General features: G+C 39.4%; 1 pseudogene; it reads left to right on the forward strand.

The window, feature by feature from the left end:
* The first annotated feature begins 29,985 nt into the window (after nt 1–29,985).
* LOC117712773 (putative ATP-dependent RNA helicase DDX5) lies at nt 29,986–36,567 on the forward strand (annotated as a pseudogene).
* The last annotated feature ends 35,522 nt before the right edge of the window (nt 36,568–72,089 follow it).

Raw genomic sequence — 72,089 nt, forward strand, 5'->3', positions numbered from 1 at the left:
ATAGACTTTCAATCAAAAATTATCAAAAGAGATGGGGAAGGAAACTTCATACTTATAAAAGGAAGAAACCATCAAGATGAACTCTCAATTCTGAACATCTATGCCCCAAATACAAGGACACCCATATTTATAAAAGAAACTTTACTAAAGCTCAAAAGACAAATTGAGACCATACATTAATAGTGGCAGATGTAAATACCCCCACTTCACCAATGGACAGTCACTGAGACAGAAACTAAACAGAGACAGAATGAAAGTTACAGAAGTTACAAACCAAATGTATTTAACAGACATCTACAGAACATTTCACTGTAAAACAAAAGAATATACCTTCTTCTCAGAACCTCATGGCACCTTCTCCAAAACTGACCATATAATTATACACTAATCAAGCCTCAACAGATTCAAGAAGATTGAAATAACCCCATGCATTCTATCAGATCACCATGGACTAAGATTGGTCCTTAATAACAACAAAAACAACAGGAAGCCCACATACTCATGGAAACTGAACAGCTCTCTGCTCAATAATAACTTGGTCATGGAAGAAATAAAGAAAAAAATCAAAGACATTCTAGAATTTAATAAAAATGAAGGCACAGCATACCCAAATTTATGGGGCACCATGAAAGCAGTGCCAAGAGGAAAATTCATAGCACTAACTGCCTTCATAAAGAAATAGGAAAGATCCTACACTGGCAACTTAACAGCATATCTGAAAGCTCTAGAACAAAAAGAAACAAACACTCTCAAAAGGAGTAGACAGCAGAAAAGACTCAAACTCAGAGTTGAAATCAACCAATTAAAAGCAAAGAGTTGGTTTTCTGAGAAAATCAACAAGATAAATAAACCCTTAGCAAAGCCAAAGGGCACAGAGACAATCTCCAAATTAACAAAATCAGAAATGAAAAGGGAAACAACAACAGAAACTGAAAAACTTCAAAAAAAGTCAGCAGCTCCCACTACAAAAGACTATATTCAACCAAACTGAAAAAATCTAGATAAAATAGATGATTTTCTAAAGAGATATCATGTACTGAAGTTAAATCAAGATCAGTTTATTTAAACAGTCCTATAATCACTAAGGAAATAGAAGCAGGCATTATAAGTCTCTGAACCCCCCCCCACAAAAAAACAAAAAAAACCCAAAAAACAAAAACAAAAACAAAACAAACAAACAAACAAACAAACAAAAAAAAAACAGAGCCAGATGGTTTTAGCACAGAATTCAACCAGACCTTCAAAGAGCTAATACCAATACTCCTCAGACTATTCCACAAAATAGAAACAGAAGAAATACTACTTAATTCATTCCATGAAGCCACAGTTAGTCTGATACTAAACCACACAAAGATCCAACATAGAAAGAGAACTTCAGACCAATTTTGCTTATGAATATCAATGCAAAAATACTCAATAAAATTCTTGTAAACCAATCCAAGAACATATTAATATGATCATTCACTACGATCAGGTAGGCTTCATCCCGGGGATGCAGGAATGGTCCGATATATGAAAATCCATCAACATAATCAACTATATAAACAAACTCAAAGAAAAAAATTATATGACCATTTTATTATATGCTGAAACAGCCTTTGACAAAATACAATACCCCTTCAAGCTAAAAATCATAGAGAGACCAAGAATTCAAGAAACATGCCTAAGCATAATAAAAGCAATATACAGAAAACCAACAGCCCACATCAAATTAAGTGGAGAGAAACTTGATGCAATCCCACTAAAATCAGGGACAAGACAAGGCTGCCCACTCTCTCCCTATGTATTTAATATAGTACTCAAAGTTCTAGCTTGAGCAATTAGACAACAAATTAGGTCAAAGGAATACAAATTGGAAAGGAAGTTCAAGGTATCACTGTTTACATCAGAGACTCCGAAAATTCTAGCAGAGAACTCCTACAGCTGGTAAACAACTTCGGAAAAGTGACTGGATATAAAATTAACTCAAACCAATCAGTAGCCTTCCTTAATACAAAGGATAAACAGGTCAAGAAAGAAATTGGGGAAATAACACCTTTCACAATAGTCACAAATAATATGAAATATTTTTGTGTAACTCTAACCAAGTGAGTAAAAGATCTGTATGACAAGTCCCTGAAGAAAGAAATTGAAGACCTCAGATGGAAAGATTCCTCATGCTCATGGAGTGGTAAGATTGACATAGTAAAAATGGCCATTTGCTGAAAGCAATCTATAGATTCAGTGTAATCCCCATCAAAATTCCAACACAATTCCTCACAGACATGGAAAGAGCAATTCTCAACTCCATAAGAAAAAACTCAGGATAGCCAAAACAATTCTGAACAATAAAAGAACTTTTGGGGAAATCACCATCCTGACTTCAAGCTATATGACAGATCAATAGTGATTAAAAAAAAAAAAAAAAAGTGTGGAATTGCACAGAGACAGGCAGAAAGACCCAGGAAAAAAAAACCCACACACCCATGGACACTTGATCTTTGACACAAAAACCAAAACCATGCAGTGAAGAAAAGAAAGCATCTTCAACAAATGACTGGTCTAACTGGTGATCTGCAAGTAGAAGAATGCAGATCGATCCATATTTATTAATTTGTACTAAATTGAAGTCTAACTGGATCGAGGACCACCACGTAAAACCAGATACACTGCATCTAATAAAAGAAAAAGTGGGAAATAGCTTCAAATTCATTGGCGTAGGGGAAAATCTCATGAACAGATCAACAATGGCTCAGGCTCTTAGATCAACAGTTGACAAATCGGACCTCAGGAAACTGAAAAGGCAAAGGACACTGCCAATAAGACAAAACAGCAAAATACAGATTGGGAAAATATCTTTGCTAACCTGATAGAGGGGCTAATATCCAAAGTATCTAAAGAACTCAAGAAATAAGACTCTAGAAAACCAAATAGCCCAATTAAAAAATGGAGTACACAGCTAAACAGAATTTTCAACTAAGGAATCTTGAATGGCCAAAATGCACTTAAAGAAATGTTCACTCCTGTTTCCCCCACACAATACCTGATCATGTTCCCCTTTCCTTCTCCCTGTCCCCTCTCCCACTGAGGTGCCCCATGCTTGCTTTCTTCTCCCTCCCAAGTGGGATTGGGGCATCCTCAGTTGGGCCCTTGTTAACCTTCTTGAGTTCTGTGGATTGTATCCTCGGTATTCTTTACTTTTTTTTTTTTTTTTTTTTTTTTTTTTTTTTGGCTAATATGCACTTATTAGTGAGTGCATATCATTCATGTATATTTTGGGTCTGAGTTACTTCACTAAGGATGATATTTTCTAGTTCCATCCATTTGTCTGCAAAACTCATGATGTCCTCGTTTTTAATAGCTGACTAGTATTCCATTGAAAAATTGGACCACATTTTCTGTATCTATTCTTCCTTTGTGGAACATCTGGGTTGTTTCCAGCTTCTGGCTATCACAAATAAGGCTGCTATAAACATAGTGGAGCACATGCCACTGTGGCATGGTGAGAAATCTTTTTGGTATATGGCAAAAAAAGCTAGGTCTTCAGGTAGAACTATTTCGAATCTTCTGAGGAATCTTCAGATTGATTCCAATAGTTGTACCAGTTTGCAATCCTACCAGCAATGGAGGAGTGTTCCTCTTTCTCCACATTCTCCCCAGTATGTGCTGTCACTTGAGTTTTTATTCTTAGCCATTCTAACTGGTGTAAGGTGGAATCTCAGGGTCATTTTGATTTGCATTTTTTTTTTGATAACTAAGGACTTTGAACATTTCTTTACATGCTTCTCAGCCATTCAAGATTCCTCTGTTGTAAATTCTCTGTTTAATTCTATACTCCATTTTTTGATTGGGTTGTTTGGTTTTTTGGAGATTAGCTTCTTGAGTTCTGGAAGCCCTGAGGGCCAGCAGAAAGAGTGAAAACAAGCAACCTCAGGAGGTAGGAGGTAGGGAGACTCTCTAGAATGTACCAGAGACCTGGGAGGTGAGAGACTCTCAAGACTCAAAGGCAGGGACCTTAGATGAAATGCCCAATAGTGGGAAAAAGAAACTTGCAGAGTCCACCTGCAGTAGAAAGTCAGAGCATTAAGTGGAGGGAAGGAGTTGCCAAACCACAGTCAAAAACTCTGACCCAGAATTGTTACTGTCTAAAAAAACTACAGGGACAAAAAAAGAAGAGACTGGGGGAAAGGAGGTCCAGTGACAGGCCCAAATTGGAATCCAGCTCAGGGGATGTTCCAAAATCTGAAGCTATTGCTGATGCTGTGGTTTGCTTACAGACAGAGCCTAATATGGCTGCCCTCTGAGAGGCCCTCAACAAGCAGCTGAGTCAGATGCAGATACTTACCCCCAACCAATGGACAAAAGCTGGGGACCCCTGTGGTTGAATTAAGGAAAGGCTGGAGGAAGCTGAGGAGAAGGGCAACCCCATAAGGAGATCAGCAGTCTCAACTAATCTGGACCCCCAAATTTCTCAGACACTGAGCCACCAACCAGGCAGTATATACTAGCTTATATGAGGTCCCCGACACATACAGCAAAGGACTGCCTGGTCTGGCCTCAGTAAAAGAAGATGCACTTAACCCTTGAGACACTTGAGGCCCCAGGGTCTGGGGAGGCCTGGTGGGTTGGGGCGTGGGGGTGTCAGAGGGACATCCTTTTGGAGACAGGGGAGGAGAAATGTGATGAGTCACTATTGGAGGGTGGGCCAGGAAGATGATAATGACTGGACCGTAAAAAAAATGACTAAAGATAATTTAAAATAAATAAATAATATTTTTAAAAACAACAATAAAAAGAAATGTTCAATATCCTTAGTAATCAGCAAAAAGCAAATCAAAACAACCTGAGATTCCACCTTACACAAATCAGAATGGCTAAGATAAAAATCTCAAGAGACAACAGATACTGGAGAGTTTGTGGAGAATCCCATTGCTCACGGAATTGCAAACTAGTACAACCACTCTGGAAATCAACCTGTCAGATGCTCAGAAAATTGGAAATAGTTCTACCTGAAGACTCAGCTATACCACTCCTGAGTATATACCCAAAAGCTGTTCCAACATATAACAATGACGCATGCTTCACTATGTTCATAGCAGTCTTATTTGTAATAACCAGAAGCTGTAAACAATCCACATGTCCCTTCACCAAGGAATGGATACAGAAAATGTAGTTCATTTACACAATGGAATACTACTCAGCAATTAAATATGAGGACATTATGAATTTTTCAGGATGAAACTAGGAAATATCATCCTGAGTAAGGTAACCCAGGCCGAAAAGGACATACAGAGTATGTACTTACTGATAAGTAGATGTTAGGCAAAAAGTTCAGAATACCCGTGATACAACTCTCAGACCATATGAAGCTTAACAAGAAGGAAGGCCCAAGTATGAATACTTCAATTCCACATAGAAGGAGGAACAAAATAATCATGGAAGGCAGAGAGAAGGAGGGACTTTAGTGGGAGATGGAAAGAGCGGTCAGGGTCAAGTATGAATGGAGACAGGAGAGAAGCCCAAAGGGCCAGAAGAATGAGTAGAAATATGCAGCAGTATGGGTTGTGAGGCAGTGGGACCATCTAGAAAGTCCCAGAGACATGGGATGTGAAAGGCTCCCAGAAGCCAATGGGGATAGCCTTAGCCAAGATGCCCAACAGTGGGGAAATGGAATTGAAAGAGATCAGCTCCAGTAGATAGACATGGACCCCATTTGAGGCATGGAGCCACCCACTCATCTTCAAATTTTTTGACCCAAGATTGTTCCTGTCTAAAGGAATTGCAAGGACAAAAAAATTGGAGCAGGGACTGAAAAAAAGGCCATTCAGTGACCGCCCCAAACTTGGGATTCATTCCATGAGCAGGCACCAAACCCAGACACTATTTCTGATGCCATGTTGTACTTGCAGACAGGAGCCTGGCATGGATGTCCTCTGACTGGCTCTGCCAGCAGCTGATTAAGACAGATACAGATACTAACAGCTCAATCACTGGACTAAGGTCCAGGATTCCTATGGAAGAGTTAGGGGAAGCACTGAAAGAGCTGAAGGGGATTGCAACCCCATAGGAAGAACAACAGTATCAGGTAACCTGACCCCTCAGAGCTCTCAGAGACTAAGCCACCAATCAAAGAGTACACATGTGCTGTGGCCCCCACTACATATGTAACAGAGGACGGCCTTGCCTGGAAGCAGTGGAAAGCATGTGCTTTATCCTGTAGAAAGTTGATGCTCCAGGGAAGGGGGGTGTTAGTAGGGTGAGGTGGGAGTGGTGGGTGGTTGGGGAAGCACCCTTTCAGAAGTAAAGAGAAGGGGGAAGGGGGTGAAGAACTCATGGAGAAGCAACCAAGAAGGGGGGGGCAACATTTGAAATATAAAAATAAAATAATTAATAAAAATAATAATATGTGGTTCCAAATTAATAGTGAAATCCTTTTTTAATGGTGAGTGGCCATATGCATGTGTAAGCAGATCATCTTTCTAGAACCACGTTAATCAATCTGAGTTTGTTCATGGAAGGTTACCCTTATAAACTCGACATAATTGCATTTAAGAATGAATATCTTTGGTTGGGTACTTTATCGTCACATATTAATGTAAATTCAACAAATTAGCAACTTAAAATTCAAATTAATAATATATGGGTGGTTATAATGTCTATTAGTATGTAGACCATCTCAGCAGAAGCTAGCAGCAGCTGCAAAACTGAGGGCACTTGAGTCTCCTTTGGATATACCAATGTTTGCACATTGTGCTGCTATGGTAAGGCACTAAGAACTATAAAGATTCCTTAGGTATTTCTAATGTGCAACCTATACTAAGAGTCACTTATCTAACTGTTTAATGTAATTTTTAAATAAAAGAGAATAAAGGTTAAACACCACAAATTAATTATTAAGAATAGGATTAAAGCACAGTGGCCAGAAAACTACTAGAAAGGACTAACCAAAAGAATTTCACTTTAAATATAAAAGCGTAAGTTGGCTTAAAAGGAGAAATGGTAAAACATATGTTATTTTAACACCTTTTTCAAGAGAAAAGAGTAATTGCATTAAGATTGTTTGATATAGATTCCAGAGCATATTTATAAAAGTCATTTCAAAATAAAAAAGAATGAACTCAATATGAGGAAATGATTATCTTAAACATATTTCACTTACTAACAGAACATTCACAATGTCAAGGCAAAAACAGATAGAGAAAATGAGAAATAAACAACTAGCAATAGGTTTTTTTTAATGTTTTTAATAATTGCTAGAATAAATAGGACAGGAAATTAGCGGGGATAGGGAACAGAGCAATTTAGTCAGACAATATGGCCCAGGAGACATTTACACAAAAATCCACCCAACAACAGAAACACACATTCATTCTAAAAATACAAAATATCACTCCATAAGCAAGGTGCAGAAGGAAACTGCTTTCACATTAAGAAAGCGTATAAGAAAAAAATTCACTGACACCCCCCCCTACCCCCATCACACTTCATGGTAAAAGATTGGAAGCCACTTCTTTAAGGTCAAGATCCATATAAAAAATAAAAATGGTCATGTTCACGTCTAATTAACATGATGCCACAAGTCACAGAACAGATTTATCAAGAAAAACAAGAACAAAAGGTTGCTAAACTTAAAATGAAGTAGACGTATTATTTTTCACACAACATGATTCTATCCATAAACTTTCAAGATTCTACTAGTTCATGTATGCGTCAAAGGCACTGTTAGAACAAATAACCACATTCAGTAATTAAAAAGTATCTACTATATAATCCTTTCATTCCACATCTGTGTATATGAACAAATGAATTGAAAGCAGGTCCTCAAAACTAATATTTTTACATCCATGTCTATTGCAGCAAAATGTACATTAGCCAAGGGGTTGCTCATACATCCGTCAGTATAGGGGCATGATGGTTTGGTATGAAATATCTCCCACAGGCTTAGGTATTAGGAGCTTGGTTGCCAGTTGGTAGGCTTTGGAGAGGTCATTTGATCCAGAGGGCTCTGATTTCTTCAATCACTTAATTCCCTGATGGATTCGCGATACGATGACCCTAAAAGAGCATGAAAAGTAGGAGGTGAGGCACCTTTGGAGGAAGTATGCCACAGGAGGGGGCGGTCTTTGTGGGCTTCTGTCTTGCCCTTATCACTTCCGGTGTGCTTTCCATTGTTTCCTGTCAGCCCTGGTGCTAGCATGGTTCCCTTTACCCTCCCTGCCTTGACGGACTGAAGCCTCTGAAACTCGTGGACATTTTTCTTCTTCCCATGGTTGTTTCTGCCCAGTATTTGATTCCAACAACAAAAACATCTAGCACAGTGAATAAAATAAGTTGCTAGCCTCTAAAATAGAGGGGAATCTCTCGCACAGGTTTAGTCATAGAGTTGTGAGTGCATTAAGATAAACAAGCTGGCAAAAAAAAAAAAAAAAAAAAAAAAAAAAAAAAAAAAAAAAAGACGAGTTCTACATAATCTCACTTAGAGATTTCCATAGTAGCGAAGTTCATAAAAATGTGAAGACTAGTGGTGATCAAAGACTTGGTTGAGGAAGGGTGAGTACCGGGAGTTTTCTGATGAGTATAGACTTAATTTTGCAAAATAAAGTTCTGGATATTGGTGTGGAAAGCAATATGACCTTTCCTAGCTGTACTGAACTATATACTTAGAAATAGTTGAGATTTTTAAAAATGACCAAGGTAGTTATCAAGGTAGAGCACATTCTGAGCTATAAAACGGATCTTAATTAAGTAAAAATTTAAATACTTTGTCAGATCATGTAGGCCTGAAACAATGGTGAAAAACTTGTAAGTATAGATCATGTTTTATTTATTTATTTGTTGGATTGATGGTTTGTCTGTTTACAAACGCTGTTCCACCTCCTTCCTGCTCCTTCCCTCACAAAGTCTCTCTACCTTTTCTCTTCTCTGAGATGGTGGATCCCCTTGGGTATGCCCCCAAACCTGCCATATCAAGTCTCTGCCAGATCAGGTGCATCCTCTCCTACTGAGGCCAGATAAGGCAGACATGGAGACTGCGCTGCGTGTCTGCTACATTGATCACACGTTCTTATTTGATATTTCTTTACTATATTTTATCCTGTCCAAATTCATCTAGTTTCTTGAAGTTTCTAAATTTTATGCCATATAATTTTCTTTCTTCTCCTCTATTTAAACACTGACAGTATCTGTATTGTATGTTTGTTCCTAGTTGGTACTTTGTGTCTTTCTTGCCCTTTGTAATCAGTCCAATAGGTGGCTTTTCCATTCTCAATCTACTGAAGATGATCACTTGGCTGTTCCGACAGCTGTCACTGCATATTCACAGTGTATGCACTAGGGTTTGCTCTTGTGCTTATTGTTTTCTTTCTTTGCCATTCTAAAATACCAGATACAGCTTTTTCCCCCTTTAAATCAGGCACCGTGTTTCTTTCTAATCACATCATTGGTAGCACCTCTAATGTCATGGTAGATGTTATTTTGTTTCATTGCATTACAAATATTGTTTGTTTTTTTTTTATTTCCAGTGTGATTTCTCAATGTAATAAATATTAAGGATATTAGCTAATTCCAAGTAGTTGGCAGTTGTGTCTCTCTTTTCAAGAGATTATTTGTTATTGACACATAGGTTCTTTTTAATTCTATTTATATAGCATATTCTATAAGATTTCACTTATTTGAAAATTTATTTTTACTTGCTTTGCAAACTATTGCATTGTTCAATTTGATATATGCTGTCTGTGGATGTGAATATAAGCTGTTGGAGATGGGTGGTGATGGGATGGTAGTATGGTACTGGGTATATCTCATACCATTAAAATGGAATTATACATGTAAATGCTAAATTATGATACATATGGTCCAGCATAATAAAAGTACATTATTGGACATATTATTCTGTATGTATTTCTTATGGCTATTGAGTATCCATACTGTTCATCATTCTCCCTCCTTATTAACTGTTGGCCTGAATGTTCTAGTCATTACATTTCAATTATGACTTCTCTCTTCCTTTACTTGTGGTTTAATTGAGCTGGCTCCCATCATCCTGAGAATTCAAATACTTTGACACCAGTTGGTGGCCTTCTTTGGGTAGTTTTAGGACATGTGGTCTTGTTGGAAGAAGTGTATCACTGGAGGTCAAAAGCCACTACATTCCTAATTTGCTCTGCAGGCTTTCTGCTTGTAAGTCGTGGTGGGAGCTCTCAGCTCCCTCTTCAGCTCTTCAGCCAGCACTGCTGCCCCACAGTGCCGTCATGGACTACAAGCTGAAATAAACTGTCTCCAATGGTTTACTTTGGTCATGGTGTTTTATCACAGCAATAGAAAGGTAGCAAATACAGTCGTCTTTTAAACTGGTTGGTGCACATTCAGGGCTGTTACTAGGTGGCTACAGATTTGGAATGGTGCTGTCTTTGCAATAAATTATCTTTTCATTATGGTATATCTATTTTCATTTCTAAAAATATTTTTGCTTTTAAAATCTTCAACATTAATTTAGCTATATTTGCATTTTTCTGGTTGATGTTTTCATATGTTTTTAAATATTTTTTTTCTTGGTTTGGGCAAGGTATTAGGTTTGGAACCTAGGGCCCTGAGCCTTCTGGAAAAGCACTCTATTCCAACCCCTCTGAGGTTGAAATAAGACCATACATTGGAGTTGCATCTCGACAGCAGCACATGGTTCGATTTTGTCACTTCTCTGAGCTGAGAACTTCCATGACTAGTTCTTCTAATCCGTGATATTTACTACAGTCACTGATGTGCTTGGATTTAAAGCTGTGCTCTTTTTATTTTCCCTATCCTGCCACGTTCTGTTTTCTATATTCTTTTGCTATTATTCTTCCCCATTTATCTTATAGGTTACGTATTTTACTTAGTCTATTCCCATTATCTTTCTATCTATTCTTTTAATGAAAGTGTATTTTATTTAAGGCTACCTAGAAATAAAAATATACAGTCATGACTTACACCTTTTTGTCTAAGTTTAATTCACATTTTCATTTTTCCCAAATGATTCAGGGGGTCTCAGGACACTTTAATTCCATCACGTTCCCCAATTTATCTGCCATTGTTATAGTACATTTTAATTATATATACAGATGCTTTCCAATTTATGATGGGGTTTATGCTCTAATAAATCCATTGTAAGTTGAAAATATTGTTAAACTGAAAATGCATTTAATACAACAAACCCTCAGAACATGATAGCTTAGCAACATGGCAAGCTAAGAACATGGCTGTGCACTACCTGGTCATATGGCTGACTGACAGCTGAAGCTTCCTGCTGCTGTCCAGCATCATGCAAAGTGTCTCACCATAGATCCCTAGTCCTGGAGCTCTTCAGAATCAAAGCACACTTTCAACTAAACATTGGTTTTATATTTTTGTAAAGTTGGACACCCTTAAGCCAAACCATTGTAAGACAGCTGTATTTACTCTTCTCAAATGGCATTATTATTCATATAATTCAGACTTATTTACATTTATCCACATTTCTATGCCTTTTACTTCTATATTCTCAACCTTCAGTCTGAAATTATCACAGGATATTTTTCCTGATTTCCTGTATTATAGATCTATGGTGATACTTTCCCTGTTTTACTTATCTAAAAATATATTTTATTATGCCTTCATTTTGCAGAATAATTTTGATAGGCACAGAATTCTACATTGCTTCTATTTGACCCCATGTACTCCTGGCTTCTTCTGTCACTGTTGGGAAGTTGGCTGTTGGGTTCATTTTGCTTTCATCAGAGTAATGTCACATGCCACTTATTCTACTTCATGCTCAGCGTTCACATTACTTCATAGATGGCTTGCTACAATTTGAAGAAATATCAGCCATTCTCCTTTACTATGCTGCTTTTACCCAGTCTTTCCTCTTCTCCCTTGATTCCCTTCTCCTCCACAGGCCATACATTTCCTCTGCATTCCTTCCACATCTTTTTTCATTTATTGCTTTCCATTATGCACAAGCTTCATTTGAATATTTTATTCTGAGCTATACTGAAGTGATCCTCTATTGAGCAGTGTCTATTTATTTCCTATTCTTTAAGCTCTTATCACTATTATATTTTTCAATTCTAGAAATATTTACTTATTAAAATATTTGATGTATCCTTCCAAATTCACAATCATTCCTTCTTTATTCTTGGCAATAAAAACCGTACATGATCATTTGAAAAGTAATGTCTGATGATTTTATTACATTGTTGCTTTCTGGTGTGTTTATAAAATATAGTATTTCTCTTAATTTGTATCATATTGCTTTATATGTTATATGTCTTGATATCAATATTTGCTTTACAATATCATATATAGAAAACATTGCAGTAACTTCAGGACTAGGATACAAAACTGTCCTCTTGAAAAGATTTACATTTGCCTTTGTGGGACACAGGTCACCTTATTGCAATAAAGCCTTAAGGTGATTTGGAGATGGGCTTTAGTCCCTGCATATTGATTAACTTTATCTTGATCCAACTGCAAGCTTGGGATTCTATTCTTTTCTTCCTCTTTGGCAATCCATGGATGCAATTTCTACACCAGCCCTGTGAGACTGCCAAGATCCACAGGAGCCTTTTAGGATTCCTGAAGGTTCCACTAAGGAAGCTCCCTAATGCCTGGGTCTATCTATCTGCATTCTAAGACACTCCCAACTCTTGCTCCTATTAGCTTGCACTGCCAACTTAGCCCTGTTCTGATTTTCAATAGATTCTTGTTATAGTTATTTTCTCCTACTTGTTCTCAGTGTGAAAGCTGTTCAGTTTATTTAGTCTTCCTTACAGAAACCAAAACTCTCAAGAAGATGTTTCAGAATACACCACCACTACCATGACAAGCTGACAAGAGAAACTGACACAGAGTGTTCGGGGATGGAAGAGGGCTGACGGCGGATAGTGGTGAGTCATGAATGAGGACATGAAACTCACTGTCTTGCTATAACTTCTGTCATGAATACTTCATTGGGGGGGGGGTAGATAAGTGCATAGCATTACATTTGAGAATGATCTCTATAGATTCAAATGGCTATTCTAACTGTAAGGAAGCTATTGAGATGTATAGACTGTAGGTCTTGCTAACTTAGGGTGATTTCTTTTCCTTGCCATGTATTTATATAAAGTTTATAAAGCAATGTTTACTTTAAAAGATGGCTCCCTACTCTCTTACCTTGACTAAATGCATTCTTCTTCTCTGTCCCTGGTCACATAATGACAAGGGCTATATGATTGGGTCATTCTAGAAGCATAATCAACTGAGCTTCTAAGAATTTCCCTTTTCTTAGAAAACTAAATCTTAATATCAGATGAAATATTCTTAGAGGTAAATTGTGGCAAATCTTGATTTTTTTGTGAGTCTGAGATCTTTGAATGATCTAGTCCCTTTGCTTAAATAAGACTGCATCTATACTCAAGTCTCTCTTTCTAAATTCAGTCCTTTGACTACCTTCTATATGCCAGACACTGAGACAGAAATATAACATAGACTAAAATAGACAAAGTCTCTGTTCTCGTCAAGTATTACTTAGGAGAGGAACCAAGTTTCAGTCTCTAACTATCCCTAGCATATATAGGAGGAAGCAGACTTCAGTAGACCCCGTTTGCACATCCGTTTGTGCAATTACTCAACTACAACAAGGCTTGAAGGTTGTAGCACTGGATAAAAAATTGAGAACAATGTTTTTCATAAGACAGTAGGTACCAACTGTAGTGGGCCACAAAATAAACAGAAGCATAATGTGTGTTCTAAAACAACATATAAAAGAATCAATTCATTCTGTACAGTTCCAATAGGCATCTTGAAGAAACATGATGCTTGTTTGGAGATGGGAAGAATTGAGAGTAGCCAGGTTCAGAGTAGGCATGGAAGAAGATTCTGTGTAAAGAACCTGGGTGATAGAGTTTGGTTCATCCTTCCATACAAAATGGACAAGAAGGGGACAAGAATGGGTAATCAGTGGAATCATCTGTTTTCCCTTCTAGCCTATTTGCTGTTTGCTGTCTACTGGATTCCCTAGGGTCTTACCACTGGGAATGCTGGAGAATCTTGAGCCGAGAGGGAACGATACAATTGAAAAGGCTTGGGGCCGTCAGCCCCCACGCCATTACTGTTTGCATCCATATAACTGATGGTACCAAGCAAGAGTCTGGATTGTGAGGAGCCTGGCAGCTTTGCTCAGCTATTCTCAGCCACTGACACAGCTTTTTCCTCTAAGATTTGAGATGTATTTCTATGTTAAACTTTTTAAAAATGTGAGGGGTGTGTGTGGGGGAAATGGTACAAGTTGAGAGAGGGAGGGAGAAGAGAACTGAAAATGATTGCACATTGAAATAAGTGTGCTACTTGAGAAAATTATAAGTGCCTAAAAACAGGAATCTGTAATGAAAGTACCCTCCGAAGCAGAACTGGAGCACCGCTGATCTGATGCCGACACACAATAAACCAGCCTACTAAACCCAAGCGAGGACTTAGATTTAATAAGATGGGTAGTGTACTAAATAAATGCCACCTGATTATTAAAGATCTTTTTATTGAGGATTTACAACTATGTCATCAAATAGCTGAACAGTATTCAGGTGCAATAAGACCCATATGAGAAACTTAATTTAAAGTAGTGCAAAGAACTCAAAACACTATTACAAACAGACCATGAAAACTTGGGAAATAGATAAGCAAAGAGGCAAAAAATATCCCATCAAATTATTGTCAATCGTGGGGGTAGAGGCGGTGAGGGAGGACAAAATATCATTTCCATATGAGTCAACTAAATAGCTATTCAAAGGCGCCATAGCATGACGGAACTGCACACCACTATGTAGATGTGCCCTCCCCCAGGAGCTGACTATACCTCCCTTCTTTCCTTTGGAAAGAAAATTAACTTTTTAATGTGAATTCTCTGTAGTAAAGAAACCTTTGAATTTGTTAGAAAATGGCCTTGCAAAGTAAAGTGAGCTGAGTAAAGAGTCCGTGTGAGCCCCCCTCTAGATTTAGACTGTCACTGAGGGAGTGCTGGTATGGAAGGGGAAGCAGGGAGGAGTGGAGCATGGGAATGTGACAGGCAAACAGAAGTAGAGAGGAGGAGAGGTGATGGTATTCCAGACAAGTGGAGAAACGGAGTCATTTGGTGACGTGTAGGGCTGGAGGGCTTCCCTCACACATAGGGCATGGAACAATTTACTCTGAATGTTTAAGCTCCATCAGGTCCCTCATGGTAGCTAGAAAGCTAAGCTACAAGACCTCTAAGCTCTCCGTGAGTTCTATAGTCCTTCACTCTGTTCTCAAGGCGATTCCTAGGATGCTGACCATAAGAAAAGCCTTCCAGAGCAATAGGACATCCTTGTAATCTAAGAATAAGGGAAGAGCTTAGATTCTGGGTGATCCCCTGAGGCCTTTGAGTCTTCCCTCAGCCTTACTGTTTGGCAGGCAGGAAAGATTGTTGCTCAGTCACATTGATGACAGGATTCTACTCACATCTGGTTGTGGGACCAGACCTGAGCAGTTCAGTGTGAGGCTGCCAGATTAACTGGGTAGACTGGCCACATGGGCTGAATGTCTTATATACTGAGAATGAGTGAACATAGGTGTGTTCCAAGATGGGGAGACCCAGAAACTTGGCCTGGTAAGGGTGAGGGGAAGAGTTTCATGATCTATTGCCATTACAGGCAAAGATGGTATGTCAGAGAGGAAGCAAAAACGGATACAAAATTATACTATTGACAAATGTTACCATTTATACTTCAGATTTCCGATACCTTGTCCACAGTCACAAGTGACATCAAATTTGTCCCTAAAATAACTAGCCTTTACATCCTTGTTACTTGAGGCTGTAAGTTAAGATGTCTGGCTGCCATTCATAAATCTGATCTCCTTTAGGGCCTGTTGGCAGCCCCCCTCCCAGTTGACACTGACCAGCTCTTTCTCCCCCTGCCTAATGCTATGAGGAGGGGTAAAAAAAATATTATTAAAATATGCAAAGCAGTTCTTCAATCATAGAAAAATACTCATGTCAGCTGGGAAGAAAACGAGAGCAAAAGAATACTGAAAGAAAAATGAAGGAGAAGGGGAATGTGTATGCCTCCATCTCTTCTCATCTCTGCTGTGTTTCCCTAGCCAAGATCACAGCAGTTCTATGCTGTAGAGGGACATCCGTCAACGCTAATCAATACATGTGGTGTTAGTCATGGATGATAAATTTGAAAGGGATTATAACTGTAAACAGTGATCAATAGAGACTTGCTGGAGGAGACAGAGAGGAAAAAACAACCTTAAAATGTTACACGGTTAATAAAGTAAGGAGGAGAGTCAGTCTTAAACAAAACTCCAAGGAAGCCACGGAGTGCCTAGTTCCTTCTCATAGATGGGACTGAGAGTGAGTGAACAGTCCTCCCCAGACTATCTCACAAGGCAATCACTACTAAAAGAGTGCATTATTAATTCACAGTACATTTGTGATTCTTCTGGTTGGAAGGCACATTCTCCATTATCATTTGGTTGAAGATTTGTTCCTGGATCTGAGCTGGCATCACTCAAAGCCCCCAGAGTATAGCTTGCCCTTTCCCCACACTACCCCCCTCCCTCCTGTCTCTTCTCCCCTCCACAGATTTCACCACTGCAGGCACATGACTGAGCAGTGCATTCACAGGAATGACATTCCTCTCTGCAAACAAATACATCCTGAACCCAAGCAAAGGGGAGAAAAAAATGCAGGGAGCCTCTGCTGCTCACCCACAGATGAATGGAACTATCCGTCTTGTCACCAGAGGTCGGATGGAAAGGTTACTCGGAGTCTATACCTTACCTTCTCTGCTGACGTTAGCAGGCAAGTTCCTTAAAAACAAAGCAAAATAAAAAGTAAAAAAAAAAAAAAAAAAAATCCACCCTAATCCTACCCCATCAAGAGTTAATGGGCCCTCTAGAACCCTTCTGAGATAGTGTCTTCTCACCACCTTTGAAGCCACAGCTCCAGGCCTGACATGGACATTTTTTTTTTTCAGCTGACCTTTCAGTGTCCTTTCTGCCAGAGTGTGTAAACCATAAGCTGATATATGAAGGCAATTTTTAGTGGTGCCACTTGTATCTGAGCGATTGCACACACTTTACGGTTCTGGCCTGCCACCCTTTCCACCTTTCCAAGATCTCTCTATTTTCTTTTAAGGGAACTGCACCAGAGGTGAAGGCAAGTTTAACTGCTTCAAGACTTTGATGGCCACAAGCACCTGTTTGGGCAATTCATGACTGGCCAATGCTCAACTGCAAAGCTGAGGTACCTTTGCTGCTCTGAGGGTGGGGTCAGCATGGTAAGAGAGATGTGGACAGAGATCATGAGGATACATCTATCCATCCCCATACCTCTTTGCCCTCAGCTACAGCCAGACTTGATAGGTTTCAAAGCCACAGCTTCATCTAAGACTCAAAGGGCACAAAGCCATTTTCTCCATAAATTCTTAGAGCTGGGACCCTGGGGACTTCCTCAAGCAGAGTTCAGAGAGAATCAGGGGAAAAGAGATGACTGAGAGGAGACATCAGCTGTCAGGGTCATATAGAGCATCTATGTTCTTCCACAAGGCCATTGTCACACCTCTCTCAGAAGCTGGGGCTGTCTTTGTCTGTAGAGTTGCAACTTCAGTCCTGCTAAGCTCTGGGCTATGCCTGGACTCTACAGGAACACTCAAAGGGGGACACTGAGAGTTCACTCTCATTTCAAGCTGAGAAGAAAAGCTTCAGAAACAACTTCACACGGTGTACCATAGAGCCAGCCCTTCAGTTGTCAATGTGAATCAAAGAATCATTAGACGGTTCAAAGCTCAAGGAGCTCCAACAAGAATATCCTGGCCATTTCAAATAAGACTCAAGGTCATTCCCAACTACCTGGTTCCCAATGTTCCAACAGACTATCACCCCAGCAGCCAATGAGGAGGACTTTTGGGGGACCTTTACTGGACTTTCCATCCTAGGCCATTGTATCTTAACCATATTTAGGGAACAAAAGGATTTGCTACTAATGTTTTAAGATGGAAAAAACTTATTTCAACCTATTTGTTCAAATCAAGTTCTCATTCACTTTATTACTCTGTCTTATCTTGGGTCATAAGGAAAGCAAGGAAATACAGAGTGCCTTTATGAATTATCCAGTCTGAAAACTTACCTGTGCCCCAGACTGCCAGATCATGAAACCATATGATGATGACAGATTGTTAGGAACCTGCACCCCATTCTGCCACAAGATTCTTGGGAGGTGGTTCTCAAACGTTGCATAGATATTTGGGATTGCTTTTTGCACAATAGAGGTGACAAAGAAGAAAACAATAAGAAAGACAGTGCTGTGGACTGCCTTGAGTTGTGTGGTGTTGGTAATAACAGGGGTGTTTTGCAATCTTTCTGGCCAATGAAAGCAAGTCATTGCTCCTGCCTGGAGAAATGCAAAGCTCCTCCATCATGGACACAGGAATCCCCAGAGTCATAATAAACTTGTGGCTGGAGAAGCAGAGATAGGGGTAGAGAGACCTAGTGTGTCCAACAAGTTCTCAATGATGGACAAAAAGCTTATCTATCACCTCTTCTCCCCAGGGTCCTTAGGATGCCTGGTGTAAAGTGAAAGGGGGACCAGAAGCCAGCCTTGCAGGAAAACTTGAGCTCTAATAGATGGGCTGTCACTCTGATGCTTAACTGGAGAGACCTGAACCAGACTTATGATTTCCAGGTTTTCAGAGAAACCAAATGACCTCCACAGCCATGTGAGGTGTCTAAGACAACCCACCCTTTCTTCCCACTTTTCCCTGTCCTCAGACTACCATTCTTCCTACTTCTCTGTCCTCAGACTACCAATTCTTCTTTCTCCTTTTGGTTTGGTCTGTTCTTAAGCCTTTTCTGCATTTAAGGTTTTAGTCCTGGAGCAGCAAGGAGCTCAGAGAATCTCTTGATTGATGCTGTCAGTGAGGTGAAGAGCTCCGGTGTCAGGAACTGTCTTTTCTTCATTAAGTTTGAAAACATGCCCAGGGGCTAGTCTGTGATCTGCTCATCAATAAGTGGAAATCTACTGATAGACTCAAATTCATGCCAAGCGTTAGCAGAGAAAGGACAGATACCTTGTCAGTTCCCTTCCCCAAATAAGAATTCCCAAACACTTCTGTTGTCATTCACTGCAGACTAAGATATGTGATGTGAAGGGAAGACAAGGAGACCCAAGCAGTGGGATATGACTCTTTTCTGGGAGGGTCAACAACAGGAGCACCGGGGTCAGTGTGTAGGGGAAAACCCTGCTAGGGAAACACTGAGTTACTGCCAACATTCACTCTCCAGGATCATCAGAGAGCTGCCCATCAATGGCCAGTACTCAGAGTTCATCACCAATGAGTCATTCATAAAGGATCTCACAAAGCCTCCAGGAATTTGTGTAGGACAAAGAAGAATAGGGACTGGACTTACCAAGCAAGACAAACATTGCTGCTAAGTTAATAGAAGGAGAGAAGTAGAAAAAAGCAGAGGGATAGAAAAAAAACAATTGCTCAGAAAACTTAAGCAGGAAGCCCTTTAACCTGACTTAAAAATAAAATTTAAGAATTATACCTTGTGCCATAGTGAAAAGAGAGCAAAATATTATTTTTTTTAAAAAAAGGAGCAAACACCAAAATTGCAGTTAAGCCAACAAGCATTAGCTTGAGAGCTCTGACCTGCAGGTTTCAACAGTTAGCTTTAAAAGTGGTTGTTCACCAATCCACCTTGATTTCCTTACATAGGATAAGGTAATGTCAATATTGGCAGGCAATTCTTGAAAACCCAACTGTGCAGCAATAATGCCTATACTGGGCATGTGGGTCACAGAGCAAGGACAGAGGTTAGGAGTCCTTGTTCATGTTGATTCATGGCTTTTTCCCCTTCCCCTTTCATCTCCAGGCTATACACCTTGTATTGCCAAGTAGCATTACTTAGCACTGAACTAGAGAAATTATCACTGTAGCCTCATCTAGCAGTTCACAGAGATGCTCCGAAGGCAATGTTGAGCATGCCTCTCCTGCTCTTCTGCATTCTTTTCAAAGAGCATCTTGGACTTCTTTCATTCTTCAGTTACTATTATCTGATGACCTGCAGTGACCTCCTTGTCTCTGCACCTGTTATAGAAACAGAGACAGAAGAAAAAATAATAGAAAAAACCCCACAAAATCCAAAAAAAATTATTCTATGCCATAGAGATCTCGCCAAGAACAGAGGCAGAGACACCCTCTTTACAGGAAAAATTTGAGATGCATCTGAAAAGAGAAGAATTTCTCAGGTGAAAAATTCATGAGGCTGAAGATAGAGAGAGGTTCCAAAAGGAAGAACCATGCTAAAAGGCACCTAGAGAGCAAATAGTTCTGTTGTTAGAGGAATAATCATAATAATGGGTCATGTCACTACAGAATTCACCACCGGCAATGGTGGCCAAGCTTCTCACAGCTCTCTCAATGGTCCCAACAACCCTAGAAGGTACATGATATGATGGTTCTTCCTATCAGATAAAATATGAAAAACGACAGTCTCTCAAGGTCAAGCTGCCAAAGAGTAGGATTGAATAGCAGGTGACTCCAGAGGCCATACCTGCCACCATGGCACAGAACAGAAGCTTGCCTGAAGGGAAGATTGGGAAATTGGAACAATGGTGACTACCGAGAAGAGGCCCCAGGAGGCTGACTAAGCATTATTCAAAAGCTATGGTGGATTTAGGCAGGAATGACAGATGATTAGATTTGTAAAGACGAGTCTATAGCCATGGCAACAAATTATAACAGGAAATGAAACAAGAGAAAGGCATATTTTAGCATTTAAATCCAAAGAAAGCATTATTCCTAGTTTCTTTTTATAAACTCCAACATGCACATGCACATACACATACATACACACACACACATACACACACAGAGAGAGAGAGGCATGTTCACATGTAAAATAAATGACTAAATGTAAAAAAAAATGAAAACAGTATAAACACTTCTTAAATTATAAAGAATAGTACAAACATTGCTTCTAGGCAATATGGAGTGAGAGGAATTGAATTCACCCTCTACAGCCTAAAACAATTAAAAAACAAATAACAGATATCATATTAAAATGTATTTTAGAGCAGTACCTACTGGGTTCTCTGGAAAATAAACATGGGATCTTTATGGCCCCTCATTTTCTCTTTCATTGCTGTGACAAAATATCTGAAAGTACTTAAAAGGAGAAATGTTGTAATCTGCTCATGAGTTTAGGTTTTAATTCATGGTCACCTGGCCCAGTGAATTTGGGCCCGTGGAGGAGGCCTATCTTGGTTAGTGAGAGTATGGTAATCATACCATGGTACCTGTCTTAGTTAGGGTTTTATTGCTCTGAAAAGACAACATGACCAAGGCAACTTTTATAAAGAACAAAATTTAATTGGGACTGGCATTCAGATGGCCAGTCTATTATCATCATGGTGGAAAGCATGGTAGCATCCAGGCAGATATGGTTCTGGAGAAAGAACTAAGAATTCTACATCTTAATCCAAAGACAGCCAAGAAGATACTGTCTTCCATAGGCAGCCAGGTGGAGGGTCTCTTCTGCATTGGACAGATCTCCAGCATAAAACCTCAAAGCCCATCCCTGCAGTGATATACTTCTTCCAATAAGGCTGCACCTACTCCAAAGATGCTGCACCTCCTAATAGTAGTACTTTCCATGGGCCCGGCATATTCAAACCTCCATAACACCTGAGAAGAAAAAGAGAGGAAGGAATGTGAATTCCAAAACCTGCTTCAAGCACACTCCCTCCAAATCCCCCATCCCAACCTCAACAAGACATTCCACTCCACTTGCTAATATCACCACAGAGTGACAACCATGCCTATGACTCATGAGGCTGTGTGCATGATTCAGATTCAAATTCACAGTATTTCCCCAAATTACCACTTGCAGAAGGTCCCAGATCACTGTGCAAAGACATGGATCTACTTAGAGTCCAGTGCTCTTCCAGGAAGCTGTTTTTCTTATCCATAGGGGAAGCATCCAGGGAAGATACTGTGGGAGGAGTGCTGTAGAGACACAGAAGTGGGTGGTGGCTGAGGAAGATCCACTCAGGAGTCAGGCAGAACAGTGACCTGCTTAAGGGAATAGGGAACTAAGCTGGTCCAGTGGGGGTGAAAGGTGGGACAATTGGGGTGTCTGGAATAGCAAATAGCATAGGGCCACTCTGCAACTAGGTTCAAAAACAGTAATTGTTCAAGTTAAGGTTTCGCTTTAGTGGTGGGAAGATTAGTTCTAAACTGCTCTGATCTGGCCTGATAAATGCAGGCGTTATCTGAAAGTCTCAAACTACTTCCAAATAATTTTCCAGTGTCTCAGAATAAAGCTCAAAATATTTACAAAAACACTAAAATACTACACCAGTTAGAACCAAAGGTGAGTGACCCAATTGACAGCTGAACTGCCCCATACCCAAGACTTGGTTCCCAAAGACCTATTCTGTTGTCTACTCATATCTCATCCCACTGTAATGTCCCCCTGGCCACAATATGGGTGGAGTTCTGTTGCCCAGGTTCAGATCACACCAGTCAGAAAAACTAGTGCCATTTAAAGAATAGATGGAGACCAAGCAAGCCAGAAAAATGATAGGTGAACTCAGGCAGAGTTTCTCTGATGGACCAGAGACCATGCCAGCCACCAGAATTCCAGATAGGCAGTCTATTTGTGCGCCTCAGACCCCTCAATCTCCATCCCGCTTTTAATCACCATAGCCTACCCCCCAGCTCAGGCAGAAACCTCCTGCTACACCAGCTACCATCTTAGACAGAGACTGCCTACTGAGTCAGAGATCATGCCAATGGCCAGAAATGCCGGCTACAAAGACCAGAAAATCAAATAGGAAACAGAAACCGAGAAACAAAACACCCATCCAACAGAGACAAACTCAGAAATCAACACCTAAACCTATAGTCATCCTAAACCCAGACACCCCAAATGCCAGTTTAAGAACACAATCAACAATAGCCTGGGCAATATGGCATGACCAGAGACTAGCTATTCTGCAACACCAAACCCTGGATGTTATAATACAGCTGAAGCACAAGAAAATTATCTTAAAACCAACTTTATGAAAATGATAGAGGTCCTTAAAAGAAAATAAAAAAAAATCCTTTAAAAAATTGAGGATCCCCCTTGGCAATGGAAAAAGAGATACCTTGTTGGTGTTGTTCTTATATCAGTTGGGGTCAGAACAGATGGAGTCCTTTGTTCATGCTAGATTTATGCTCTGCTTGGTGACCAAAGCTACTAAGACTATCTCAAGACTAGGACTCATAGAAATCAAATCAAATCTAGGCTCCACAATAAAAAAAAAAAAAAAACAAAGACCTATGGAACACCATGCCACTCACAGGCCTGACCTCCAGTGCATGGCACAGGTGGGCCATATACACCCACTAGCTGTCATGCCACACAGCAAGGATGGAATGTCACCCAGGGGCCCACCAGCCATTTATTCAGCCTACCATAGAATCTGCCACAATATACAAATATGTGGTAGTCAGATGGAAGAAAAAGAGAAGTGGAGCAGCTTGAACATTATGAAGAGAGATGGAACTGGAGACTGGAGAGTAGAGAGGATTAGCCTGCTATGAGTATCCAGTCCTGCCACTCAGGGCCATGACTAGGTCCAAGCAAAGGTGCCATTGAAGGCCATGTCTGAGTCTGTGGCTACTCAGTGGCAGGGTCAGTTGATGTTGATGGATCATATTACCACTAGAAAACATGGGTAGGTCCCTGATTGAGACAGCCATTGAGACCTCATGGGTGTTCAGGGGCTGTGCAAAACTTGCTACACCTTTCACTGGATGTGGTACTCTGGAGAGCTGTCTTCATCTTTCACCAGTTATAGCATTCAAGAGAGTGGGCTCTGTGCCTCACCTAAGTAACACAGTAGAGCTGCCTTTGGAGAGCTGGCAAGCCAACCTTGAGGGCATGAGAGCAGAAGAGCTGACTCCTGCCTGTTGCCAATGGCAGCATTAGGTGACCTAGCCAAAGTAGTGCTGGAGAGTTCACCCTGGTAGTGTAGATAAGGGAGAGCTGGTGAGCTGAACAGTTTGACTATCACCCAGGTCTAACTCTAAGACCCTGAATTGGCCCACCAAAAGTCTGCATCATCTGTGACCAGTTGGAAAGTGAAAGCCCAGTCCTGTTGATCCAAAGCTGCAGGATCTCTATGACACAGGGCAACAACAGGATAACTGGGAGGAGTTCTGATGAGGATTCAATATTGATGGAGTCACAGAAGCCAGAGATCTTGAATCAGACCAATGACACATTGTAATGAACATGTGTGAGACATGCTGTGACATACTATAGCCTCCATGATGAGTTATTTTCTATGTTTTGGGGTTTTGCTATTGTTTGTGTGTGTGTGTTAAATTGAGGGAAAAACTGTAGGTCAAAGGGTGGATATGAGGGGACAGGGAAATGAGCAGAACTAGAGTGTGTGGTGTGAAACTCACAAAGAATCAATAAAAACTTTTTTAAAAATCAAGAAAAAAAACAAACAAAAAATTGGAGGAAATCAATACATTCCTTAAAGAATGGCAAGAAAGTCAACAGACAAGCAAGTGAAGAAAACTGATCAAGACCTAAAAATGTAAATAGAAATAATAATGAAAATGCCAATTGGAGATCCTGCCAAGCCCAGCAGCCATGAGGTCAGCCCTATCCCCTCTGTGCTTCATCTTCTGGTCCACAGCTCTACCTGCAATCCCAGATTTTCACTCCACTCTCCAGAACATAGCTTAGCCTGTTCCTAGGAGGACTGCTGCCACCCAGAACAACCAGAGGCCTTCTGCTATTACAGACTACCAGCTATCTCTGCAGTCACATAGTCAAGCTACCACCAGGGACTACCAGGTCAGCCAACACCAGAAACAACCACATGACTAAAGGCAAACACAATAATAGAATTAACAAGAGCCAGGGCAATAGGGCAGCATCAGAACCCAGATTTCCAACTACAGCAAGCCCTGGATATCCTAACACACCTGAAGAGCAAGACAATAGCCTTAAATTAAATCGTATGAAGATGATAGAGACATTTAAAGGACAAATAAATGAATCCCCTAAAGAAATACAGGAAAATACAATCAAATGAATAAATAGAAAGAAATATAATACAATCAAAATACAATCAAAGAGGTGAAGAAAATGAATAAAACTATTCAAGACCTGAAAATGAAAATAGAAGCAATAAAGAAAACACAAACAGAGGCAATACTGGAGATGGACAACTTAGGATAGAGAACAGAAACTACAAACAAAAGCATCACCAACAGAATACAAGAAATGGAATAGAGAGTCTCAGGTGTAGAAAATGCCATAGAAGAAATTCATACATTGGTCAAACAAAATGCCAAATCTAAAAAGTTTCTAAAACAAAACATCCAGGAAATTTGGGACACTATAAAAATATCAAACCTAAGAATAATAGGAATAGAAGATTCTCAGATTAAAGGCCAAGAAATACCTTCAACAAAATCATAAAAGAAAAATTTTCTAACCTACCAAAATATATGGCTATAAATGTACAAGAAGCTTACAGAACACCAAATAGATTGAACCAGAGAAGAAACTCACCTACCACATAATAATCAAACATAAAATATACAGAAGAAAGAATATTAAAAGCAACAAGTAAAAAAGGTCAAGTAACATACTGGAATTACATCTGACTTCTCAACAGAGACGCTAAAAGCCAGAAGGGCCTGGGCAGATGTCTTGCAGACCCTAAGAGACCACAGATGTCAGCCTATACTACTATACACAGCAAAACTTTCAATTACCATAGATGAAGAAGCAAAGATAACATGACCAAATTTAAACAATATGGCTCCACTAATCCAACCCTACAAAGGATACTAGAAGGGAAACTCCAACACAAGGAAGGTAATTACAACCAGGAAAACACAAGAAATTAATACTTTCACAGCAAAACCAAAAGATGAGAAACAGAGAAACACACACACAGAGAGAGAGAGAGAGAGAGAGAGAGAGAGAGAGAGAGAGAGAGAGAGAAACTAATACCACCAACATTAAAATAATAGGAACTAATAATCATTGGTCATTAATATCTCTCAACATCAATGTAATCAGTTCACCAAAAAAAAAAAAAAAAAAAAAAAAAAAAAAAAGACACAGGCTAAAAGAGTGTATGTGTAAATAGGATCCATCATTCTCCTACATATAAGAAAAACACCTCAGCAACAATGATAGACATTACCGGAGAGTAAATGGCTGGAAAAAGATTTTCAAAAGCAAACAGACCCAAAAAACAAGCTGGAGTGACATTATAATATCTAATAAAATAGACTCTGAACCAGAACCAATCAAAAGAGATAGGAAAAAACACTTAATACTCATAGAAGGAAAACCAAAATGACATCTCAATTGTGAACATCTATGCCCCAAATGCAAGGACACTCACATTCATAAAAGAAATATTACTAAAGCTTAAATCACACATCAAACACCACACATTAATAGTGGGAGACTTCAATACTCAAATCTCACCAATGGACAGCTCATTAAAACAAAAACTAAACAGAGAAATAATGAAACTAAAAGAGGATATAAATCAAATGGACCTAACACATAGTTACAGAACCTTTCACCCGAACACAAAATAATATACCTTCTTCTCAGCACCTCATGGAACCTTCTCCAAAATTGAACATGTACCCAATCAGAAAGTAAGCCTCAACAGATACAAGAAGATTGAAGTAACCCCTTCCTTTATATCAGATCACCATGAATTAAAACTGGATTTCAATAACAACACAACAGACACCCAACAAATTTATGGAAACTTAACAACTCTATATTTAATGACCACTGGTCAGAGGAGAAATAAAGAAATCAAAGACTTTCTAGAATTCAATGAAAATGAAGGCACAATGTACCCAAACTTATGGGACACAATGAAAGCAGTGTCAAGAGGAATGATCATAACATTAAGTGCATTCATAAATAAATTGAAGAGTTCTCATACTGATGATTTAAAAGTATACCTGAAAGCTCTAGAAAAGAAGGAGGAGAAGGAGGAGAAGGAGGAGGAGGAGGAAGTGGAAGAGGAAGAGGAGAAAGAAGAGAAGGAGGAGGAAGAGGAGGAAGAGGAGGAGCAAACATGCCTAAGAGGAGTAGGTAGCAGAAAATAATCAAACTCAGGACTCAAAGAATCAAATAAAAAGAATGAGAACAATACAAAGAATCAATAAAACCAAGAGCTGGTCCCTTGTAAAAATCAACAAGAGAGATAAACTTTTAGACAAACTAACTAAAAGGCAGAAAGACAGTATCCAAATTAAAAAAATCAGAAATGAAATGAGAGATATAACAACACACACTGACGAAATTCAAAGAATCATTAGGTCTTACTTCATAAACCTGTACTCCACAAAATTGGAAAATCTAAATAAAATGGATGATTTTCTAGATAGATACATACCACTTAGCAAAGATAAATCAAGATCAGGTAAACTATTTAAATAGTCCTATAACCCATAACAAACAAACAAACAAACAAACAAACAAACAAACTAGAAGCAGCCATTAAATTCTCCTAACCAAAAAAGGCTCAGGGCCAGACAGTTTTAGTATATAATTCAGCCAGAAGAGCTAATACCAATACTCCTTAAACTTTTTCACAAAATAGAAACAGAAAGAACATTGCCAAACTCATTCTAATCACACAAAGACTCAACAATGAAACAGATTTTCAGACCAATCTCCCTTATGAACATTGATGCAAAAATACACAATAAAGTGCTCACAGACTTAACCAAAGAACACATCAAAAACATCATCCACCATGATCAAATAGGCTTCATTTTAGGGGTGGAGGGTGGTTCAATATATGAAAATCAATCAATATAATCTACCATATAAACAAATGGAAAGAAAAAACCTATATGATTATCTCATTAGATTCTGAAAAAGCTTTTGATAAAATCTAACACCACTTTATGTTAAAAGTCTTGGAGAGTTGAGGGATATAAGGCACATAGATAAACAAAATAAATTTAACAAAATAAATTTAATATACAGCAAGATAATTTCCAACAGCAAATTAAATGGAGAGAAACTTAAAGCAATTTCACTAAAATCGGGAATAAGGCAAGGCTGCCAATTCTCTCTCTGTCTATTCAATATAGTACTTGAAGTTCTAGCTAGAGCAATAATATAAGTAAAGGAAATCCTGGGGCACGAATTGAAAATGAAGAAGTCAAAGTATCACTATTTGCTGATGGTATGATAGTATATATAAGTGATCCCAAAAACTTTACCAAAGAAAACTGACAGCTGATAAACACTTTCAGCTAAGTGGCTGGATACAAAATGGACTCAGATATATCAGTAGCCCTCATTTATATAAATGATAAACAGACTGAGAAAGAAACCAGAGAAGCAACACACTTCACAATGGCCAAAAATAATATAAACTATCTTGGTGTGACACTAAACCAGCAAGTGAAAGAACTGTATGATAAGAACTTCAAATCTCTGAAGAAAGAAATTGAAGAAAATATCAGATGATGGAAAGATTTCCCATGCTCATGGATTGGTATGATTAAGAGTGAAAATGGCCATCCTACAAAAAGCAATCTACAGATTCAATGCAATTCCCATCAAAATTTTAACACAGTTCTTTGCAGACTTTGAAAGAGCAATTCTCAACTTCACATGGATAAACAAAAAACCTAGGATAGCCAAACAATCCTGAACAATAAAAGAACTTCTGGAGGTTTTGCCATCCCTGATCTCAAGCTGTACAGTAGAGCAAGAGTAATAAAAACTGTGTGGTATTGGTATAGAAACAGAGATGGAATTGAATTGAAGACCCAGAAATAAACCCGTACACATAGTGACACTTGATTTTTGATAAAGAAGCCAATACAATGGGGGGCAGGGGGAAGCATCTTTAATAAAAGTGCTGGATATCTGGATGTATAAGAATGGAAATAAACCCATATGTATCCCCCTGAACATAACTGAAGTCCAAGTAGTTCAAAGAACTCAACATCAAACTGGATACACTAAATCTAACAGAAGGGAATATGGGATATAGTCATGAACTCATTGGTTGAGAAGCCGTTAAAGAAATGTTCAATGTCCTTAGTCATCAAGGAAATGCAAATCAAAATGACCCTGAGACTCCACCTTATATCCATCACAATGGCTAAGATCAAAAAGTCAAGTTGACCCCACCTGCTGGTGAGCAGCAAGGGGAACATTCTTCCTTTCTGTTGGAGTGCAAACTTGTACAACCACTATGGAAATCAGTCTGGTGGTGTCTCAGAAAATTGAGAATGCTTCTCCCTGAAGACCCAGCTATATCACTCCTGGGCATATATGTAAAAGATGCTACACCATACCACAAGAACACTTGCTCCACTATGTTCATAGCAGATTTAGTCATACTAACTTAGAAACTGGATACAACCTAGATACACTTCAACCAAGGAATGGATACAGCAAATGTGGTTCATATACACAATGGACTACTTACTATTCAGCTGTTAAAAACAATGACATCATGAATTTTGCAGGCAAATGGATGGAACGAGAAAATATCATCCTCAGTGAAGTGACTCAGACTCAAAAGAACACACATGGTATGTACTCACTTATAGGTGGATATTAGCCAAAAAGTACAAGATACCCTGGTTATATTCCATAGACCCAAAGAAGCTAAACAAGAAGGAAAGCGCAAGTGAGGATCCTTGAATCTCACTCAGGAGAGGGAGTAAAATAATCATAGGAGGCAGACAGACAGAGGGAACTGGGTGGGAGAAGAAGACTCCTGGAATGGGGGAGGCTCCCAGGAGTCTATTGGAGGTGACATTTAGCAGTGAGGATATGGAACCTGAAATGGCCACTTCTTAGAGCCAGGTAAGACCCCCAGCAGAAGGATAAGGACACCAACCCACCCACAAAACTTTTGACCGAAAATTTGTCCCATATACAAGAAATTCCAAGACAAAGATGGAGCAGAGACTAAAGGAATGGGCAATCAATAACTGGCCCGATTTGAAACCCATCCCAAGGGCAAGCAACAATCCTGAATACCGTAATGATACTTTGTTATGCTTGCAGACAGAAGCCTAGCATAATCATCCTCTGAGAGGCTCCACCCAGCAGATGACTGAAACAGATGCAGAGACCCACAACCAAACATTGAATGAAGCTCAGGAAGTCTTATGGAAGCTTTGGGAAAAGGATTGAGGGCCCTGGGAAGGATAGGAACTCTACAGAAAGACCAAAAGAGTCAACTAACCTGGACCCTTGGGGGCTCTCAGAGACTGAACCACCAAAGAGCATACATGAGCTGGACCTAGGCCCTTCACACATATGTAGTAGATTTGCAACTCAGTCTTCATATGGGTCCCCAAACAACTGGAGAGTAGGCTGTCTCTACAGCTGCTTCCTGTCTGTGGATCTTATTCTTATAAGTGGCCTACCTTGTCTGGCCTTAGTGGGAGAGGATGCACCTAGCCTTGCAGAGACTTGATGTTCCAGGGTTGAAGGTTACCCATGGGATGCCTTCATATTCTCAGAGGAGAAGGAGAGGGGGAGGGACTCTGTGAGGGTAGACAGGGCTCAGGCTTTAAAGTGAACAGACAAATTAATGGGGGGAGGGGAAACATAAACTGAGAGAAATGAAAGATATAGGTACAGGAACTACAGACACAAGCATCACCAACAGGATATAAGAGAGGAAGAAAGACTTTTTCAGGCTAAGATACTACAGAGGAAATAAATTCATTGGTCAAAGAAAATGTTAAATCTAAAAAAATCTCTACCAAAAACATCCAGAAAATATGGGGCACTATGAAAAGGCCAAACCTAAGAATACTAGGAAGAGAAGGAGAAGAATCTCAGCTCAAAACTCAGAAAATGTATTTAACAAAACCACAGAAGAAATTTTCCTAACACCCCCAAAAAGACATGTCTATAAAGTTACACAAAGCATGCAGAACACTAAATAGATTGGACCAGAAAAAAAAATTCCCCATTCCACGTAATAATCAAAACACTAAACATACAGAACAAAAAAAAGAATATTAAAAGCTTCAAGGAGAAAAGGCCAAGCAACATAAAGTCAGACCTATTTTAATTACATCTGACTTCTCAGTGGAGATTCTAAAAGAACAGAAGGGCTCGGAAAGATGTCTTAGAGACTCTACCAGTCCAGACTACTATACCCAGCAAAACTTTCAATCACTATAGAGAAAACAAGATGTTTTATGACAATGTCAAATTTAAACAATATCTATCCACAAATTCCACTCTACAGAAGGTACTGGAAGGAAAACTCCAACACAAGATGGTTAATATACCCATAAAAAATGAAGGCAATAAGTAATCACATGCCAGCAAAACCCAAAGAAATAATCTCTCTCTCTCTCTCTCTCTCTCTCTCTCTCTCTCTCTCTCTCTCTCTCTCTCTCTCTCTCTCCACCACCACTACCACTAATATCAAGAAGACAACAGGAACTAACAATCATTGGTCACTAATATCTAACAATATCAATAGACTCAATTCGCCAATAAAAGGACACAAGCTAAGAGAATGAATATGAAAACAGGATCCAAGAAACACACCTTGACTTCAAAAATAAACATTACCTCAGAGTAAAGCAGTGAAAAAGATTTTTCAAACAAATGGACATGAGAAGTAAGCTGGTGTACCCATTCTAATATCTAACAAAATAGACTTCCAACCAAAATTAATCAAAAGAGAAGGACATTTTATCTCATCAAGGGAAAAATCCACCAAGATGACATTTTAGTTCTTATAAATGCAAGGGCACATATTTGTTAAAAATATAATTAAATCATAAATCACACATTAAACATTAATAGTTTTTAATAATCACACATTAATAGTGGGGGACTTAAATACTCTACTCTCACCAAAGAACAGGTCACCCAGACATAAATTAAACAGAGAAATAATGGCACTAACAGATGTTACCAACCAAATGGACTTAACAGATATCTTCAGAACATTTCACCAAAATACAAAAAATATACCTTTTTCTCAACATCTCATAAAGCAATCTCCAATATTGACCACATACTTGGTCACAAAGCAAGTCTCAGCAGATAACAAGAAAATTGAAATAACCCCTTGTATTCTATTAGACCACCATGAATTGAAGCTAAATTTCAACAACAGAAAGCCTAATACTGAATGACTACTGCATCAAGAAAAAATATTAAAGACTTCCTAGAATTCAATGGAAATAAGTGTGCAACATGCCCAAACTTATGGGACACAATGAAAGCTATGCCAAGAGAAAAGTTCTTGTGGCTTCATAAAGAAATTGGAGAGATCTCATATTAGTGATTTAACAGCAAATCCAAAAGCTCCAGAAAAAAAAGAAGAAGAAGAAGAAGAAGGAAAGAAAAGAAAACCAGCAAACACACCCAAGAGTAGTAGATGTCAGGAAATCCCAGTAGTAGTAGATCCCAGGAAAAACTGGGAGCCAAAATCAGTAAAATAGAAAAAGAACAATACAAAGAATCAATGAAATGGAGAGTTGGTTTATTGAGAAAGTCAACAAGATAGACAAACGCTTATCCAAATTAAAAGACAGAGAGACAATATCCAAATTAGCAAAATTAGAAAAGAAAGGAGGTCTGCCGTATATGTGGCAGAGGATAGTCTCACTGGATATCAGTGGGAGAAGTGACCCTTGGTCCTATGGGGGTTCAATGCCCCAGTGAATGGGAACGCCAGGGCAGGAAGATGAAAGTGGGTGGGTGGGTAGGTGGGTGGGTAGGGGAGCACTCTTATAGAGGTAGAGAGAGGGGTGATGGGATAAAATGTTTCTAGAGTGGAGACCTGGAAAGGGGATAACATTTGAAATGTAAATAAAGAAAATATTCAATAAAAGAAAAAAAAGAAAAGAAAGGAGGATATAACAACAGACTCTGAGGAAATCTAAAGAATCATTGAGTCATACTTTAAAAACCTATACTCCACAAAATTGGAAAATCTAAAAGAAATGGATAATTTTCTAGATAGATGCCACTTACCAAAGCTAAATCAAGATCAGGTAAGCTATTTAAATAGCCCTATAACCTGCAAAATAAAAATAGAAGCACTCATTAACAGCCCCCCCCCCAAAAGCCCAACACTACCAGATGGTTTTAGTGTAGATTTCTACCAACTCTCAAAGAAGAGTTAGTACCAATTCTCCTCAAATTCCACAAAATACAAACAGAAGAAACAACATCAAATTTGTTTTATAAGGCAACAGTCACCCTGATACCCAAACCACATAAAGATTTAACAAAGAAAGAGAATTACAGACCAATTTCCCTCATGAATACTGATGCATTAAAAAAACCCAAAAAACCAAACACAAAAACCTCAATAAAGTAACTACAAACTGAATCCATGAACACATCAAAAAGATTATCTACTATGGTCAAGTGAGCTTCATTCCAGAAACACAGAGGTGTTTCAATATATGAAAATATGTTGTCATAATCCATCAGATAAACAAACTGAATGAAGAAAACCACACGATCATCTCATTAGATGCTGAAAAAGCCTTTGACAAAATCTAACACCTCTCTATGATATAAATCTTGGAGAGAGCATGCATAAGAGAAACATACTTCACATAAGAAAAGAAATTTATAGCAAGCCTGTAGCTAGCATCAAATTAAATGAAGAGGAACTTAAAGCAATTCCACTACGATCAGGAATAAGACAAGGCTGTCTACCTTCTCCATAACTATTCAGTATACTACTTGAGGAGTCACCCCGGCACCTTGACATTGGTGAAGATGATAGAATGCTTGACATGGATGGGATTTGAACCCCAAATAAGGAAAATCATGGATCAAATAAGACCTGATAGTCAAACACTAATGTGGGGTGCAACCTGGCCAAAAAAAAAACAAGACAGCTTGCTGAAGCTTTCCTGACAGACTGTATTCATATGAGTCTTCATAGTAATGGGCCATCTTCTGTAACCAAGGTCTCAGGTGGAGGGATTAGGACACAAACACATCCACAAAACCTTCAACCTACAGTTTGTCCTGCCTGCAGAGTGTGCTGGGATCAGAATATAATATAAGCATCATTAGAGAAACAAGAGAGACGTCATCCAGCAACTGATGGGAACAGATGCAGAATCTTACAGCCAAGCATTAGGTATAGCTTGGGAAGTCCTGCAGAGGAAGGAGAGGAAGGATCAGAAGAATCAGAGAGGTCATAGACACTAGGAGAAGACAGTCCACATCAAGTGACCAGTACTCATAGAGGCTGGCAGAGATCAGGGACCTTAAGGGGTCTGACCTAAGTCCTCTTTATATATAAAGAGGACTTTATATATATTAAGGCTGATTAGCTTGTCCCTGTAGGATTCCTAACCATGGGAAAGGGGGCTGTCTCTGACTCTCTTGTCTGCTTGTGGTACCCTTCCTATTGAGTTGATTTGTCTAGCCTTGATGTAATGGTATATGCCTGGTATATTGTAACTTGTTATGCCATGTTTGGTTGATGTTCCTGAGAGAGCCTGCTCTTTTCTAAGGGAAGGTGGATGTGGTTTGCATCTGGGGGAGAAAGGAGATGAGGGGAGTAGAGAGACTGGGAGGAATGGAGGGAAATAAATTTTTAAAAAGAACGGCAAAATATACAACACCTAACAAGATCAAATTCTTAATCTCTACTATCTAATTAAAATTATCAGGCCTACAAAAATAGAAAAATATTATAGTTAAAAGAAAATTAAGAAACTCAAAAAAACAGATAATAGAATTAGTAGACAAGCATATTAAAAGTAATTAAAATGATGTTTGTTAACAAGTAAAAGTTAAAAGATTTCTCACTCTGGCAGCACTATATTACACATAAACACAAACACACACATGTATGTATGTATGTATGTATGTATGTATGTATGTATGTATACTACACCAGAGATTAGTATGGCTCCTGCACAAGGATGGCAGGAAAACTTGTGAAACATTCCGTATATTCAGAGAGGTGTAGAAATCTGTGTTGCAACACTTGGAAGACTGATGGACATTTGAGGGTGTAGGGTAACCAATCTGAGAAGAGTGACCTACCTTGACCTTGGTTCACCAATAGAATGCTTGTCATGGATGGGCTTTGAACCCCAAATAAGGAAAATCATGGATCAAATAAGACCTGATAGTCAAACACTACCATGGGGTGCAACCTGGCCAAAAGAAGCAAGACAGCTTGCTGAAGCTTTCCTGACAGACTGTAATCATATCAATATTGGTTCGCTAGAACTGAGCACAAGCCATAACAAAGACTGTGGATATATGTCACGATGTAGAAAAGAGTGAAAAAAGTTTTCATCTAATGGTCATGCACGACGAGAATAAAATCATTGTGTTTTTTTAATCAAAAGAAAACTCAATAAACTTACCAGAAAATTAAGGAAAAGATGGGTAGCCTGTCATGGGCATCTATAGTGACAAGAGTCAACAGAAACATAGCTGGGTTCTAAATAAATCCAAACAGGGAAAAGCACCTATTCTGATTGCAATCCATGTGGCCTCCAGAGGGAGAGATATGGAAGATGTGAAATTTTTCATCAATTATGACTACTCTACTTCCTCAGGGGATTATATTCATTATATTTGAAGATATGTGCACACTACCAAGCCAGGCACAGCACATACTTTCTTTACACCTAATAACATAAAACAAGTGAGTGACTGTTTTAGGGTTTCTAATGCTGTGAAAAGACAATATAACCATAGCAACTCTTATAAAGGAAAACATTTAATTAGGGCTGGCTTACAGTTTCAGATGTATAGCCATGGCAAGAAGCATGACAGTGTGCAGGTAGACATGGTGTTGGAAAAGAAGCTGAGAACTCTATGTCTTGATCCTGAGCACCTGAAGGAGACTGAGACACTCTGGCTTGACTTGAGTTTGTAGACTTCAAAGCCTGCCTCCACAGTGACACACTTCCTCCACTAAGGCTACACCTCCGAATAGTGTCACTGACTATGGGCTAAGCATTTACACACACAAGTCTATGGGGGCCATTCCTACTCAAACCATTACAGTGACTGATCTTATCTCTGTGCTTCAGGAAGTTAATCAAGCAATTAATCCCTACCTGCTTCAATTGGTTGAATACAGAGGTTCAGGTTGTTCCAGAGGTAGAGGAGGCATGCTCCTCTTGACAGATACTCATCTTTAGAGACAGGGAAAACTCTGACAGAGAGTATTCTAGTCTGCTTCACAGAGATTTGTGGCTAAAACTCAGAATGGTGTTTATAGTGATGTAAATTATACCAGCAGGAGTGTTGGAAGTAATTTTCTATCTGCTGCTATTCAGACCAGTTTTAGGACTGGTAATCCAACAGGGACTTACCAGAAGTTATGATAGCACTCAGCAATATGGAAGCAATCTTGCAAATGTGCACAAAGATATGCACCAATAGTCATATACATATTCTGCTACTGCAGCTCCTATCCCTATGATTGGCTATCTACAGCCACAAAATATTCCCAGTAACTGTTCTTTATATTACGTGTTATTAGATGAGATATTTATTTAAGAAACATGGAAGATGCAGACATGGCTGCACTGCAGGAGTAATTACGGTGCACTTTTTTTTTTTTTTTTTTTTTTTTTTTTTTTTTTACAAATTAAGATAGATATTTCTCTACATTCCTAAAATAATTTTTAGGGTTTTTTTTTTTTATAAAAGAAAATGCAAGCAGCATTTTCACAAAAGTAACTATACAGTGATTTCAAATACAGTAAATGAAGGTTGTATATGACCTTCCAATAAAAAAGATTTGAAGAAGAAAAAAAGGAACAAAAAAGACTTAAAAAAGGATAAAAGAATATTTTGCTATGCTACCTAAAAACTGAAAGATAGTGTATGTAAAACAACCCAAGTCAAACTTGTAAAGATTAAAAACTGCCAGGTCTGAGGTGACGCATATTCTAGATCTGAGTTGAAGCAAATTCTAGATCAGATGAAGAGCAGGTTGGACACTGCTGAAGAGAAAATTAGCACATTGAAGACTTGTCACTAGAAATTTTCCAAATAGGAAAAAAAAAAGTGGAGAAGCTACAAGCTGTGGGCCTATGAGAAGAGGTCAGCTGTTCATGTCTCTAAGACTCTGAAAGAGGCCAAGAAATGACAGTGAGGAAGATTCACCACAGATTTTAAACATTCTTGAAAATTATAAACTTCAAACACACACATACACACACACACACACCAGCAGTAAACTATGTTAAGGCACATCATTATCAAATGTCTTTAAAATGAATGATAAAGAAGAAAAATGCATTCGCCCATTTGAACGGAGATTTGAACGGAGAAATGTTTTACTTGGAAATAACATGAGCCAGTCCACACTGGAGCGACATTGCCATTGTCATTGAATGGAGAGGTAAGTTGTTAATATAAAAATAACCATTAAAATAAGGGCAGAATGAGGATATTGTGAAATATAGGAAATCTAAAATAATTCACAACCAGAAGATACCTATTATATGAAGTGCCAAATAATTTCAAGCAGAAGAAAAATAATAGAAGATACAAATCTGAAGTACACAGAAATATGAAGAGTACTTTAAAAAAACTAAATGGTTAGATTAACAATATATATTTTAGATTGTATAAATTACTTAAAAGACAATTGGTTATTTAATGCAAAATCAAGTTTAAATCTATTGTGAGTTTTATAATATACATGCAAGTATAATAGGACAAAGGCCAAGAGAGGAGAAATGTCAGTCTGGTTTTACAAAGTACATATAATATATGCATAAAGCAGTATAGCTTTACTTCACAATAGATACAATGAAGCATTGTGCTATGAAGTGGGCATTGCTTCATATAAACAAGAGAGACAGCTATAGAAAGAATACCCATTTAGCTTGCAGAAACAGAGAAATCCTCAAGTACCATAGTATAAGGTATGTGTAACTGTCAAGATGGTATATAGATAGAGTAGATACCTAACTGAACGTTTATAGTTGACATGGACATGACCATATCGGGGCCCTAATGCCCTAGACCCAAGAGAAAGCCAAGGTCTTCCCTAGGTCAGACTCTGGGAAGTGGAAAAGTCTTCTCCTGGCCCAAATATAGATGACACTGTATACAGATATCCACCACAGCTTCCTCCTTCAAATGACAGCAACCAGAGACAACTCCTCTAGACACACCATCCTCAAATTAGCTATCTTCCTCCTCCTTCAGCTGTATATAATAAATATGCCATGTTTCTGGGTTGCTGGTACATCTCTTTAAAAGTGTATAGCCAACCTGGTCCAAGCCTTCCTGTTTCTATGTCTGTTCTTTCTTTATTCCCTGTTGCCCCAGTCAGGTCAATCCCAAATTGACACAGGTTGTGGCACAGCTACAGCTATTTCAGTCCTACATACTTCTATTGTCCATCTGAGTTTCACAAGGGCAGTTCACTGGTGAACTTAGTGGTGGTACACCTCCCACAAAATGATGTCATGAGTTGGTATTATTATACTAAGTATTATTCTAGCTTATATTTTCCTCTTTAGCCAACCTTTGAAATATGTTATTACATAAATTGCATCTTATAACTTGAAGTCAGTTGTATGTAGACCTCACAGATTTATCATATTTATTATTTGTCATACGTTTTCTGCATTCAGAAAGGTATGGGGGTGAAAGATCAATCATACATAATCCAAGGAAATAAAATCTCATAAGAAGGTTTTTGACAGTCCAGAAATTCTGGTGTCACTATGTTTGCAATGCTGAGTCTCTGAAGGCAATGCTAGCATGTTGATATCAATAGGTTTAGACACAGCTATAGGCTTCTATGCTCTTCAGCAGGTAGCAGTGAGTGGGTTAAAGTTTTGATTTGGATTCAATCTCTGACCTCATCCTAAGCCAGGTGAGTTGTTCCCCTGAAACAATGAGCTTCTCTTGGAGCTACTACTGGGTTCTGCATCAGCAATGAGTCAGAGTTGGGGCCTCTACAACATCTGACAGGAACTCTGAAGTCTCCAGTGGCAGACAAAGGCCCAGAACAATGGTACTCTCTATAGGGAGTATTTTCTTCACTAAGAGAACTGGCCAGAGTGCTGACTCAAGGTGTGTTGTCAGGTGTGGAGAACCAGGTGTTCCCTGGCTGGATGAAATCCTCTACAAAGGCCAATTACGTCAAGTTAATTTATACATTTCCATCCTACACATCCTACCTATTATTGAGAGATGCTGAGTTTCTCATTATAATTGTATGTGTTTATAACTCCCTACAGTTTAATTAGTTTTTTGTTTCATGTATTTGGAAGTTCTGTTATTTTGCTCATAATACATTTAAGTCTGTTAAATCATATTGATCCGTAGACTTCTTTATTATAAAATTTTACCCCCTTTAAAGATTTACTTGTTTGTGTGTTTCTCTCTCTCTCTCTCTCTCTCTCTCTCTCTCTCTCTCTCTCTCTCTGTGTGTGTGTGTGTCTTTATGTTTACCACATTCATACAGGTGCCCACAGAGGCCAGAGGACAGTGTTAGGTCTCCTGAACCTAAAGGAACAGGTGGTTGTAAGGGACCCAGTAGCAGTGCTTAGAACTGAACCCTGATCCTCAGTAAGAATGACAAATACTTTTTTCTACTGTATCATTTCCCCAGCCCAAAATGCTATTTTTTTTCCCTAGTAACACCATTTACTGCATAAGCTATTCTGTCTGATATTACTATAGATATTCTAGTGCTAAAGTATTAGCATAGTAGGTCTTTTGCTTTCGATCTAACTTAATACATCATAACTTATTTGTATATTGATGCTTAGGTGACTAGTTGGTGTGATCACTGTTGTTTCTTCACTGAAATCCAAACTTTTTCTATCTTTTTCCTATTAGAGACATGTATAGTTTTGTTGGACTAGTGAAATACTGTTTATTATTCCATTTTATCTCCAATGTTATCCCAATTCTTTCTTTCTTTATTTTAACAGTTGTTCACTTAGCTAGTGTGACTGTATTTGGCTGGGTAAATTTCAAACAGTTGTTTGTACACTCTAAATATATAGAGTTTTTCATAGTCTGTTACACCAGATGTAAATTGTGAACTAATTAAATAGGCGGGCTTGCTGACACAATCACCTGGGAAAATAAAGTAGAAGAATCATGAGCTCTGGGCCAGCCTGTGCAAGACTTTGAAAAAAAAAAAAAAAAAGAATAACAAAAAATCTTATTTGGAAAAGAGAGAAAATGTTGGGGCTGCAGTAGTTTATATTGGGGCTCTGGGATCCAGACATGGAATCTACACTTTACTGACAATATCTTGTCTTGCCCACACAAAGGCTTAAAACAGTATTAAACTCCTCTTGGAAGATGAATTGCCCTGTGGAAAACAGAAGCATCAGTGAGATTGAGGTGGTGAGCAAGAAATTAATATGGAAGATGAGTCTCATAATGTCATTTATGGAATCCTCACACAGCCCTGAGTGGTTACTGTTATTATTCAAATTTATAGGTGCATTAAAAAGAGTTGAGAACACCAGAGAGTACAATGGAGTACAATTTGTCAAGTAACACTAAACGTAAAACAGAGAGGAAAGGCACTAGAGGGCAAGTTTGCATGACCCAGATGCTTGAAATAGTAATCTCTGCTGCCAGCCCAGAGTCTGCCTGGTGCTAAGTCTGTGCTCAGTCCACTTTTGTTTAATAAGTGAATAAGAGTGCAGGAACAGGATAGATATGAAAACATTGTTAGATTCAAATGTTGCCTGTGCACGATCCTATGAGTACTCAGTCATAGACATGTCTCCCCACCTCCTGAAACCCAAGTGTGGCTCTTCACACCATTTTAGGGAGAATCGGAGACTCATCCCCTTCCTTTTCAGTAGGAAATTTTAGCATTTTTAAATTACTAGAGAGCCAACAGAGATGATGATGATGATGATGATGATGGTGGTGGTGGTGGTGGTGGTGGTGGTGGTGGTGGTGGTGACAATGAATTAGTTAATTAATTCAAGATTGAGATGGACTCCAGTAATGACAGCTTAACTAAAACAAAGATCAATTTTCCAAAAGGTAGAGAGTTGCTTGAGATATAAGCAAGTTAAGGGGATCTATAGCCATATCATGGGCCTTTTACACCAGTTGAGAAAGGGTCATTGTATATGGGGCTAAGACCTAATACAGGTCTAGATGCAGGAGACTTTCTTTGATAGGGAGGCAGAACTATTTAGATGGAATCTCCTCTTAAGAGTTTAAAAAGACCCTTAAAATTGGGTTTGGAAAGGTAATGTGAATTTGTCCCTGATGCAACAGAGTCCACAAAGGCACTGCAGCAGTGCTACCCACTCTCTATAACAGGATATCCAATCAAGCCACAACTCACTTCCCTCTTTAACTAGAATATGAGGAAATCTAGTCCTGGGCTACAAGAGTATTTCAGGTCTCCAAACTCAGGGTATGGGCATAACCATAAAGAAACACCAGTACAATAAAATGGTGTATATCCATCATGTCTAACACTGAATGAAAAAAATCCCTATGAAAACTAGGAGCATTTGTCAAGAAAGAGCAACCAAAATATCCTCCTCTGTCTCCCACAGGCTTGTGTCTCCATCCTTCACATGCAATTCATATGTAATAGCTGTTCACAGAAAATTGAGGACTGTGAACACGGGCCACTCAACTGCTACAGCAGGCTCTCAGTGCATAAAAATACCCTGTTGGTCCAATCCGGTTTTCTCCTCTACCCTTGACTATTGCTTGAAGGTTCAGAATTCCAGAAAGTTTATTATTTTTAATAAATCAGTAATCTTTCTCATACATTTGAATAATGCTTTACAAGTTCAAAAGCACTTTTATTTCCATTTTCTTATGGACAAGACCAGGCTCAACAGCAGAGCAGATAAGCCAAAACAAGACAGCAACTGAAGAAAGAAGCCACCTTCTGCTCAAATATTGAAAAAACACAGAAGACTAGAAACCTAAACCTACAGCCAAGGAGGAGAGAAACAAGTGGATCAAGGACCCACAGAGTGAAGCAGCATACTAATTGAAGAAATCAACATGAATCACAAGAAAACTGAAGGTGCAGATCAAAACCTAAACCACACCAGCTTCTTCTAAAATGCCCTCTTGACATCTCTGAGTGGGATTTCTTTGAGATAAGTCAGTGACACTAATTACCTGGAAAGATTCCGTGAGCAGAGATCATCTCGTTTACTTAGGTAGCAAGACATGGCAAGAAAGAAACCATATGCCATGTTCATTCCTGCCATTGTTTTTTTTAAAAATAATTCTACAATGAAGGGTCTCTAACTCACTTGATGCCATCAGTCCATATCCTTTATTAGCAAGCTTCCTGGAGGTGTGGGGGAAGGAGCTTCCTGCCTGTGGTCCACATAGCAGGACCCGTATACCTCTGAACTTTGTCCCAGTAAGCCCAGATGTAATTATACAGGGTGGTTGCTATTGTATTAAATATATAACTCTACTTGCAGATCCAAGATGTCTTATTGGGATAAAGAAAGAGAATGCCTGGTTGAAGAAGTGGGTCTCATTTATGAACTGGCAAGCCCCATCCTGGTAAAGACTCAGAAAGCCACAACTTGAAAACGTGACCATGCTAGTAGCATGCTTCTCCTTTCCATTAATTCAATTCAAAAGTCAAATATAATTAATTTATTCTGAGATAAAAGAACAAGAAAGTTTAGAAAGTAAGCAAAAGTCAGATTAGTCAACAACGAGGTAGAAATCACTTTTATTATTCAGAATGCATTCCTTAAACTTAAACAAGTTAGCAACATAGAATTGTCAGCTTCCTTCAGTATTGTCCCTAACAGAGATAAAGACGATCTACAACGGTCACTTTACTATTTGTCCATGTGCTCTAGTATTCTCAGAGTAGTTGGCCCTCTGAAGCTGATTTGAAATTTTATCTGAGTGATGTGCAGTTTTGGACTATAAATGGTAGTATTTAGATTCATGTTTATTTGTTGTAACATTTGTTATCATGGGACTGGAGAGATGGCTTGAAAGTTAAGTGTTGCAGAACATTTGATCACATTGTGAACCCTGAGATTGTGTTGTTTACTGGAAAAATCTGTTTCTAGTTGTAGGATGGCTCAGCCTTAACAAACACTTTTAATCCCTATGGCTGGGATGCAGACACGCTATTAGTATACATCGTATACATCTTTAATCCCAAACAATGAAGATAAAAGTAGTTTGTGAAAGGAAGCACCCATATTTGACAGTGATGTCTAATTGAGAGGCAGACATTGATGAAATATTTGACAGAATAGGATGTTCCAAACTCTCACAAGAAGAGAGAAAAATAGAGGCTATTAAGAAAGAGTAGGAGAGACAGAAAGAGAGAGAGAGGAGAGAGAGAGAGAGAGAGAGAGAGAGAGAGAGAGAGAGAGAGAGAGAGAGAGAGAATTACTGGGGAGAGCTTTACAGAAATAGGTTGAAGAAAGAACCTAGGCATAGCTGAAGACAGAACAAGCCAGAGAATCAAGAGGAGCCACCATATTTCCAGAATTAGTTTGAGGCCAATCAGAGCAAAAAGTCAGATGCTGAGAGAGAAGCCAGATTGAATCATTCAGCTTGGATAGGAGTTTGAACCAGAACAGCCAAATTTGAACCAGCCAGTCTGAGTTCAGAAAGAACTAGAAAGAGTGAGCTCATTCAGCACTAAGTCTCAGAGCCTGAAAACATTCTAGGCCTAGATAGGATTGTATGGAGGCAAAAATCTTCCAGGACTAGACCTAGGTTAATAGTAAGCCTCAGAGATGTCAATTAATACAGGAGAATAAAAGATACTTTTACAGGTAAGAGTACTTGCTTCTTCAGAAGGTCCTAGTTCAGTTCCAAGCACCCACACTGGATAGCTCACAACTGGCCTCCAAGGAGATCTGCACATTCTTCGTAGAGACATACATGAAGACCAGTAAAAACACACGAATACACATAAATAAAAATAAGTATTATTTTAAAGAAAGACTTGGTTCTTCATATGTAAAATGCTCTCCTCATTGAAAAAAATTAAAACTCAAATGATACATTTAAGTTTTGATACATTAAGTCTGTGCTACTATCTTAGTGTGGTACATGTTAGATACCTAGGAAATATATCTCAAAGACAAAGAAACAAAACAAAATACCATCACCATTACAAATTAGAAACAAGTAGGAAGAGGAAAGGTGCAGTGTGAGATGTGCACACCGTCTGTGTTCTAGTGCATTTTCATAGCCAGTGCTGTGGGAACATACTTAGTTCTTTCTTACATTCCTCACAAGACTTTAGACTTCATGCTGTCTAGGACTTTACTTCTTTCATAGCTGCTTTGGAAAATCTAGATCACTTTACTCTTGGAAAGTACACAGTTACTGAATGAGATTCATTCACAAATTTGTATACATTTCATGCGTTTTGCACTAGGAAGTAATCCATTCACACTAATAATTATTTTTGATCACTGAAAACTATAATATCATGAATACTCCTCAATATATTTTAACAATTTTAGATGAAGACATTGCTAACATTTTACACATTCCCTTGCATTGATATGTACACTGGTATGCCCTTCATATAAACATATGCATATGACATATATTTTAATCTGATTGCTCAGAAATAAGTATTCAGTGTTACTGGATTAACCTACAGTAAAAACATGCCATGTTAATGCTGAAAATAGAAGGTTTCTGCACAGATGTCCCATCTCCCAAGCAATAGTTGTAATCATGAATTTGGGAATGTCTACTTGATGTATTTGGCTCATAGTTGTTATAATAGTTAATTTTATATGTCAGCTCTATTTTGTCAAATATTTTGGGTATATCTGTGAGCATATGTTTAAATGAAATTAACAGTTGAGTCCATGGATTAAATAAAACCAATTGTAACCTATAAATGGGCCCCATCCAATCAGTTAAAGACCTAAGCAAAACATGAGGGCTAGGAAAATCAATGCTTCCTGCCTACACTGGACATGGGTCTTTTCTTGCCTTTAGATTTAAACTGAAAAAAAATTGACTCTTCTTAGGTCTTGAGCCTGCTAGCTGTCAGAGTAGAACTTATGCCATCCATTCCCCAGGGTCTCCAGCTTTCCACTCTTATGAGTAAAAGATGGGAAGTTCATATATAGGGAGTTAAGATGAATTACCCTTCAGACAAGCTTTATTAGAAGAGTTACTACATCTTATCCTGAAGTGGAAAAGCAAGGTTTCATGTTTGAGAAAACTTCATTAGGAGAGACAGCCATCATGGATAGCAGATGAGGCTCCTAAGTGAGGCACCCTTTAGTTCCCGGAGTATTAAGAAAGCATGATGTCTTAGTCAATATTCTGTTGCTGTGAAGAGGTACCATGACAATGCAGCTCTTATAAAAGAAAGTATCTAATTGTGGATGGCTTACAGTTTCAGAGGTTTGATCCATTATAATCACAGCAGGAAGCATGGCAGCATTCAGGCAGACATGGCCCTGGAGACATAGCTAAAAGCTCTTATATTCAGTTCAACAGGAAGAGAGAGATACACTGGGCCTGGCTTGAGCATTTGAAACTTCAAAGCTCACTCCCCCCCCCCCCCCCCGCCAGTGATACACTTCCTCCAACAAGACCACACTATTGAAAACCCTGTCAAGCATTGGCCCTTCCTAAAAACCAAGCATTCAAATATATGACACTGTGGGAGATATCCCTATTCAAACCATGATGCATAGTAAAGATAGTCAGTATAATGTGATCCTAGAGGGAGAGATGGGAGAATCAGACTGGTTCCAGAGAGCACAGCAGTTTCTCTGTCTGATTCCTTTCCTTGGAAATGGTGAGATAAGCTCTACATCTGTGACTTAGCCTATGTGTCAGGATCCAGAGACAAAGGACTAGACATAAGTGTAAAGTTGAATTCAAGGTTATCTTGGGTCTGTGTATCAGGGAGAAGGTCTTGCTCACAACTGCAAGTGAGAAGGATAGAACATAACTCTGTAAGAGCTGCAAGATCACAGAATGGATTGCTTATAGGGCCTTGAGAGAGCCCAAGAATGCCCTAGCTTGACTTCTGTGAGAGAAAGCAGCCAGAATATCTGTGTCTAATAGCCACCACTATATCTTAGTGCCTATCAGTCTCCACAACCACACGGCCTACTTGAATGGGTGAGTAAATAGATAATGGATAGACAGAGACAGTGTCCTAGTAACTTACAAAAGGTAACTTAGAAAATGAAGAGTTTATTTGAGGCTTATAGGTTCAGGGGGTTAGTTAGAATCTATCACCATCACAGTACTCCCTAGTATTGCAGCAAGTAGGCAGGCATGATGCTGGAGCCATCACTGAGAGCTCACATCTTGCTCCACGAGAGCAAAGCAGAGAGAGCCACACTGGGACTGCATGAGTCTTTAGAAATCCCCAAACTGGTCTCCAGTGACACAAAGACATAACTCCTAATCCTTCCAAACAGCTTAACCAACTGGGAACAAAGTATTCAAATATATGAGCTTGTGGGGACTGTACTCATTTAAAGCACCACAGGAAGATAGATAGATAGATAGATAGATAGATAGATAGATAGATAGACAGACAGACAGACTGATCGATCCTATTGGTTACGTTTCTCTGGAACACTGTGAGTGTACTTCATTTATGTTTACCTAAGTCTAGTATTACATAGTAATATCCTGCAACTTGAGACATCCCTCCTGTAGGAAAGAGGGAAACTCAAGGGACTCTGAAATAACAAAACTTACCCCAATCCAGGAAAGCTTACTAGATTCACAAAAGCTCCCTAAAGCTTTACAAGAGGTAAGCAATTATTATGAAGAGGAGACTGTCTGACCAGCTGCCAGAGCTGTCTGTAAGTCATTCAGGGAACTTAAAGGATGTACCTTTCATGAACTATCCCATGATGGGGTGGTATTTATGGCAATAAAGCTGTTTTGGGGGTCATCCATCCTCTTCTGAGGAACTTCTCCCTTTCATTCTTACCAGCAATCTCAATAAAGTCACTGGCTCTCTGAGCAAGATTTGGGTGAATTACTTCTTTGGTGTGTTGTTGGTGTCTTATATAGGATGGGTAGACATTTGTTTATGTATCTACAGAGAAAAATTACAAAAAATCTAGGCAAAAAGGACTGGACCTAGAATCCTACTTGTCACTCATAAGATAAAAGGAAATATATCAAAGAAAACATGGCAGTTCTGTGTCCAGGACTCATAATTGCCACATAAGAACTATCACCTTATACATTAAACTATCACCTTATACATTAAGTACTCTGGTTTGTACTTCTCAGACTCTGAAGACAGTCTCTGGATATCTTCACATCTGAGGACAATGTCTCCACAGGTCGTGAATGCTACATCCTCAGAGCTCCCCAGATGACTTACAGATAACTCCAACAGTTTGGTCAGGACAATTTCACCCAAAATTGTCATGAAAAGCACCTGTATTTGAATACCATGAATATTCATGAGCTATGCTGCTGTCAACATTCCTGCTGCTGCTGCTGCTGCTGCTGCTGCTGAAGAAGTTGATCCTGATGCTGTTTTACAATATGGAAAAACAAAGCATTAAAACTGCCTAGCTAAAATGGTAAACATATGAGTTATCCTGTCAAGTCCTCTTCAGATAGCTGGAACTCAATCTGTTCTTGCACAATGCTGGCTTCCCACAAGCACCAAGCATTCTTTTTGTCCTTTTATTTGTGTCCCAATTCATAATTTTAGAGGCACTCACAAATAAATATGGCATTTACAGCAGTAGCATAGAGTGACTGGGGAACATTTTGCAATATCACAGTACCTTTACCCTTAAATTTATGTGTGTATGTAAATCTAGGTGTAGTGTTCATGAAGCATGATGGGAAGCTTTACCCTACCCTAGCAAGTAGGTGGACTTTAGGTGCTAAAACTAGGACAATTTTAGTTTCTCCAAAACATGATTTAATTATATTTTCACAAACTTAAAATGTCACCTTTATTTACATAACTCCAAGCAAAAGTGTTTATATGATTAATTATAGTTTATATTTTGTTCTTTGCTATAATAGTCTGAAATATTTAGAAGAAAAAGAACCTGTCAAAGGTATATATAAATATAATTTTAACTTATATGCTATATTTTACTATTCATCATTTTTCAGAAAACATATGAATTGGTATATATTTATTAGTTATGATTTTTATTTCTTAGGTCATTACTGTCAACAGAAAGCCAAATATTAAAAACTTTTGGTTGCCATAATCAATGATTTTTTAAATTAAAATAAGGGGAATAAAATACATAGATACCTTCATTTTATTATTCGAGTAAATATCACCAGCCATAAAAATGATTCAGATCTTCCCAGGAACAATTACATTCTGCCATCTTTGATTTTTATGTCAATTTTTAGCTACATAAAAAGAATAGCTTTGCCATTAAGAAAGTATAATCATCAAGACAGGAAAATAAATATACTTTATATAAGAGTCCCTTAGCTCAATCTACAACTTTTGGGTATTAGGACATGTATCATATGGGCCTCCCTTTGTACTCTTGTCTTAGACCCTACAAATATTTGGGTAAATCTATAGCCAATTCTCAGTACATTCAGGCTGCCATGGAGGCAACGTCTGTGGAAAAGAAGTGACTATGTACATGTGATCAGATGAATGATATTGTTTGTGTTTTGTCTTTTCAAGAAGATGCATTCTATTAATTACTTCTCTAACTGCTGCGACTAAATTGCTCACGAAGGCAACTTAGGGAAGAAGAACATGCTTTGGCACATGGAATGCTTTGGCACATGGAATCTGGAGATTCAGTCTACCAGAACAGGAAAGGAATGATAGCAACATGTATGAGACAGCTGGACCATTGCCTCTGCAGTCAGGAAGCAAAGAGAGATGCACATCAGTGTTCATCCATCCACCTGCCCTTTCCCTTCTTAGTCAATCTGGGACCCAAACAAAAGAGACATTCACATTCAAGGTGGATCGTCTATGATCCGTGAAAGTTCTCTGGGAAGTTCCTCAAAGTCGCAGACCTAGCTGTGTCTCCTGGGTGGTTTCAAATCTAGTAAAGTTGACAATGACTATTAACCACCACAGAGATATTGGAGTGGGAGGTCATGGAATCAAGGTAAAATTTCAAGAGCTCTTCTTGTGCTTGAAATATTAGAGCAGGAACAAGAGAGGCTGCTAGGCAGTAACCAAGCATGGATTTTGGCTTCTTCTGGAGTCACAAGATTATCTTTAGTCTATGTGATGGGAGACAGGGGGAAGCATTATGGACATTTGCCTGCTACCCAGCTGGTAGCAGTGATTCCAAGAGTTCTGACTGAGTCAGAACAGGAAATAGCATGATAAATCAGTTTGAAGCCTCTCCCTCTTCAGATATTATTGTCTTTTGGAGTAGACCTTATTGATTCCCCAGCAATGGATTGAGTCAAAGGATAAGACATTTCCGTTGGAAGGCATATATACTATGTGCTCTGCTTGAAGATTTCAAAAGGTGAGGCACAGGAATGGTCAAGATCTTGGTGCTCAGAAAGTATAAGACAGAAAAGAGGATGTCATGGTGTATGATAGAATCTAGTTACAAATGTTACCTACTTCCTAATTACTTGCTTCGTTAGCCTATTTCTTTATTCTCAATCGCTATATCTAACTCTGGAAACCTACTTCTTGGTGCTGTTTCCACTTTCCAGAAAGTAAATACAGTGGTAAGCCAGAAGCCCAAAGGTGAGCTAAAGGTATGAAGATATAAACATGTGGGTTTGCATGGCAGTGGATCACACTGTCAGAGAAGAAGCCATCACATTCTAATGCTTTTGTGGCTCCATTTCTAAGAATCAGGCAAGATATTATTTCCTGTCTTTAGCTTTCAGCCATCACACCACCACCACCAGAGAGGGACCTGAGCAAGCAGGCAGTTTAGGGTTTTAACTCCAAGTATGTCCAATTCTCTGTAACTTTAGTGGGGAGTTGTACACCACTCCTGACAGCACAGAGGATAAATGGAGAGCTGAGCTTCACCAACTGTCTGCATGACCTTGAGTGAGTCACCCATGTCCTCATGCCCAAGTTTCCTTAGAAAAAAAGCTAAAAATGTTGCTCTGCAAAAATCCCATCTGCCTTTCTGTGCTACAGATGAAAACTGGGAGAAGCAGAGATCCCGTGCTTGGTTTCAGCAACAAAAGACAGCACTCTACGAAACAAAGCCAGGGTGGAAACCAACTCAGCTGCCCCTGGAGAACTGTGGCCAGTGGGATAATAAAACTCATAATCTCCATGTCATACCCATCCCCAGGAAACTAAATGGCAGCCATGTTTTTGACTCAATTATATCTTCCATCTATCCTAGTGATTTAGAGGTCCTGTAGTAAATAGGGTAAGCAGGATACAGGTTCTAATAGAATTCTGGTTTGCTAAGGTCTCAGAGAAAAGGAATGCTATCTCCTCCCAGTTTTGCCCACAGAAGGAACACCTTTCTTTCTAGGATACCCAGAACCTTGTGAACAAAGCCTCTGAGTCAAGTCCCCAAAAATTGGCATTCTCAGCAACTTAATACTTAGTTTCATCATTAAATTTGTGCTCTTGTAAAAGAGAAAGAAATAAAGAAAGAGAGAGAGAGAGAGAGACCCTTTTAAAGAGCTACTAATTTTCTTGTCTGTGTAATAGACAGAACACCATCTCTTTCTTTCACTCATTCACAGAAAATAACATGAGACTAAAGGAGAACCCCCTAAAGCAGGAAACCCCCTATTTGACGGTGTTCAGTTTGGTCTGATCCAAGGACACCTATGTTGCTTCACTAGTGCATACAGACGAGTTAGGAAGACACAGTGGAACGCTGAAAGCAGATGAAGAATGGATTTTTGATGGACTGCTGAAAAAAGCTCCTCACCTTCCTCTCCTGTCCAGGCACAGGAAATAAAGAAAATGCCCTGGGCTCACCATTCCCAATCACCTTCCTCATATACACTCTGTTCTCATGATCTGAAAGTTTTCTGAGAATGTGCTCTGATTTAGACACGATTCAAGGATGACTAGCTGAGATAAGTGCACTGCTATGTAGAGGTTGATGACTCAAGGGAATCTTCAGTAACTAGAAACTAGCAGTAGAGACTTTAAATGTGGAGAAAACATCTTGACGGGGGGTGGGGGGAACTGTCATCCCATTCATCTTAAGACCCCCCTTTCATGCAGCCTGGAGAAGATACCTATAAAGAAATAGCAAAACTGTGTATTTCCAAAGCATGGCTAAGTACCTTTCTTTAGGTAATCCTCGGGATATTTAGGTGAATATTATTATTTCAGTCTCACATGTCTGCCATGGACTTATGGTCTGAGTGTTGTTTGCCAGCCAGTGAAACCAGAAAGAGGTGACAGTTAAGGGTAAAAGTAGGTCACAAGGAGTAGGCCTTTGAATGTTATTTCTGGTCCCTGGATCCTGCCTCTCTCTCTGCTTCCTAGACCAACATGATGTCAACAGCATCAACTATAGATCTGGTCACTCTAATCCTAATGACTCCACCATACATTCCTCCACCATAATGGAACGAGCCCTCTGAAACCATGAACCAAAATAAAATTGTCCTCCCACAAGTTGTTTTGGTGAGGAATCACCACCGTCACAGTTACACAAGAGCTAATCTAGCCTGTAAACACTATCATTCATTTTTATTTCACAGTGGGCAAAGCAAGGTCTATTGAGTAAAGCAGTCCGTACACAGCAAGACTTGGGTGTGATCACAGCACGTCCCATGTCAGAGATGCTACCCACTGTGGGTAATGCGTCCCAGGAGAACAAGCACCTGAGAGGCAAGCACACCCAACTGAGGACCTTTCACATTTTTCCTTGTAGAAGTTTAGGCCCACAAAGTTGTTCTGGGCTCTCAGCTCTGACACTGCCCTCCTGATTTGTTTCTGCCTTTTGGATTCAATAAACCAAAGTCAGGAAAGGAAACTTAATTGCAACTGTAGCTCGCTTCATTGATGACTCTGGTAGTTCAGCCTTGCTCAGTGGTCTTGTCTTCTTTGAGGAACCATCAAAGGAGATGGAGGGGACAGGGAACCAGGGAGAGAAAAACTGCAGCAACTTAGGAACCACAGGCAACAAGTAAATACTGAATGCAATCCTTCACCTGCAAAAGCTTTGGACAGTTCCATCTCTTGGCAAAGCAAGAACTAATGCAGAAATGTATTCCCTCTGGGAGCTTATTCTCGATAATGGCTCCAAAGTGCTCTATGAAGCCTTTAAAGTTGGCAGCATCCTCCTGGGTTACGTCCCACGGTCGTCTGCTCTTGTGTGTGAAAAGGAGATCAATTTTCATCTCATTTGGCAGACAAGGAAATTCGAGACTCAGAGTTGTAAAGTGCCTTGCCTAAGGTAACACAGCTAGTAACTAGGAAAATTAAGATTAAACACAATTTTCTGACTGCCAGACCTAGATTCTTTCCAATCATCCCTCATGCTTCTTAAAAGCCACATGGCTCCACACTCTACTCCAAGCTATTTATCCAATCGAAAGGAGAATATAAATTACCCACACAAAGACTTGTGTACAAATTTTCTAGAAGCTTTATTACCTTGTCCAAACTGGAAATGTTCCAAATATCCATCAGGGAAGGAATGGAGTAGGGGTGATGGCTCTTGTCTGACACCCACCCCAGAGGCAAAAAAGATCCTGGTTGTAGGATAGCCTAGGCTGCATAGTAAGATCCTGTCTCAAAAATAAGAATGATGAAAACTAGAAGATTAGTTAAATAAACTGTATTACATACATATAATTAATATTCTTCAGCAGTAAAAGGTAAGAAGTATCAATAAGTCCAACAGCAAGATGAACCAAGAAGAATCTGAATGGAAGAGGTCAGGGATAAAGAACACATGCCACAAGGCACAGATCTGCTTACATAAAGCTCTGAATGAGACAACTGTATTTATGGCTACAGCAGATCAGTGGCTACTTGCAGATGGAGAGCCTGGAGTGAAAAATGACAGACCCAAAAATATTCTAGGTACTGGATATGCTCATTATCATGGGGATGGTTTCCCAAGTGTATTCAAAATTCACCAAAGGGTACGCTTTTTACATATAGTTTATGATGTGACAATTATACACCAATACTGCTTTTTTAAAAACTCACATGGCTCTGTACAGTAATGGAGCTGTCCTCACCTCACCCAACCCCCAAGGATGTTCCCCTCTTCAGCCCTTGATCTGCAACACTATTCCTGATGGGAATGTAGAGAGGAACTTGATACCGAGCAATCACTGTTACAGTCGCAATATTAGTCTCTTCCTTCTCTTTATGAACACAGATTTAGGGTGATTGTAGCTTCACTCTGGGCAACGGATTTTCTTTCCTCCTGCCTGGGGATCACTTAGCAAAACAAACAGAAGCAGTTATCATTATTCTTCCTATTAAATAAGCCTAGTAAACATTTGGACTAGTCTTTCAGATTTAAGACAGATTTTTCCATCGTAGAGGCTGAAAAAAAAAAAAAAACCTGCAGACATGGAACACAGAAGAGAGAGAGAGAGAGAGAGAGAGAGAGAGAGAGAGAGAGGGAGAGAGAGAGAGTTAGTTAGAGTTGAGCTGGGCTGGAAAGGCTGAAGTGGAACTCTCAATGCTTCTCTCAGTATGGGTTGCCAGGCAGCAGGCCTGCTGAGAAGGTCTCCATGGTTCCCCTGACCTAGAATGGTTATCAAGAGCCCACCACACAGCACTCTGGGGTTCAAGATGCCAACTGGACTCCAGAAGCTCTATGTGACACGCCTCTGCTCAGATAGGAAAGGGAACCAAATCTTTAATTCCTTACAAGTAAGCTCAACTTTAGCTAAGATGCCTCACATGTTTGGTAAGTCAGGGGCAGCTGTACAACCTATGACACAGTGAATAAAGACATTTGTCACCAAGCCTAACAACCTGAGTTCAAACAACTTCCAAAAGTTGTCTCTGGCCTACATGCATGTCTGAACACTCACATACACACAAACATATACACACACACATATATACATACACACATATGCATATACATACATACACACATACACACACATACACAAACACACATATATGCACATACACATACACACATATCCACATATACAAACACACATACACACACACATACACACATGTATACACACGTACACACACATACAGTTATACAAACATATGAATACACACATGTATATATACACATACATATATATACACACATGTACACACACATATATGCAAACACACAGACACATACACCTAACAAACATGCATACACACATGTATGCAATCACACATAGACACACACACACACCTAACAAACAAACACATGAAAAGTGTGTAATACACAGGAGCACTATACTTGAGTTGTTAAGACATAAACATAAAATCAAGGTTGGAAGAAAATTTTCTACCCTTTTTTAGGTGAAAAGAAAATTATGTCCAAGGTAGCAGAGTTCCTCTAAAAAGATGCTGAGACTGTCCAACTGTATCCATGGGAGATGCCGTTCTGTAGTCTGAGTAATCATCTTTTTTCATTGCTCAGGATTGCTGAAGAAACTTTGTCATTGGTGAAATTCTGAAGAGAGTTGTGTATGTGTATCTGGGTTCTCTAGAAAATTAAAAACAATAGGATATCACACATGCATGCACGCACGTGCACACACACACACACACACACACACACACACACCCCACTTCAACTTCTTCAACTCTCCATCACTGTGGCAAAATACCTGAAACAATGAACTTGCAAAAGGGAAAGGTTTATTTTGGGCTCAACATTTTAGAGGCTCCAGCCCATGCCCACTTGAGCCCATTGATCTGGTCCTATAGTAGGCTTAGTACAACATACTGGAAGCATGTAGTAGAAGAAGCCTATTTAACTTACCGCAACCAGAAAATGAAGAGAAAATCAGATTAGGTCAGTGTCCCAATAACTGCTTCAAGGCTATCCCAGTGACCTCCCTCCTTCTACCCCTTCCCTCAGCATCACAGGCTAGGAACTAAGCCTTTAAAAACATGGGCCTTTGAGAAACACTTCCAATTCCTACCAATACACACATATAGGAGGAGGTTTGTTATAGGAACTGGTTCATGTAATTATGAAAGCCAAGAAGTCCTACAATGTGCCACACTCAAGCTGTAGATTGAGAGAAGCTCAGAGTATAATCTACTGGGAGTGTAAAGGCCTGAGGACTAGACATGCTAATGCCTAGGGCAGGATACCTGGCTCAGCTCAAGAAAATAAAGTGAATTTGCCTTCCCTTCACTGACTGGAGAATGCCAGTGCTGGGTGGTATTATGTCAACTTGACACAAGCTAAGTTCATCTGAGAGAGGGGAAGCTCAACTAAGAAAATGTCTCCATAAAATCAAGGCTGTAGGCAAGTCTATTAAGAAAATTTAGTGATTGACTTGGGAAGGCCCAGTCCATTATGGATGGGGCCACACCTGGGCTGGTGGTCCTGGAATTTATAAGAAAACAGACTGAACAAGCCAATAAGCACCACTCTCTTCCATAACCAGGGCATCACCTCCCACCTCTGAATTCCTGCCCCTTTAAAACCCTGCCCTGACTTTCTTTAGTGATGAACAGTGCTGTGGAAGTATAGACAAAATAAATCCTTTTCTCCCCAGGTGGCTTTGGTCCTGGGTACTTTATCATATCAATAGTAACACTAACTAAGACAATTTCCATTCATATTGGTAAGGATGGTTTTTCTGTCACTGGATCTATTGACTCCAATACTAACTTCTTCTAGAGGCAGACTCATAAACACACTTATCAGTAAGATTTGACTACATAGTTAGGCATTTCTTACCCCACTCAAATTGATGTATGCAATTAACCATCACTCAAGACAGCAGAGATGAAAGTCTGAGAACATAGGCCTTCATAGCTTTCTAAGTGCTGGCATTCCTGAATCTTAATACTCCATGAGATTGTTCACAAAAACTATATTAAATCTGCTGCTGTTGCTGAATAAAATGTACACACCTGCTAAATTAGACTTTCAGGGTGCTGGAAAATAACCACCATTTATTGAACTCCCTAATGTAATGACTTTTGAACTCCCTAATGTAATGCCTTTTGAAAGTATATTTTAAAAATTAAAATATAATTACATCATTTTCCTCCTTTCTTCCCTCTATATCCTCCCGTGTCTTCCTCCTTTGACCCCTCTCTCCTTTATTCCCTCTCATATTGATGCCTCTTTGAGGATTATTGTTTTATCCTTATATATTATATTTTATTACATTATATTATCTCTATATATGCCAATAATACTTAGATGCCACCAATTACATATATGCACAAATATGTAAATACAACTTGCTGATTTTTGTTGCTTATGTATATATGATTTCAGGACTGATCACTTTGTATTGGACAATCAATTATGGAATTCATCTCTGGGGAAAACTAATTCTCCCTCTCTCCAGTATTTTCAGTTGCCTGTAGTTCTGTGTCTAGGAGAAGACCCCTTGAGATTTCCTTCTTCTGTGTCAGTGTGTCTATTGAAAATGGTTTGGACAGTCATGCTTGTGCATCATGAGTGCAGGTTTTCTGTCATTTTTAAGAGAAATGTTCTTGCAATAGAGTGCCTGGTCCTTTGAGTCTTAGAATCTTCCATCCTTCCTTGATGCTTTCTGAACCTTGAGTAAAACAGTTGTATTACAAATGAGTGTGTTGGGGCTGAGATCCCTATGACCCACTGATCTGCATCATGACCACTCATGGGTCTCTGTAATGGTCTCTGCTTACTGTGAAGGGATGCTTCTTTGGCTGGGGGTAAAAGTTATTCTTACCTGTGGGTATAGGGGTATGTTTTAGAATGCCAGTCTAGTAAAGTGACAGCAGCAGGTCTTCTTATATCCATAACCTCAATAGCCATGTGTAGTTGTCTGGGTTTCTAGTGCCAGGAATAATTTTTTTCTTGTTAAATAGACCATAAGCCCAATTACATAGCTGTTACTTCCAACAAATGAGTAGCACTTTTGCATCTTTAGGGGTATCTTGCTATGCTGGTCATTGTTGGAGTTCATAGGCATCACAACTAGACAAGACTACTGATTGCTTCCTTCCCTTGGCAGTTTACCTAGTAATTTCTGATATTGTTAAAGCTAGACCACAGGAAGGCAACTTTCAGGTTAAATCCAGCTCAAATCTCCCAAGTCCTGTGTCCTAAGTGAATGGTGTCTTCAACAAGAGAGTCTTAACCTCCACCCTCTGAGGGGCGGCCAAAAGTAACAACAATGCTTTACATTGTGTTGAAAGTTGCTTGTGTGCCCTGACCAATAACTCAACAGTTTCTCAGGACTGCTCCTGGAGTTTTGGAAGATAGTCTGTGGCTCTAGTGGGGCTCACTATCAGTCCAAGTAGCATACTTTCATATATAAAGTATGATTTTATGTAACTATCAAGCAGTATGAATGCCAGAGGCTTTATTAAATACCATTGATGCTCTTTCTTCTTAGGCATTTTTATGTCTTCTATTAAGAACTCTCTTCAGATCTGTGCTCATTGGGTTTTGTCAACTTGGCCCAAACCTAGACATACCTGTGAAAGGAGAATGTTAATTGAGAAAATGAATCCATAAGATTGGCTGTAAACAATTCAGTAGGGCATCCTCTTGACTGACGATCGATTGAACATTCCTAAGCAGATATTCTTCATAAGTATAACAAAGAAGACTGAGCAAGCCAATAAGCAGCATTTCTCTGTGACCTCTGCTTCAGTGTCTACTTCTAGGTCATGCCCTGACTTCCATCAGTGATAGAGTACGACCTAAGAGTCATAAGCTCAAAAAAAAAAAAAAAACTTATTTCCCAAGTTACTTTTGGTCCTGGTGTTTATTGCAGCAATAGAAATCCTGACTAAGATAGTACCCATAGCCCGTTTATTAACAAGATCTTTTATTTTCTTGTCCCATGTTTTGAGTTTTTATATATTCTAGATATTAATTCTTTATCAGATGTATAGCTGACAACAATTCTTTCCCACTTGATAGGTTTCTTCTTCACTCAATTGAGTGTTTTCTTAGGATGTTAGTTTTGTGAAGTCACACTTGTCAAATGTTGACCTTATTCCTGTGCAAACATGGTCCTATTCAGAAAGTCCTTTCCTACACTTGTTATTTTTAGGAAACTGCCTATATTTTCTTCTAGAAATTTTAGCATTTTGGCTTTCAAATTGAGGTCTTTAGTCGACTTTCTGTGCATTGTGCTGGATATGACTCTAACTTCACTCTTCTGCATATGTACATCCAGTTTCCCAGCACCATTTGTTAAAGATTCTGTCATTTCTCTAGTGTCTGCTTCTGGCTTCTCCATTAAATATCAGATGCCTGTAATCTACTTGGTTACATTGTCTATGTGTCTGTTTTTGTTCTAGTATCATTTATTATTATTATTATAGCTCTGAAATGTATTTTGAAATCTGTAGTCTAATCCCTCCAGTACTGTTCTTCATGTCTAGGATTATTTTCACTATTCAGGATCTTTTAGTGTTCTATGTGAATTTTAGGATGTCCTTCCTATTTCTGTGAAGAATGTTGTGGGTATATTGATTGGAATTACATTGAATCTATAAACACTTTTGATAGAATGCTTATTTTCACAAAATCACTTCTACTGATTCATGAACATGGGAAATCTTCTCATTTTCTAATGTCTTCCTCAATTTGAAGTTTCCAGTGTGGAGGTCTTTCTTCCTTGACTAAGTTTATTCCAAGATATTTTATAGTCTTTGATACTGCTGTAAATAGTAAATCCATGATCTCTTTCTCAATTTGTTTGTTGGAGGTGTGTAGAATGGCTACTGATTTTTGTATATTGGTTTATATCTCACCATTTTCCTGAAACTGTTCATTGTTTCTACAAGTTTTCTGGTGGACTTCTTGGAATCTCTTATGTATAACATGTTATCCTCTGGGAAGAGAAAGAGAGAGAGAGAGAGAGAAAGAGAGAGAGAGAGAGAGAGAGAGAGAGAGAGAGAGAGAGAGAGAGAGATCTTCTTTCTATTTTATTTATGTGCCTTTAATGTTTTTCTCTTGCCTTATTGCTCCAGCTAATACCTCAAATTCTATATTTAAAAGAGTGGGAATAGTGGACACCTCTGTCTCATTCCTGATTTTAATAGGATTGCTTTGAGCTTCTCTTCGTTTAGGTTAACGTTGGCTGTAGGTTTGCTATATTATATTGGTTTTATTATGCTGCTGTATGCACCCCACGCTTACTTTCTCTAGAACTTTTTTCACAAAAGAATGCTAGATTTCATCAAAAGCTTCTTTTTCTGCATTTATTGAGATAAGCACATGATTTTTGTCATTAATTCTATTTATATAATCATATTTATTAACTTACATACATTAAAATATCCTCCAGTTCTAGAATAAAGCCAATTTGACTATGATGGATGCCATCATCTTGATATGTGCCTGTATTTGCAAGTATGTTATTAAAATATTTACATATATGCACAACAAGGGTAAAGTTTTGTGATTTTGGTTTTCATTGTTGTGTGTTTGCCTAGTTTTGATATTAGAGAAATACTGGCTTGGTGGAAGGAGTTCTGGAGGCTCCTTCTGTTTCTTTTTCTTTTTTAATAATAATTTGTAAAGAATTTTTTGTAAATCTTTGAAAGATTTGTTAGAATTCTGCTGTAAATCTTTCCCTGCCCCCCTTTTTCTGGAAGGCTTTTTCAACTTCCTTATTTGTTATGGCTCTGTTGAGGCTGTTGATCAACTTTTTGGCTTAACTTTGGTAGTTTACATGAATCTAAAAATTTATCCATTTCTTTTAGATTTTTCAACTTAATGGAGTACACATTTTTAAAGTATCCACTTATAATAATCTGAATTTCTTTGGTGTCTGTTATAATGTGTCCCTGTTCCTTCCTGGTTCTGTGTATTTAGGTCGTCTCTCTCTCTTTTGGTTAGTTAAGCCAAGGGTCTGTTGACGTCATTTATCTTCTCAAAGAATCAGCTATTAGATTAAATGATTCTTTGTGTTGTTCTTTTTGCTTCTATTTCATTAATTTCTTCCTCATTTTTATTAATTCTTTCCATCTACTAAATTTGGGTTTGGTTTATTCTTGCTTTTCCTAATTGTTGAGTTGCACCAGTAAGTCATTTAATTGTGCCCTTTCTTGTTTTTAACGTAGGTACTTAGGGCTATAAATTTTACTCTTAAAACTGCTTGTAATGTGTCCTGGAAATTTTGCTGTTTTGTGTTTTATTTTCGTTTAGTTCCAGGAATTTTAAAAATTTCTCATTTTTTATTTCTTCTTTGACCCATTTATCATTCAACAATGACTTATTTAATCTTCATGAGATTTGCTGTTACCAGAGATGTGTTTACTGTTAATTTTAAGTTTCATGGTATAATGTCTGGATAAAATACATGGAATTGTTTCAATATTTCTGAATTTGTTAAGGTTTAATTTGTGGCCCCAGATAGGGACAAAACAGAGAAATGTTCATGGGCTGCTGAGTAGAATGTATATTCTTTATTGTGTAGAATAGTCTGTAAATATGTGTAGGGTTATTTGATGTAAGATGTTATTAATTCTGAAATCTCTCTGTTTGTTTTATCCAAAAAAAAAAAAAAGAATCTATCTACTAGTAAAATGAGATGTTAAAGTCACCTATTATTATTAGAATGGTATTAGTCTATGCCTTTGATTCCAGTAGTTTGCTTTTTTATGGAACTTGTTGCAGCAGAGTTTGGTACACATACATTCAGGATTGCAATCATTTCTTGATTGATCTTTGTTGTAACTAGAGTGAAGTGCCTTCTGTGTCTCTCCTGGTTAGTTTTAGTATGAAATCTACTTTGTCAGAGATTGTAATGACAGTGGATGTCTGCTTCCTGATCCCATTTGCTTAGACTACATTTTTTTCAACTCTTTTACTGTAACTGGTGCCTAATTTTAAATCTAGGATGAGTTTCTTATAAACAACAGAGTGATGGGGTTGGTTTATTTGGGGTGTTTGTGGAGGAAGGGGCCTAGGGTTTGGATGTTTTGTTTGTTTGTTCTGTGTTTTGTTTTGTTTTGTTTTGTTTTTGAGATAGGCTCTCACTGTATAGCTCTGGCTGTCCTGGAACTCAGTGTATATACCAGACTGACCTCTGCCACCCAAGCTGAGATTAAAGACATGTGCCACTGTGCTTGAATTTTAGATTTTGTTTCTTAATTTGTTCAAATGGCTTATAACCTTTGAATGAAAAATTGGGGCTATGAATATTTAAGGTTATTTAAAGGTGTGTGTGTGTGTGTGAGAGAGAGAGAGAGAGAGAGAGAGAGAGAGAGAGAGAGAGAGAGAGAGAGAGAGAGAGAGTTTATGATAGTCATTTGGTGTTTTGGGTTGGTTTGGTTTTTACTGGTTTTGTTTTTGTCATACTTTATATTTTATTAATTATAGTGTCATTTGTTTGTTTTCTAGAGCCTCCTGGACATGCTTCCTCCTACTTCAGTTCAAAGCATTGCTTTCAATATGCTCCTTAGGGCTATTTTTTAAAACTGTTTGTATCATGGAAAGTTTTTCTTTCTCCATCCACTATAACTTTTTTTCTGGGTCAAGTAATCTAGGTGGACAGCCATAGGCTTTTAGAACAGAGTGAATTGTTCCAGGCTCCTCTATATTTCTTCTAGAAATAACTGTTTTCCAGTGTGTTTTCCTCTATATGTGACTTACATTTTTTTTTCTCTTGTGACTTTTAATATTTTTTTCTTTGTTCTCTATATTTAGTGTTTTAACTATGATATGCCATGTGAGCTTCTTTTCTGGTTTTTCTTGTCTAATAGACATTCTGTGTGCTTCTTGTATCTGCCTTTCCTTAGTTTTAGGTAGTTGCCTTCTTCCTTGTTGAAAGATCTGACCTATGTCATTGACCAAAGATTTATCTATGTCTATAACTCAGATAGAGTATTGTCATGGTATCTCAAATCCCTACATGTTGTTTTCTTGTGCTTTTAAAGTTTTTTTATATTCTTTGTTCATTTGGTTGAGTTCCCTTCCTTTATGTTTGGGTGCTGATATTTGGGCATCCACCTACTAAGGCTTCCTCTTGTGTTGTGTTACTCAGTTTCTCAGTTCCATCTTCATTCCAGCTTCATTTCTCTTTAATAAGTCTCTTTAATATTTCTTTCTCTTTTCAGAACTTTTGATTTCAAATCCTGAGCTGTCTTCATGTTGAGCCATATTTTCTTCTACAGAACTGTTTTCCTTCTAAAGTTCAAGGAGGTATGGGAACCCTTCTTTAAGTCTTTTGTCATCCCACGGCACGTAGGAAGGAGGAGACAGGAGGCCATGTTGTGCTGTTGCTGAGTCAGGTACCACCCAGGACCTTGCAGCTGATGTAATCCCAATTTGCTCTCAGAACAGCAGCAGATCAGAGTGAGCAAGAGCTCATTATCAGTTTTATGGCAGAGTCTAACCCTCTCACTGGGTGTTCTTGGTTTGGCAGGCCCTGCCTTCTGCATAAGTACTGCCATTACTAGGACTCCAGAATGCCAATAAGAAAGAAATTAGATTCAGAACCTAGAAGACTTAGAAACCTTAATACCTAGAAAGTACAGTTCTCTGCCCTTTCTGGCAAATTTCCTCCTCAAGTACCAACTTATTACTTTTTTATTTCTAAATACCTAATTTGACTTCCATCATCGCCACCATGGGTCAGAGCTTCCGTCCCTCCAATACTATGGACTAAAGGGTGCTCTAAAATGATGCGCTGCAACCCACACATAGCCCAGATGTCTGGGGTGGTACAGAGAGCCTGGGAAAGAAAGATAACAGCTGCACCTGTGCCTGCGTCACTCGGTGTGGAACACAGTGGGACAGACTCAGCCTGTCAGGTCATGTCTGTCCAGGCTTTGCAGTGGGTGTATCTAGAATGTGTGTCATGTTGTTTTTCAACCAGGTGGGCCCAGGTATCTTGGCAGTGTGCCTTACACGGGCCACACCTCCCAGTTCTGTAAGGATACTCCTCTGCCCATTGCTAGAGAGTCCATATAGGCAAATGCTTTCATATCTCAAAAACAAGTGGACCTGCACCCAAGATCCTGATAACTGCTCACAAGCAAGCAGGGTAGGTGAGTCCCAGTCTGTTTAAAAACAAAGACATGGACTCCAGCCTCTGGCCAGAAATGTTTTCATTTATAAACTAGGAACCAATTCTGGCCAGAGCTTCAGTTCTCCTAAAAGCAGATGTCAGGGGAAGGGCATACATACGGATATGGTACTTAGAAGACCAATGCAGGAGTCACAAGAGAAGAGGAGAGAAAATGTGATAGAATACTGGAAGATAAACTGGTTACCATTGTCACTGGTAAGAATAGATCCCACCAAGAGCCTTTTAGGACTGAGGTATAACACACCCAAGAATTGTCCCTCACAGAAGAACGGAACAGCCATTTCATACATTTGCTAGCTCCTGTTCCTGTACCCGAAGGCACCCCTAGAGCTGGTACTTCTGGGCTGTCCTTCCTGTGGGCAGAGCAAGTTCTTGCACAGCAAATGACACAGGCCATGGAAGCAGAGAGGCCTAGGGACCCTAGGTGTGAAATGGCTAGTGCATCTGGGCAGGGGGGGGGGGTGCACAGACAGGACTGATGTACAATGATGTGATCTATGATAATCCCCATGGATGATAAGAGATTAAATAAGACTGAGAATTAAACCCAGCCTAGTGGCTCTTGAAAACACATATAAACAAGGCCACCATTATTAATATGTTTAAATCAGACTGCACCTCATACTTTGCCTAAGTAGATGGGCAAGGATAATGCCTCTCCAACTTGATTCAACCCAGAAGTCCCTCTGTAGTATCCTCTGTTCCAGCCAAAAAGTATATGAACAGAGGGATCATTAGGTACACAGCCCTAAGGGACTCCCCAAAGAACGTTTAGCCCAGCACAATGCCTGTCCTCCTCTCCCTCTGTCTAGCTGAGGGTTTAATTGCCACTTTTTCAAGTTGTACTGACCTGCACAGGGTCCTTTATAACGTTCCCTTGGACGCTCTTAGCACTCACAGCCTCAAATATCCACACCATTCTTCATTCGTATTCTATTGTTTGAGTTGGCACAGCCCAGCCAAACAATGTAGCACTCTCGCCAAGCAGAAGCCCTAGGGATCTCCAAGAAGCTCATGGGTGTTAAAAATCAAAGCAGGATCTGGAGAGGTAGTTCAGTGCTTATGAGCACTTGCTAACATCCATGTTAGAGTGAGATGCTCACAACTGAATGGAACTCCAGCTGCATGGGATCAAAACCCTCTTCTGGACCTACAGGCACCAGCACACATGTCACACACACACACACACACACACACACACACACACACACACACACTAATGAATTAATCAACTAACTAAAATATTTCGCTTTTTATTAACTCTTTGTGAATTTCACATCATCTATTCGATCCCGCTCATTTTCTACATCCTTCCATATCCACCCTTGCAATCTCCCTCCAAAATTAAAAAAAAAAAAATTCTTCATGAAAGCTGTAGTCATGGTGTGCTACACAGTACACCCTTTTGCCCAAACAGCTTTTCCTGCAAATGACCTTTGCAGTGAGTGAGTCATCAGTCTGGTTCGAGGTCTCTGGGTGTGCTACACTATCAATACTGGATCCTCACTGGGGCTCCTCTTGGATATCCTGCAGCTTCAGATCTGGAGGACAGGCCCCTTTATAGATAGAGTCAATGCCAACGCAAAGCCTGGGTAGTAAGCTGAGTTGGTCAGCCTGACAACTCTCCCACATCATTGGGCCAGCTTGCCAACACTGTCTAGGCAAGGGGTGGGGCCCATTTACCTGCTCTCATGCCCTCAGAACCAGCTTTCTCAAATCTGTACCACCAGAGTCAGCTCTACTCTGCTGCCCAAGTGATGTGCAGAGTCCCATCTCCTGGGTGCTCCAGTTGGTGAAAGGTGGGGCCAGCTCAACCTTACTGCCCAAGCAAGGGAAGGAGCCATCTCTCTCATACTCACATTCTTAGAGCCAGATCACTAGATGCCCCCCACCACCACTAGGGGCCCACTCACCTGCTCTCATGCCCTCAGAACCATCTTCCCCAATACTATACCACCAAGGTTAGCTATAGTGTGATGCCTAGGTGAGAAGTGGGGTCACTCTCCCAAGTGCTGCAGCAGGTGAGGAGCAGAGCCAGCTCTGCACAGCCCTCAGACATCAATATGGCCCCAGAAATCAGCTCAGAGCATCTTCATGGTCTTTGGTGGTAACAGACCCCCACTGTTGCAGGGTCATTGACCTAGACATGGCCCTTGGCAGCATCATGGCTCCTGTGTATCTGGGGTTATCTCAGGTGTGCTTTGCCCTACCTGTGCCAAGAGGCAGGCTGTACCCAGACATGCTCTACTCACCCCGGACATATGGCACCAAGTGGGGTTTGTCTCAGGCTTGCTGTGCTCACCTAGAGAGAATGGTAAAAATACTTTTAAACCCTACAAACTAAGCCAATAGCTAGATGAAAGACAGTGTCTTAGGACTTGTCTGATACTCATTATTCAGGAAGAATAGGACCTGGAACAGATATTCCTTCATGTCAGTAGGCATCCCATCTACCTGTGCGGGTTAGTTGTTGTCAACTCAACATAAAACTAGATATATCTGAGAAGAATCAATGATTGTTGCTACGAGACTGACCTGTGGACACATATGTGAGGCATGGTCTTGACTTCTAATTCATGTAGAATAGCCTATCCCACTGTGGACAATGCCATCCCTGATCAGGTGATTCCAGGCTGTATAAGCAAAGTAGCTGAGAAAGTCAGAGAAAGCAAGTCAATAAGTAACATCCTTTCACTGTTACCACTTGAGTTCTTACCCTGACTTCCTTCAGTGCTGCATTGACTGTGACATGTAAGCCAAAAATAAAACAAAACAAAGTGACTTCCTTCCTCCCCAGGATGCTTTGCACAGCTTTATCATAGCAACAGGAAGTGAACAGGACACTACCTTATAGAAAACAAAGGGCCAAAGTTATAAAAATGACTTATGTAAGACCATGCAGATGATCCAGCTTTTGTTTCTGCACATATTTGCTCATCAGATTGAGCACCTACTATGTGATGAGTAATTTTAAGCCAGATGCAAATAACATGACAAGGATTCACGGACCATACTGTCGAGTTGCTTACATTCTCCTAGGAGAAACAGAAGTAAAGGACTAGATGACGGTTATTTTTCAGATAGAAGTTTGCAATATAGCAGGGTAAGGAGACAGTGGTAATATGAAAGAAGAGGCACTATTTTAGGCAGAGTTGTCAGGAAAACTGTGTTCAGAAGGAATCTGAGCAGGCTCAGAACTAGATAGAGGAGTACCAGGTAATCGTTTCAGGAGGATGGATCTGGAGATAAGGAAACACTAAGGCTGAAAACCCCAGGCAGAAAAGACCTTGCACAGTAGCACAATAAGACAGGCTAACATGTAGTGAGACATGGCTGTGCTCTGCAGAGTCAGAGGCAGGCAGAACCTACTTAGAAGGATGAGAAGTGTCCTCTTGTGAATGTTGGCTGGCCTGCATGGTAATACACAGAAGTAATTCTCAGCCATGGCATCTGTTTGTCTCAGGAAAAATGAGAAAGGAGATCCTTTCTGTGAAGGAAAGGGTAGGGTGTACTGCTGGGGTTTGGGAGGGAAAAGAAGTCAGAATTACTGTCCCGAGGACAGGGCAAATAAAGTCACAAGAGTAACAAGAGAAAATGGCGGTACTAAGACTTGTCATTGTCAATGAAAAGCCATCAGAGTTGAGGGATTTCTCCAGCTACAGCAAGTAACCTGGGAGTGAACCTGGGACAGGAAGATAATTAGGGCTTTTGACAGGAGAAGTCAAGGGAGACAGAACACATGAGAGTAGAGAGCTCGGTAAACAGAGATCTATGTTTGTGTCATTAACAGCAAACTTAAGATGGAAAAGGCCATGAGGAATGAAAAAGCATCATGTCAGGGTAGCAAGAGTGCCACCAAGATGGAAGCATGTGATACTGGGTTGCTAGGACAGCAGAATATCCTACCATAAGGATGACAGTCTGAATCTGTAGGCTGGAGTGGAGGGAAAGCCATGATAGTGATGAGGACCAGGTGCGACCATGAATGTGTGTGCCACTTATATGCTTAGCAGAGACAGCACCAGAGTGGATGGTACAGAGCAATCTCAGAAACAAATGAGGCCTCATGTCTGCCACACATGGATGTAAAATGCCATTCACCGGACAGACCCATGAGCAGATAACTAGAGCCAGAATAGCAGAATCTTAATTTTATACAAGGATTAGAGTTCAACAGCAGCGTTCATGAATATTCTCTGAAACCATGGCATCTGTCCATTAGTTGTCCTTAATTTAAAAATGAAACCACTGAGATTCAAAAAAGGAACAAACTCATTTGCTGCCCAAAGCCCAGCAGTGAAAATGAGACAAACCCAAACCTGGTCCAGTTCTCCTCCACTAAATGGCAGCTTAACATCGTGCCACAGCTTGGAGGTCAGGCTGCTTAGGCTTCAATCACAGCCCTTCCCCCGACTAGTTAAATGACCTTGAACAAATTATCTGTTCTCCGTGTGCCTCATATTTCTGTAAAAGCAGGATAATATAACACCTATCTCAAAGGATGATGGCAGAATTAGCTAAAATAAAGCTTGAATAAACCTTGCCTGCTACATAATAAGCACTCGATAAGTGTCACGTGTGGCTATAATAAAGGGAAAAGGCTATGATGCCGGCTGTAAGCACCACTATCTCCTCACTCTCAGATGCTCTCGTGGAAAATTGGAAGTAATGCCGCCTGCCCTCCTAACCCTGGCTCTGCCTCTGAGAGGCCTTGTGGAAGAGTGGGGACTTGACAAGGTACTGTGGAACAGACTGGGATTCTGAGCTGACTCTATACAAATGTGTTGTGGTAAAGACCAACGGCAGATCAAGGATACCATGATAAGGGCATGCTTACGGCAGAGTGGGAGATAAGACGTGATACAAGAAACAAACAAACAAAAAAAGAAACCCATAAGCATCCTAAAAGGGTAATCCTGGATGGCCCTGTGACCATGGGAGAACAGGTGACTTTGAAGGTAAGCTCCTTCTCCAGTTTCTTCTTTTCTTTCAGCTGCATCCAAAAAGGATAACCATGCCTTCTCCACCCTCAATTTTGTTTTGTTTCTTTTTTCGTGGTGTCTATACAGCAGAGACTCATGATGTATATAGATGGAAACCCCAAGAATCTGTCAGAAGAGATCTCATACTAAGCTGGACCATCAGAAACTAGAATCACCCTGCTCAAGTTGAATCTAACATCTGTGCTAATGCCCTGAATGCTCTCCATCCTCAGACCAGATAAGGAAGGAAAGTGGTGTGTAGAAATAATGTTGGATTAGACTTCAATGAGAGTAAGACGATTTTGAAGGATAGTGGACACTCTGAACTTAACTGCCCTTATTACGAGCAGCTATTGAAGAATTTTCAGGATAATGAGCTATCTCATCTTCCATGTAATGAGCTTTGGGAAGATTGCTCAGACACTGTCCTTGTGGGGAAAATATGGATATCAATGACACCCACAATAAAAGCATTACAGTGTGAAGGGGGAGTGGCTATCCATCATGCTGCCCACCGCCAGTGCCCTCGGGTCTCACAAAAGCTCAAATAAGGTAGTATTTGCCCCACCTGCCATGATGCCCCACTTTTGAGCACTGTGGGGTTCATGAGTTTTCAACATGATGCCATTTAGGCCAAATTTACTTTCATTCTTGACCTTAATAATCTCCATATCACCAGCAAGGAGTATCCACAAGCAACTCCCCAAAACTTGAACCTAAAATGACCGTTCTTATTTTGTAGTTTAACATTTACTTACTCATGGAGAGCCATTACTAAGGAATATTTTGTACTCCTTGAACAAAAATAAATTAGTTCTTGTCATCTCAAAGCTAGAATGGAAGATAGCTGTTAAATTCACAGCCCTGACAAAGTACAGGAAGTGCAGAACAGGTTGTGCTAGCCTGCTAGAATACAGGGACCTAGCCTCCCCTGTTGGGAGTCAGAAACAGGTTGGGGGATATCAGACATCTTCATTTCTGATATTCAGCACAGTGGTGTGCACATGTGAACACATGCATGCTCACACACAAAGAATCACATACATCCCTCATAAAAATCAGGACCCCTTTATGTGGCACTCATTTGAGCAGCTATGTGAAGAGAAAGCACCAAGATTCATTTATTGCTTCAGGTCTGCCAGGAACCTGCTATAAAAACTTGGATAAAATGTTCAACTCCAGTGAGCCTCCATTTCTTCTCCTAGGAATCAAAAATTCAGTGGAATGACTCCTTGTAGACCAACATCCTGTAAATCCACAAGAATTGAAGGCTTAGAAAAGAGCTAATATCCTCCACTCCTGCTCCTAGTATATCCCTCTCACCTGTAAGACATATGCTCCTCACAACTAGTCTTGGTGGCCAATCTTGCCAACTTTATTAGCAATCAATTTGTTAGGATTTTTATTTGTGACATATCTATTTTATAAGAGGTTTTGTGGAAGACCAAATCAAATCAGCAGAAGCCGCGAGCCTGATTGGTGGAAGAGAACTCAACCAAGTTCCTACTGTGAGATAGTCAACCAAAACCTGTGGAACACGAGCCACCACTCCAAGTCTGTGTGACAGAGACAAACTTGGCCATCCTCATTCTTTTTTGGTGTTTCCATATTCTAGTCCAGTCTTTCAGGGAAAGCACTTATCAGTACTTCAGGTACCAAGTCTTTAGGCACAGGGAGGACTTTGTCTTCAAATGAAAAGGTAAGCCTTCCTAGCTAGAATTCCACAACTTGGCAGCAAAGGTCTTTTGAGTCAGATCTTTCTTTGTTATGTGTCGCTCTGTGCATTGTGGGATGCTCAGTGGTATCCCTGGTCTTCCCTCGTCTGTCAACCAAGACTATCCTATGACACTACCAAAAGCTCTCACCTCAGAGGACAAAAGTGCCTTCCAGTTGCTCTAGCATATGCAAGAAAGAAGTAGACCACCCAAACAATGCTAACCATTTTAGGCTCACAAACAGAAAGTGACCTGAGGCTATCGATAAAATGTGCCTATTCAGAAGGTCTGCCCCAGTATGCTGAGTGCCCTCCAGCCTTTTTCTCCCTGGCAGCAAAGTTTTTAAAACCACTTCTTAAATCTTGACCTTAGGGTGGGAATTGAGGCCTGAAAGGAATACGTAGAATCATATATGAAATGGAGAGAGAGAGAGAGAGAGAGAGAGAGAGAGAGAGAGAGAATCAGTTTTGTCTTTATGATTCCCAAAAGCCACCCATTTAGTCAGCATAGAGACTAGGAACAATGTCAGTCAGGATGGTAAGAAAGATATCAGTGACCAACCAAATCATAGCACTTGACAGAGGAGAAATCATTATGGGACTGGAGGGTGCCAAGCATGCTGGGAAACCACCCTGCACACTTTCCATTGATACGCATTTCCACCAATGGCTTTGGAGAAGAGCATAAGAGTGGTTATTAAGAAAACGAGCATATATGACAGCCAAGAAATGACTTCAAGGCAAAAAGACAGTTTTTCTTTTTCTAAGACCTAACCCCACCCCCTTGCTACTAGTCTTGACTTTGGCTTTTATTCTTTGTGTTAATTTTCTAAAGTCATAAAATGCGTGACTATCTCACATGAATGTTACACAGCCCTGCAAGAGTACCTGTGGAACTCAGGGCATGCACATGGACTTCGCTGCATCTCCCATTTCCTTTCCATCAGCCTGCTAGCACAATCACAGTCTCAATTTGCACCATATAGTGTATTGTAGATGTACATATGCTCAGCCATCTTGTTCTTGCTCTAGAAAGCTATAAAATAATATCATATGGACGTGGCTTTCTAGAACTGGATCACAGCATCTTTCTACAAAGGTTTATCCATACTGTAACATTGACTTCTTCCCACCATAGACCCATGCATTCAATCATTTTGTTGAGAGGCATTCACATCATTCTAAGTCTCTCTATCATGATGAAGCAGCGACTAGAAATGTTCACGAGTATTTGCAGGAGGTTTTCCAGAAACATGTTCTCTGGAAAATAGGGCCGGCCAATGTCAACTTGTAAAATAGAAGCGAATTATTTTCCAAAGAGGTTCTACCTCTAGCAGTACATAGATTGCTTTGGCTCACAGTCATATCAAACTTTTACTCCATTTGATTTCTTAAAAATCTCTATTTATAGTGAGCAGTCTTTCACTTATTTTTAATCCTTTTCTCAAGTTTCCTCTAAATTCTTGACCTGTCCCATTCTATGAAAGAAATGAGTCTCTCTAGTCTGCTCTTCAACACATTTCTGTGAATTCAAGTGAACAAAGATTATGTAACACCACCTCCCGATACTACCCTTCCCATTTCAAGAAGTAGAATACAGCTTCCCTGCGCAAAAGTAAAGAGACACCATCATGTAAACCAGACAACTATTGGCACCAAAAAAAACCATCATGAGGAAGCACCAAGAAAGCCTGAAAGCACAGGAATTACAACAATGTAACAGAAAATTCCATTTTTCAAGGTTGACTGATATTTTGAAACTGGCAATGTAGAAAGTCTCAGGACAAAACAATTGGGAGAAATATGAATTTATGTAACTATTCAGTTTTCTAATTTAACAAAATTATTCAAAAGCCTCAGTTTTTTTAAATTGGAGCCAATAAGAAAACTCAGTTAAAGTGTTTGCTTCACTAACATAAAGGCTGAGTCCAGACTCCAGCACCCATATCAAAGACCAGGTACAGCAATGTGTCTGCAATCCAGAGACAGGCAAATCTCTGGCACTTACTCAACAGACAGCCTAGCCCAATTGGTATGAGCTCAGTGAGAGATCCTGTATCAGAAGATAAGCTGAGAAGTGATTAAGAAAGATGCCAGATATGGACCTGTGACCTCCACAGACACACACTGAATGCCTCACCATATGCCCAAGAACACACATACACACACACCACACATGTGTGCACACATGTGTACATACTTTTTAATGTTTCTCGAGTCATCTAGTCTACTTCTAAGAGTATATTCTATAGAGATGATCAAGTAAGTAT

Source organism: Arvicanthis niloticus, chromosome 7 (genome assembly GCF_011762505.2).
Source record: "Arvicanthis niloticus isolate mArvNil1 chromosome 7, mArvNil1.pat.X, whole genome shotgun sequence".
NCBI classification, from domain to species: Eukaryota; Metazoa; Chordata; class Mammalia; order Rodentia; family Muridae; genus Arvicanthis; species Arvicanthis niloticus.